This window comes from Falco peregrinus, chromosome 6 (genome assembly GCF_023634155.1).
Source record: "Falco peregrinus isolate bFalPer1 chromosome 6, bFalPer1.pri, whole genome shotgun sequence".
NCBI lineage: Eukaryota > Metazoa > Chordata > Aves > Falconiformes > Falconidae > Falco > Falco peregrinus.
Genome location: NC_073726.1, coordinates 10,141,768 through 10,213,856, shown reverse-complemented (window position 1 = coordinate 10,213,856; position 72,089 = coordinate 10,141,768). Strand labels below are relative to the sequence as shown.

The 72,089-nt window shown below is 41.6% G+C and overlaps 2 protein-coding genes across 3 annotated transcripts; both read left to right on the top strand.

Moving 5' to 3' along the window:
• The first annotated feature begins 13,915 nt into the window (after positions 1–13,915).
• On the top strand, positions 13,916–19,480 carry SPAM1 (sperm adhesion molecule 1). Its single transcript, XM_005228769.4, is given in 3 exon segments — positions 13,916–15,358; positions 16,863–16,952; positions 18,776–19,480. Coding segments are annotated over 3 exon segments (1,764 nt in total). The 5' UTR covers positions 13,916–14,389.
• An 8,911-nt stretch (positions 19,481–28,391) lies between these two features.
• LOC101918941 (ADP-ribosylation factor-like protein 8B) lies at positions 28,392–57,964 on the top strand. 2 transcript variants are annotated; one of them, XM_055808909.1, is made up of 7 exons: positions 28,399–28,861; positions 33,333–33,413; positions 48,620–48,693; positions 49,049–49,142; positions 51,268–51,335; positions 54,707–54,777; positions 57,570–57,964. In XM_055808909.1, exons 1-7 carry the CDS (start codon positions 28,673–28,675, stop codon positions 57,617–57,619), a joined length of 627 nt encoding a protein of 208 aa, XP_055664884.1. In that variant the 5' UTR covers positions 28,399–28,672; the 3' UTR covers positions 57,620–57,964. The 2 variants fall into 2 exon arrangements, with proteins under 2 accessions (XP_055664885.1, XP_055664884.1); XM_055808910.1 differs by lacking the exon at positions 54,707–54,777 and having other exon boundaries at positions 28,392–28,861.
• The last annotated feature ends 14,125 nt before the right edge of the window (positions 57,965–72,089 follow it).

Sequence of the window (72,089 nt, the reverse complement as noted above, 5' to 3'; positions counted from 1 at the left end):
TGCACACATAGCAAGGAGAATACTCTCTCAGGTTAAACAACAGTACGTGCCCAAGCACCCTGGTTCTGTTATATGTTTAATCTACATCCTGGAGCAAGACATGGGGGTGCACAGATTTCCATGTCTCTTCCCCAGTGCCCTGGTTTCTACAGTAGGGAAACCTGCTGACAAAGGCCAGAATAAGATCATGTGAATTCAGGTCAGATCTGTGACACGGATGCTCAGAGAGTAAGGTTTGAGGTTGTCCATAGCACATGCTTGTTGATCAGATCTCATGCAGACCTCAGTCCTAGGAAAAGTAAGGTTTACAGCTTCCACTAGCACCTAAAGTGCCTCCTTCCAGCAAAAGCGAACACAGCTGATGGTTGTGTAGATGGCCCACCTCTCTGGGTAGCTGAACCTTGTACCAGTTGCGGGGTCTGGATGGAATTAAGCCATAGTTCTCCAAAGAGCAGTTTGAATTCTCTAGGCTGGAGCTGACAAAATACTGTGGAAAATATCTAGAAAATCTTGACTAAAGAGAAAGAAGTGGTAAATTGTGACAAATGCACATGAGAAAGTCATGTCTAAATGGGGAAAGCAAATCCCAGATGCTCACAGGGCATGCCAAACACACACGGTGCTAACCATAACTGCCCGTGCACCCTGAGCTCCTGTAGCTCACCTGCAAGGGATACAGCCCTGCTTGTGTCTGGCTGCAGGTGAGGGCAATGTACACAAACGTCAAGAATCCTGGGAGTGAGTTAGGGGAATCAGCACCATATCGTGAAGGGTTAAAGGAAACGAGTGTCCTTGGGGATGTAAATTGGAGGACAGGCTCTGTCCCATGGATGTGGTGGGCGAGCATACTATATAGAGTAGGTCCTTCTGCTTAGGGGACCTGGAGGTTAAGATGGGCACTTTGGAGATACAAAGGTTAGAGGTGGGGGTGTCCCGAGCTGTGCTGGAATAGAGAAAGGGATAAAGGGCTTAGGAGAACAGGCTATAGTGTGTGCAGGGTGGGATCTGACATGAGTGACGGGCTCAGAGGACAGCTGCTGAGGAACAGGTTACAGGTGCCTTAATGCCTTGCTCTGCTGAGGTGAAGCGTCAGGGAAGCAGGATTCATCTCAGTGGAATCAGACTGGCAGGAAAGCAGGGGATGTGTGGAGAGAAGGGAAGGGGGATAACACATCCTCAGCTCAGCCCCCTGCGTCCCTTCACTCCACTGGGTGCCCTTAGCCTTGCAACCCCTTCTGCCAAAATCAGTGTTGAGTTCTGTCACTGATTAACAATGGGATCAACCTCTCCATGCTTCATTCTTGGGGCAGCAGAGTTCAGGTTTTGCCTACACTGCTTAGAAGCTTTAGGTCACCTCTGCCTTTGCACATTACACACCTTTTTTTTTTTTTTTTTTTTTTATTGGTAGCATTCAATGATATAAACTGGGTGGTATTAGCATATCTTTACCAGGTTCTCTTCCCATCTTGGAAGACCTCCTGTCTTGTTAGCTGGCAGCTGTGGCTTTTCTGGTTTTTTCACCCTCTCCTGCTGCCCCACAGCCAGCAGAAACACCTTCCAATTTGTGTTATATCAAAGTGAAATCAGGAGCCACACAACAGCCATACTCTTATGATTTGGAGAAGCATAGAAACATTTAGCACCAGCTTATTGGGTTGAATCTAGCCCCTTCAGTAGCAACTGGGAATTGTGTCTGCTGATGGGCTGGCAGCTGTGGGGTGTGACACTGGTGGCTCTCCAGTTGCTAATGGACAGATGTCCACATCATAAAAACACAAACAAAATTAATGCTTGTGCTGGCAGCCTCAGCAGGGGACACATTCAGTGGGCAGTGAAGCTGTTTTAATGCTGAGCACTGCCCACAGAGAAGTCTGAGAGTACTGGAGTGAATAATTTGCAGACCACCCCCCTGTTGGGCTTGTTCTGGGTATGGGAACCTTCTGTACCATTGACTGCAAGTCTTGTTTTGAAAGAAGTAGTTCCATGATAGAAGCCAGAGGGGATACTGCTGGACATCTGAGACAAACTAGTAGGTTAATGAGGTGTGAAGGACAGTTTGGTCATAGTTCTCTGCACCTCTTCTTTTTTTCCTCTGTTTTCCCATACCTCTGCAGACCCAATTTACGTATCTCCTCAGGCTCCTTAACTTCATTCTATCCCACACCATCACTTCCACCAAGCATAGTAATGCTTCTTTCAAATGCTGAGAATTACTTCACTTATTTAATACTGCAGCCAGCAAAAGCTGGCTTACTCTGGAAGGAAATTCCTGTTTGACTAGGGAAGTTAATGCTAGACTACAAAATGAGTGATGAAGACATTGTCGGATGGGATTCTGGCTGTAAGAGTCCTGTGGAGTAGAACCTGTACCATAAAGATGCAATGTAACAGGAGAGAAAACCACTGCTACAGGTGAAGTAGAAAAGCCTTGTAACCTGTAGCTTGGGCTGAAACAGCAATGGCTTTTGCTGCCACAAGTCTCTCAACAGTAATTTGACCTGTATAGTCTAATTACTGTTTATCTTGTTTTCCTTGTTCTGACACATAAAGCTGGCTCCATATTTTCCATGAAGAAGGATAGTATTTTCTTTTACAAAAATAGCAGGTGGAAAAATTCAACCTAGATAAACCCAAATTTTTCCATTAACATTTAAAATTCCAAAGCTTTATTTTAGGTTTTTTTTAAAGACTTTTGCCAATCAACATTTTTTGAAAATTCTTACATAAGAGTAACATACACTAGCCTATTACTGAGGAATGATAGTGTGAGAATAAGTATTTTGAAAAATTCTATTCCATCTTCTTTCTTTGTCATAGCAATCTGCTTTATTTTTCCTCAGAATTTTAGAATAGTTTTATAAACTATTATTTTTAAAGATTTTTTCTAAATTCTTATTCAAAATAAGTGTTTAAAATCATTGTTATACAGCTGACTTTAAAAGATAACTGAATATTTTTATTATCTTGTCGTTTTCGTGATTTATCATTACACACATTTAAGAAAGATATGCTACAGAATACTAAAAACTTAGTAAAAACATTACACAAAGAAAACATGATGCATGACATTTAAAATGACAAAAATGTTTCAATATTGAAATGAAAGTCTTGAGACTAAAATCAATTCCAAAGACAAAATTGTTTTTATGCTGAGGGAGAAAAGAAACAGTTTTTAAATTGCTGCATTGCAAGTATAACAGAGAGTCCACAGCTCAAAACGGCTCTAACCTGTGGCACCACCTGCCATCCCATAGCTGTGGGAAGCCCCCAACCCAGAGTGCTGTTGAGCATAATCAGAGCTAGGAGTTTAAGGACAGCAGAGGGTTGTTTAATTATCTTTATGTGGGTGTTAACATACCCTACACCAGCATCTGCTAAGGATGCTCCAGTGGTCCTGCTCGAATGTCTGCCAGAGCAGTAAGAGGGCCAAACGTGGTGCTCAGTTCAGTGATCTCCAAGCGTAGCAAGCTCGCCAGTGGAGGATCTCCTCCTGTGACCTTTTTTCCTGCCCGGTGTGGGTGCACCGCCTGGGGGTACTCTACGCTCTCACAACACTGAATGCAGTTTTGCTCCCCTCTACACTGTTTCCGCATAGCCATGAAAAAAACTTTCACCTTCATTGGTCAAACAACCGCTGCATTCAAAGCAGAGTTAAGTCCAACTATAAAACACTTACTTTAGGAAAAAAGAACTCTTTCCAAGCATTTGTTCAGTAGACTATAAAACATGGTGTAACACCTCTGACAGGTAATGTGTTGTTGTACTGCTTACTGCAATCAGCTGTGACAGGAGACACCTTTAATCAACTACCCCATAATTATGCTAAGGTTTTCACCAGATGACAAATCCCAATTGGCTGGGCCAGAGCCCTGCCTTTCCAGACAAGGCTAATTATTTTGTCCATTCACCTGTTCATTCACTCTAGCAAGCCCTGACCTGTGGAATCATGTAGGTGAGTATTTACTGCTCATTTTTAACGTTGCTTGAACTTTGGCTATTTTGAAATTTAAATCTCAGGGAGGGAAGGTAAATTTTGGTAGGACTTTCCTGACAGATACTCAGGAATCAGGAGGTGTAACAATCACTATGATGAGCTGTGTGATACTATCACCTGTTTCTCTCTCAGTGTGTTTTAACTTTTTTTTTTCCTCAATGCGATTCATTGAACGATTACACACACAAAAGATTACTTATAAATGCCAAGTATATAGCTGCCATTGTATTGAGTAAAATCTATGTCTCCATACCAAAAAACCTGCTAAAACAAATCTTAGTTTAAATAACTTAAAAAGTTGGAAACAAGTGTTTGTCTAGGCAATTTTTCTTGGGGGGTGGGAGTACGTTTTGTTTACAAGTAAGAGTAGGCTAATACAGATATTTTTTTTTTAGATTTAGGAGTCTACTGGAATGAATTCATGCTTGGGGAAGTTTAATAAGAAGTTACTTGTCCCTAGTGAATGCTTCTAGTCAGAGGTGAGGGGAAAGACACCTGAATGTTTTCAGCCTTTCAACTCGGGTAAATGACATGTTGCAGTGTAATAGTTATTGTTTTATATGGAGCCACAGATTGGCAAGGCAATTCACAAAACATGCCGGGCAGGAGGTCCGAGTCAGAGGTGCCGAAGGACAGCCAAGCACGTGCTGGGCAGCGTGGGCACAGGTGCGGGCTGGCGCAGGCCTCCACCGAAGCCGCCAGGGAGGGTGCGGAGGCGGTGGGCGGTGGGCAGCGGGAGCCAGGCCCAAACGCCACTGCTGTCCCAGCCCCAGCTCTCGTGGCAAGCGGTCCCAACTCGCTCCCTCGACGCACCAGTGTTAAAGGTCTCTTCTCCTTAAAACCAGTAGACCTCGTTGTGTCTCTCAACTTCACTGTTCGGTCAAAGTTTGTGGGGGTTATTTCGGTTGGAAGAAGACAGTAAGTGAGGAGGTCGGGTACCGCACCAGCTTTGCCCCCCTTGCAGTGGCAGGTCCAAACGAACAGAAATCGCTCCTTGCTGGGAGCTTGCAAGCCTCTGCTTTCACCTCCCTCCCTGTAAATCCTTTTCCTTAGGCTTTCTCCAAGGGTTATGCTAATGTGCTTGCTCAGGCAGGTCCAACTGCGCTCCTTTTCTTCTTTTCAGTTGAAACTGTTAATTCTCTGCATAACCGTTTCCCCAAACGGTACTCGATAATGCAAATGCCTCCCTTATAAATCACCAGTGTTCTGCATAGCTTTGTACTCACCTTTGTTTGGAGACTTTGGCATCTGCTTACCCATCTCTCTCGCTTATCTCAAGGGATGGGTGGCAATTACGCTGGCTCCTCAGTATTAGTAGGCTTATCAGAATAACAAAAGACTATGAGGATTGTGAAGAAACAGCAGGTGAAAAGGGACACAGCAGGAAAGAGAAATTATTCTTGAGAGAAGGTTCATTTCTTTATTGCAGTTTCGTATTTTCCTCAGATTCTATTTATTTATATACAATCATGTGGGAGAAAGGAATATGGAATGAATCACAGTCCCATGAGAGGAAGTTTAAAAACAGAGAGCATTCAGGTATAGCACAAGAGAACTTCAAACTGCATACTGTGAAGACGGATGTTAATATAGAAACTGGCAGTGAGGTTAATAATACATATTTATTTCCAAGGATAATTCCCTCTGGGGAACCCCCGCCACCACCACCACCTCTGCGTACTGTTGCTCCAGCTATGAAGTGTTCTACAGAAAACCCAAGAACAATTTCATCCACGCAGGCTGGGTTTACTCCAGGGGTGTATCTGCTCTCCTACTTTTAAAAGGGAACACCACTATTATCTTTCTTGAAAGATCCCATTTTTAAAAAAAAAAAAAAAAAAAAGAGGACGTAATTTTGTGACTGAAACAGTTTCACATTTAGAACTGGCTGCTGTGTCAATTTTAATACGCCATTACTTCCAAGGATTAAGCAGAAGCCTGTTCTGTCTCTTCCACAGACATTGTCCGGAGCAGTCTCTCCTCTTCCAAAGGCACAGCTACTTTTGTACAGTGTAGATAATTTTTTCATATTAATCCCTAGACTAGAGTAATGATTTACTGGGGGGAAAAATATATTTTTAACACGGATGTGAAATGCCATCTGCTTTGTCCAAAAATGTATTGCAGTTATTTCTGTGCTGCATGAAGACTTAGGAGGAAAGAATATTGCATATTTTCACGTTCAGTTCAGACTTCTGGTTTTCAAAATAATATTCCTATGGCAGACTATAATTCAGCATGTTTATTACTAGTGTAGCATAATCCCCCATGTTATGGGCTCCCTTTGATACTGTCTATACACCTGTAGGTATAACCTGTCCTGTTTGGAAGAGCTCACTGAGAAGATCTAGTAAACTGCTTAAGGAAGCCTGTTCTTGTACTGCAACACCAAGTGCACAGTGATCTGCACTACAGCTCTTCGTAAAAATTTCTGTCCAAAAAAGTTTTAAAAGATACTGTAATACAAGATACTGCTGCAAAAACCAGGACACTGGGTGTCTTACGTGCAATTTCAAAGCATTATCTTAATTAAACTATTCAAAGATTATTTAATTTACTCAGTTGATGTCCCCCGCAGGGGTTGAACCAGATGACCTTTAAAGGTCCCTCCCAACCCAAACCATTCTATTATTCTATGAAAATTTCACCTACAACTTTGTCAAGTAGTCAGAAGGAAGAACAGGTTGAATATACAAGGTTAGGTTATTTGGGTGGGTGGGTTTTTTTTGAAGGCTTCCAATTAGAATTATGCAAGACAGTTCAGTGTAATACAGTGAAAAATATTTGACTAAAAACAAACGAAAGAAAACCACTAGTTGTTTTTAAAATGTGGGCTGTGATTTGCCCTATATTCTGCATTATGTTAGTAGTAGTGTAGTATAGAAATGTGATCCAAATATATCTCAGGTTGATCTGTGCTTTAATTAGCTGTATACTAATCGATAGTAGTGTTAGATATATGATTATATTTTTTTAATATTATATCGACTAGCAATGCATATTTCTTGCTATAGAGGATGTGTTTGGACTTGTTTTGCCATAAAACATTACAGATTCAGCAGACAGTGAACATTTTGCAGAGTAACCATAGTGAGATGGAATACTCTGCAAAGTGACACATGATGGACTTTTTATCTTGTCCCTGATTCCTCTGCAATGGGCTTGTTACAGAATCTGAGTTCTGCCAAGCCTAATTATATAGTAAAGGACATTTTCCAAATAATCTTGGAAATGTGTTGAGACAGTTTATTTGGCTAACCTGATACAAACAAGATAGAATATCAATAAACAGGCTGTCAGGATATTATTTTTTTTAATAAAATTGTGAATTTGAACATGCAAAAGAAAGAAAAAAGAATTAAGAGGATAGTTTTTCCTAACAGTTGAAATTAGTCATGGAACACTGAAGTAATAATTGTAAGACTATAAAAAAAAAATTGGGATGTATTAGTAAAAACATATAGCGGACTCACTTTTAAATAATTAAACAGTAGTTTGACTAAATCTTTTGTATGCATATTTTTAAGGGGGGCTGTCCACAACCTGGATTCTTAGCTGTTGACTTTTACATCACTGGTGTGTTCTCGTTTCTTCCACAGGCAACAGTCAGGAATGCCAGCACAGAAAGTTGTTTGGAGGTTTTCTCAGCTTCAGGTCCTCATGCACTCATTGCCCTGTACTCGGAAACAGAACTCAAGAATGGGAGTAAGCAATGATGAAAGAGATAGTTTGGCAGTTCTTGATAAGGACGTGCACAGCACTGGGGTGTAGTTTGACAGGCATTTCTTAAATCAGACGCGCTGGCTAAACTAGCCAGTTTTGCTGGTTCGTATACTTAGTCATAAAAAAGCCCTTCCTTTCTTTTCTTTTGGCTGAGGTATTTTTTAACCTGAACAATTAATTATGCGGCTTCATAAACAGTTGCCCTAGCCCAACTGAGAGATTATACTGAAGTGAGGGTGGAGTTTTAGAAACCACTGCCAAAATAAGCGCTTACCAAATTCTGACTTTACAGACAAGTGCAGCTTAATGCATTCATAACAACGAGACTACATCCTACTATGCAAAGACTTTCCTTCACACTCTAATGTTTGATCAGGTTAAACTTGTCATCAGCTGTGCAGCATAGATGGTTCACACTTCCAGAGGTGGACCTTCTTTCTCAGGCGATTCCTATTCCTCACAAGCATTAATGTTATTGTCACAACACCCACGTGTTTGGGTTGAATATCATTGCCTTCTCTTTTAGAAATGCCAAAATGACCCAAGTGGGGAATTCATTATACCTACAAGTTTATTCTTCCTTTTCTTCTATGGCTGTTTCATGACTCTGACACCTGTTCGTAATGAGCAAATAATGTCTAGCCCAGGACATGCACCTCTAAAAAGAACAAAAGAGTTTAAATCCTCTCTAAGTTCAAGTTCCAGCAGCAATACTGTTCCCTTCATCCAGAATAAGGACCCCTCCAGAACAGAATAGAACAGAATGGGGCCATCTCCTCACAACAGCACCACCCGGGGCACACAAGGACAGGGAAGGAGGGATGTCAGACATTAAATATTTTTCCGCTGATCCATGAAAAATACAGCTCTTTGCTAGCAGTGCAGGCTTTTTTGATCTTATTCAGAGAAACTAAGTCTATGGACTCCATCAATATCACTGGTACCTTTGTGTTTTGTTTTTTTTTAAAAAAAGCTTTGGATTCTGTGTCAGGTTCCAAGCTTAAGTATGTTAACACTTAATTAAATATGTCCTTAGTCTGTTCCTCTGTTCCTTAGGAGCCTATTCTATTTCTCCTGAGGACTTAATCAGGAGAAATCTCTTCAGAGATTTCAGAGATAATCTCTTCAGAGAAGCTGAAGTTGAGTCTTTAGACGTCTTTCACAACTTTATATTTTCATAACCCTTAGATAAAGGAAGAGAAAAAGCAATTTATCCCAATAACTTATAAAGTTACACTGCCTAGTACCATATTTTCTCTGTAACGCTGGAGTTATTTTTATACTAAGACAGCTAGCTTTTATATGAAAATGAAAGAACAGGGACTCAATCCTCAATATTCCAGTTACATCTGCATATTTGACCCCATATCTTATAACACAGCGTTACAGGGATTTAAAGACTTAAATGTAAATATTTAAAGAGCTGGAATCTTCTGCCCCATCAAAAAAAGCCGTTCCACATGCAAACTGCTGTATCCATGTTTTCCTCAGCAGAGGGAAAAGACCAACCAATTCTCACATTGGTATTTTCTGTTATTATTTTATGTCATTAATTAATAGGCAGTAACCCACGCACTGTTTGCAGTGCAAGAAACAGTTAATAAACACTTGAAAACTTTCATCTATAATTAAAAATGATAACTATATCAGTGATCTCAGGCTTAGAAGTATTCTTACATGCTGTGTTCAACCAGATAGCACAGCTCAGTAACACTCATCTTCTCCCTTAGAAGTCATGAAGAGCACTCCTGCTTTCTCAGTGTTCAAACTAAAACAGGGAAAGTGTGAGGATTTTATGGACTGCTGCTTGAAATTTGAGAAGTGTGGTTAAGACTATTAACAGAAGAATGTCAGATATTAATTGTGCTTATTGGCTTAAGTTTATTTTTAATGTTAGCAGACCTGACTTGACTAAGCAATGTCTAATTATTTCAAGGCTTAACGTGGACTCTCATGTATAATTTTCATTAAAACCCCAAAGCTGCATTCTTCTAACATTTAGTGGCATTTCTTGAATATAAGCCAAACAGCATAATCAGTTATTTTTTATGGGATACATCATCCAGTTGTGGTGCATAACATTTGTGTGAAGTCCAAGGGTATGTATAGTACTCCTCTCACTTTTATTTTCTGTCTTTGGCCAAGTGGGGCATTTTTTTTTTTCAGGGTCACATGACGTGGCCCAGATCTACGACTGTAGCTACCAAAATACAGGAGCATGCTTGTGTTTTCAATTGTATGTTTCTCCAGTCCAGTTTATGCTGTGAAAAATGATGAAATAATTAAACCAAGAAAATTCATATGATTTCCTCTAATACTTGTGTCAAATTTGGGAAATGCAAATGCCAAATTTGGGAATATCTAAAGCAGAAGCTATTTCCCTAGACTAAGGATGTTTAGATCCATCAGCATGTACTTCTAGTCAGGCAGCCCCAGAGCAATTAGTGTTAATATATTGTAAAGATATTGACTTTTTGACAAAGACAAGGGCAGCTTTATGACTCAGCTCACTTAGACCGATATTCAAGGAGACTGGAAAGAGTAACATTTATCACAGCTGTCATCGTTAGGCTGGGTCAAAGGCAATCCTTTTCACTGGAAACTATCACATAAAATAATCTATTAACCTATACTCGGCAGAGTACATTACAGCAAGATTTGGAGGAGAACTATTTCTCAACAAGTTAAATCAAACTTTGCAAGATTAGCCAACAGTAAATGAGTTCTAGCTAAACCAGTAAATACATTATTTGAAACAAAGCTTTCCTCTCTTCCTCTACATCAAATCAGCCTATTACTGAAATCCAATTATAAGAAAAGCTTTGAGGAACAAAGTATAAAATTTATGTCCTGTAGTTTTCTGACTTCAACGGGGGCAAGAAACCTTTCATAACCAGAACCAGAGGCATGGTAAAAGCTGAGCTACTCCTACCACTCCTTTCTCAGGTGCTGTTACTTTGTTATGACAATCCAATCACATAAAGGATCACTGTCCTGGCAAATGCTGGTATACCTCAGTTTTTTATGTGTGATAATTTTATTTCATTTTAACAAGCTGGCTGTGCATAAGCGGAAAATATGTCCCCCCAGCATCTCTGTATGGAATTCTTTTTCGTTTGTTCTGGAAGTCTCATTCTGTACTATCTCAGGAAATGTCACTTTCGATAACATAGGAGCCAGCAAGTGGTGGTGCTCTGTTTGACTTTGTAGTTACAAACAGGAGGTGAAGGCTGGGGGCAGTCTTGGCTGCAGTGACTATGAGATGATGGAGTTCAGAATCCTGAAAAGAGAGAACAAGGCAAATGGCAAGATCACAACCACTGACTTCAGGAGAGAACACTTTGATGTCTTCAGGCACCACCTTGGAAGAATCCCATGGGAGAGAGCCCTGGAGAGAAGAAGGGTCCAAGAGCCGGTTGATTTTCAAGAATCACCTTTTCCAAGCTTGAAAACAGTCCATCTCCACATGCAGGAAATCAAGCAAAGGCAAGAGGAGCTCCTGACAAAACTCAGACATGAAAAGGAAGCACATATGAGGTGGAAGCAGGGACAAGTGAACCATGAGGAATACAGAGACACTGTCTGAGGTGTAAGGATGGTGTTAAGAAACCCAAAGCCCACTTGGAGCTGAATCTGGCAAAAGATGTGAAAGGCAAGATGAAGGGCTTCTACAGGTCTGTCAGCAGCAGCAGATGAGGGAAAATGGGGGCCCAGTGCTGAATAAGACAGGCAGAAGATTCAGTCATAAAGGACAAGGAAGAGGCAGAGGTACTCAATGGCTTTTCCACCTCTGTCTTTACTGGAAAGACTGGCCTTTTGTGATCCCAGGCCCCCGTGGGAAAGACTGGAGGAAGGCAGGCTTACCTTCAGTGGAGGAGGGTGGCTTTTTCCTCCTGTCACCTCTGGGCATCTCAGTTGGGGGAAGTGTATGAAGCCCTGTTTTCCACAGGTATCATCAAACAGATGCCATGCAAATGAGGTATTGCTCTTGGAGCAATTTAAATTAACAGAGCCATACTGTCTTTCCTGGTGACTGGATCTATGATCTAAGTCTTCTTGGCAGAGTTTCTTTAGTTACCAGCAGCTGTGGAATGAGGAAATATCTGTATGGATGTTTAAACTTCAGTCCATCCGCTGCTTTTGTACCAAGAACTTATTTGCCTCCTGTGATTGATAAGGTTTTCATAAGATAAAGTGAAACAGACAGTTGAAGACTAGGTGAGGCAATCCAAAACCGAATTGTGAGAACTCCTGCTTATTAATCATCCCATGAGACCAAAAGAGCTTGATCATGAAAGAGGATCGAACTTTTTTTTTTAATTAATATGAAAGCAGTAAGTAGTCATCGTATATACGTCTTGATCCTAGGGTCTTGCCTATCTGTGATTTTGCTTTTCCTTTACAGCTCTTAGGCTTTCTGACTGGTAGTTTAGTCTTCAAACCACTGGTTTCCATTTCTTCCAAAATGTTGATAAAACTTGTCTGCTGAAGAAAGAATGAAAAGCTTTCCTGTAAAGGAGAGAAAAACCCCCAAAACTTAAGCACACAAAGATTGTGCAGAGCTGCATTTGAGCAGAGCTCAGCTATTTGTGAAAAGACACAGAGAACCCTTTGCTGGTACGTGTATAGCACTGTGGACACTCAGTGTGGCACAAAAGCCATTTGTATTATGTTGGGGGAAAGAGGATGGCAGGGCCAAAATCCTAGCTGAACGTTTGTGCTGGTCTGTGGAAGAGGTGTTGATGACATTGCAGTTCCTTTAAGTTCCTTGACATACGGTCAGAAATTGGGTTCTACAAACTTGGGCTCAGCACGACTGATAAGACAGAGGTTCTGTCACGGCTGGCAGGAGGAAGCTGTTGCAGTCCTAGCTCTGCTGTACATTGTACCTCACCACCTATGTTACATTTTACTTCCTTACTTGCCTTTCATATACCCGCAGATGAGTTCTGAAGAGATGTCTGATACTGTACGGGTGTACTTTCTGTTTTTTCTACTTGCACTTCCTATGCCAGGACTATAGCTTCTGTTTTGAAAAAAATAATCCTTCTTTCTCTGCTGCCAAGCCCTCTTCCAAGAACCCTTGCTATTGGTACTTGTTTGCCAGTCTTTCAGCTGTGCATGCCTGTGTCTTTGAATAGCTGGTTTCATTCACATGTGCAACAATTTGATGGATGGAGCTGTTTTGCCATTTTATTGAAACAAATTAAAAATATAATCATGCAGCCAGAGGGATGATAAAAAAAACGTACATGGATGATAATTGCAACCTGTTGTGTGTATGCACTGTTGGGGGAAGACAGATCTATGATTCTGTGCCCATACAGCTTATAAATTTTACACTAAGTAGTCACAGAAAAGACAGACAGAGGGAGAGAGAGATAATTCAAGGTGTAAGGACCACAGATCTGCGGTTTCCATTCCTAGCTGAATCCAGCAAATGCAAACCAAAATCCTGTTTGCTTTTTTTTTAATCTGTCCGAAGAGACTTTACAATGCCAGCCACCCTGTGGCCCACTTCATGGTGACTCCTATATTTCCATGCACACTCTTATACTTCTTAGACGTTCTACAGCCTTATCATGAGGCCTCTGTGGAATGTGGCAGATCCGGGTTTGAACCATTTCAATATCAGGAGGAAAGTGGATTCAGGTGAGTTACTGCACAGAGGAACGATTTAGCTACTGGGCTACTATGTAAAAGTTGACCGCACCATGACTACCCCCACTACCGTTACGTTCTTGAATAAAAATAGTGCGACTGCTCGCTGTGGGTATATGGACGACTTCAGCTTTCCTAATGAATTACACCCCTGGGCAGACTCGGACTTGGGGTCACTTAGTCTGTCGATGGACTCAAGCAACATGCAGATGGCCACATACCATGATGATACGCAGCTTCTGAGCCTGTTTAAAAGAGCTTTACAATATTTCAGATACCTCACTGAGTTAAATGAGTGCACGTGGATTGCTTTCTTGCATGTGCACAACAATTTAAGTTCCAGTTTTGTGTATTCTTTTATCTTCTTTTAAGTGCTCTGTCAAATTAATGAGTTAACACCTAGAACTTTATTTTGAGATAGGTGAGAAATATTACATATACATGACCGTTGACTAAGAGAAGACATTGTGAGACTGCTCACGTTTACAGATATCAGTCACTGGCACAATCAGGACTACTACTGAGAATACTCATTCTGATCTATGACTCACTGGATACTATTCCACGGTCAGTTTTATATCTATTTTATATATATATATATATATTTATACAATTTTATATATGTAGAGTTTATTTCCTCTGTGATTGCACATTGTACTTTTCCTTCAAAGGGGAATTTTTTCAAAGTTACAATATATTCAAAATCACAAATGGTATTTGTTTCATGGTCAGAAACGAAATTAAATATTTATCATCTTTATCTACATTTGTCTCTTTTTCTGCATTAGGTCTCAGAAGCTGTTGAAAAGTTTCCTGCTGCCTGAACTGACAATAGAGCCTCATATAAAGGACACCCCTGTTTTACACCTACGGAATATTGCTTAATAGGTATTAATCTGAAGAAATATATTGTATTGTAAAGCTTTTGACAGACTACCAACCTTCTGAACACCCAGAGAGCATTTCATTTTTGCCTGATCAGAAGCACCTGATGTTACTGCATACACTGCAATGGAAACTCTAAGACAAATACAAAGTTTTGGTATCTGTGTTACTTGTACATATCCTATAGCATCCGGTATGGTGTTTGCCACTTTTCTAGTTTCTTGCTGCTCATCTCTGAACATAAGAGCTCGCCCACTTCTTTCTAATTCACCTTTCCTTTCTATCTGGAATGCTCCTACAGAACTTTGTACTGAAAAGACTGGAGTGCAGCTGGACATGAAATTTTTTTCTCTTATTGGAAGCACACTGAAGACATCCATTGGGCAAAACATCACTCTTTTCTATCCAGACAGGCTTGGCTACTATCCTTACAAAAATGAAGTCACAGGAGAGGCATTCAATGGAGGACTCCCTCAACTCTCACTGCTGGAGAATCATTTAAAAAAAGCCAAAGAGGACATCCAGTTCTATATTCCTTCAGATGAACAGTTTGGATTGGCTGTCATTGACTGGGAAAACTGGAGACCTGTATGGATAAGGAACTGGGGATCAAAGGACATTTATAGACAGGAATCCATTGAACTGGTTCAGCAGAGAGACCTCAGTCTATCAGAAGCTGAAGCCAGGACTATAGCTAAAATGGAATTTGAAGCTGCAGCAAAATCAATTATGTTGGAATCTTTAAAGCTGGGCATAGAAATGAAGCCAAATCGTCTGTGGGGATATTACCTTTATCCAGACTGTTATAATTATGATTACAAACAAAATCCACATAATTATACAGGAACCTGTTTAGATATTGAAATAGAAAGAAATAATGAGCTTAATTGGTTATGGGAGAAAAGCACAGCACTTTATCCATCTGTCTATCTGGAGACAGCCTTAAGATCTTCCAGAAATGCCCAGCTCTTTGTTCGCAACAGAGTTCAAGAAGCCATTAGAATTTCGTATGTCTCTAATTCTACTCATCCCCTTCCAGTTTTTGTATATACACGTCCAGTATTCACGGATGTCTGTGAGGAATATCTCTCCCAGGTGAGTGGAGCTAAACCTTAAATATTTAAAACTTAAGTGGAAAGAAATTACCAGGTGACGGTTGTTTATCAGATATGCTAACCTCTATTAAAAAAAAATAAAAGTGTGTAGATTTTGTATAAAAAATTAAATTAATCCATCAAAGAAATGTGATCAAATGGAACACTAAGAAGTCTACTTTCAAACCTTCCTCATGATACTTATCAAATAATGTTTTTAGCAGTCCTCACATGTAGCAGATATTACAAAGCTAGGACACATTGACTACATTGTCAGAGGAAAGAAATATGAGTAACCTCTTCAAAAGAGAGTCAGTAAAACTGGGCTGGCCTAATGTTTGCTTTTTAGGTTATCAGAAACCTTTTTTTAGGTTGTAAGAAAAAAACCCCCAATAATAAAGGACTCTTTCTTTTCCTTAAAAAAAGGGTTTAAAAGCTAGTGAGAATATTCTGTCCTTAGTCGTACTCAAGTAGCTTTCTAAATGGTATTTCAGCATCTCATGGGTTAGTCAAGGTTAGGATCTGATTAAGGTCTAATCATCATCTTGCAGTTCTGGCTGCACTATTCCCTTCACATTTTTATATACACCCATGCTATCAGAGATACCACCAATCTGGGGAATCTCTTCCTGATCACCCAGATCATGGGGAAGTTAGAGGTTGTGATCCTTGTGACTGCATTGCATCTGCTGTCCTCTCACAGTCTGGACAGAGCATCACCAAGCATTGCCCTCAGATCCATGGATACCTTCAGGGAGCAAGGGGTGCTGCCAGGGTCCCTGCTGGCTTCCTAGTTAATAATTTAAATCTTGTAATCCTTACGTTCTTCCTTTTCATGTGTTGTGCCCCAGAGTAAGTTGTTTTTTCCTTGTTCTTCTACCCATAGTCCTCTCACATCCCAGATGGGCTTTAAGATTTTATTAGGGCTGGGCTAATAGCTGACGCTAAAAGGAGAACTGAACAGAAACAAATTTCCCAAACCAATCTCTGTAAAAGGCCAGAGCCATTCTCTGGAGAAAATAAGATTCCTGTTGGTTAAAGCTCTTTCTCTTGCTACTTTTCTGTTTTAGCACTTTCTGGTAACTGAAATGAAGTTGTTTTTTTTTAAAAAAAAGCTGGCTTCCCAGCCTCTGCTTCAGCATTACTGAAACCAGTTACTACCAACTCTGAGCAGCCAGAAGGCAATGCAGCAAAATATAACTTAAAATGGTTGGAGGAGTGTATGTCATATGCCTAATCACTGGCTCAGCTTTACAGCCTTGTTTTTCTAACCAGATGATATATATAAATTGGATATAGTTGGCAACATTTTCTGGCATAACCTGCGCAACCCAGTCCCAGAATAAAATAGTGTAATTGAGAGCGCAGTGTTTGCATCATGTGTAATTGCTTGCTGCCTTCAAAGTAGTTACTTTGGATATGTAATGTACTATATGCATTATAATTTTTGCCCTTATGTTATAGCTTACTTACCTTAGTATGATTCTTTGCACATTTCCCCTCAGGATGACTTAGTAAATACCATCGGAGAATCTGCTGCACTGGGTGCTTCTGGAATTGTGATCTGGGGTGATATGAATTTAACACAGAATAAGGTATGCCAGATTAATTATTACATGATGTTTTTAAAGAGCAAGAAAATGTAAAGGATATAAAGCATTATGATTACTTACATCAAATCTTCTAACTTAAAAATGATGATTCCATATTGCCAGCAGTCTTCTCTAGTCAAAAAACATGCACATTTGAGGCTTATGAAGACTTCAATTGATTACACAGAATTAGAGTTCAATCTTTCAAAGTATTGTTGTTGGCTCTGAGTAACTGGACAAGCTACCATGACTACTGCAGGCAAGTTAGCACTTGTTAATTCAAGGAAAGAATTCCTGTATCTTCATTACATTCCAGTCATGAGGTACAGAAAAAAATTACTTGTGCTTGCCCAGAACAATTTTTAAAAGACCCTTCTGCTTTTTAAAGTGGTGCACTTAGCAGTAATATTTAAAGCACTTGGAGGAGTCAATCTGTGAAATTTCAGCTCCAGCCTGTTCTGTGTGTGGTACTTAGACCTTTCTTACAAAGAAATTAATCAGAGGAGGAAAAAAAAATCCATTTTGTTTTAGGAAGCTCACATACATAGTTTGAGAAACACTGTTACAATGACGTTCAAATAAATCTTTCAAACTAGCTCATTCATACCCAGGCAAGCTAGATATAATAAACTACGATGGGAAGACTCTTCTGAAGTCTTCTAAGAGCAAAGAACTGAAAGTCCTCTGCACTTCTGGGCCTCCTGTCACAGAAAGCATAGCCAAATAAACCTCCACAGCTGTAAGGGTCAAATTTCCCAAAGGATCCTACTTCGGCTGTTTTGTATGTGCCTGCCTTTGAGAAAGGGTATCAGTTGCACCTGAAGCTTTTTTGCCCATTACGCCAAACACCAGAACATAGATGAGCAACAACTTTCATTGCTTGAATTTTGAGATTCATGAGAGCAAACGGAACTTTCCACAGCCCGATCAGACTATATATTTGTGTACTGCTTGCACCTTTTTTTTGAATTTATTTTTTACATCTATCACAGTCAGTAGCTTTTCAGCAATGAAATATTACTGTGAGCCTCACTTCTGCAAGAGCTACACCAAGCAAAATTTCTAGGCAGGTTTTTAATATATACCTAAGAGAAAAACAGAAGAGATACATAGACCTCAGATTCACGGAAATTATCTCCATAGGTGTAAATATTTCTGTATGTGGTATTAGGCAAATGCCCTAAGGAGACACAGCACAAGAAACAAAGAAAGAGTTCCCAAAGCCTTTGGTTATTAAACTGTGCCAAGCTAACACAGAATATATGCCAACTTCATCATCAATTAGAACGACTAGTCCTCTTAGCACACTTTAAATTTGCCCATCATTCCAAAATGCTTTCCATTTAAAAATGCCATGAAAGCTCCCTGCTCTTGCAGCCTAGCTATTCAGATCAGGGGAAAACTGAAGAGTTACAGAGACGATTGGACAGAAAAATTATTTGTTCAGACTGAAGAAGTGAGAGTTTTTTTCCAAGATCCCTTCAATCCGATCAAGACATAAAAAAGAACTTTGACCTTTCACGTAACTTCTTTAAATGCATCTGATTCAAAATGCTGCATGAAATATACAGATAAAATGAAAGCTTAAAGTTGTCTGCTTTCTGATATAAGTCCTTTCTGTAGCATCTCCAGCAACTACCCAATAAACATTTGCTTTGAACTATATAGCAACTTCTCAAATAAACTTGCTTCCAACAACCAGTTATAACTATTATAAAAACCTCAGGAGAAACATTAATGGATATCCACTACGGTACTGGTGTTAGAGTGACAGCATTTTAATGGTTTCAATGCTAAAATGTGCAGATATGATGTTCTTTTCACAGAACACCTGTAGAACTCTGGATAACTACCTTAGGAGGACTTTGACCCCGTACCTCATCAATGTCACGATGGCGGCCAGAATCTGTAGCCAAGTGTTATGCCAAGACTCTGGTGCTTGTGCACGGAAAAAATGGAATTCCAATGACTATCTTCACTTGAACCCTGACAACGTTGTCATTCAAATGATGAAGGATGGAAAATACACTCTAGAAGGGCAACCGTCATTTCAGGATCTGCAAACATTCATTGAAAAATTTGATTGCCACTGTTACGCAGGGCACAGTTGTGAACCTAGAGCTGATATAAATGACATCCATTACCTCCATGCTTGCATTTCGGAAGATATTTGCATTCAGATATCCTTAAATTCATTTTCTAATATAGAAGTCTCTGAAGAAAAGATCCTGTCTAACAGAACTGCATTTTCATTTACCTCTCAGAGTAAGGTGACATTATCTACGCATCCTGAAATAGAAGAATTCCGATCTACCTTTGGAAATAATATACTCAATATAACAACTGCAGAATATGACACTGTCACAGCTGCCACTAGATATGATTTAGAAGGAAATGATACTCGTACTTTCAGTAGTTCTTCATCCTATAAGATAAGGATGTTTAGTCAGGTTTTTTTAATTCCAATTTTGATAACCTTAATATAAATTACCCACAACAGTGAGAATAATCTTTTTCCTGGCTGTATTTGAAATTCTAAAGGTTTTATTTACAAAGAAAAATCATTCCTCAAAGGCATATGGTCTTATCTGTATCAGGTAACCTTTTCTATTCCATAGGTGACACTTCAGCATGAATGTATCTCTTCAGTTTAGTTTTACAAACTACTATTTGTGACAAAGATATACAAGTCTGTATATAGTGATTATACCATATGAAAGGATAATCCAGAATAAGGAACATTTTTTTTACGGTTTACATTTTTAAAAGTTATATTTGAAAAAAAATAAAATATTGATAATGCCATTTTGTATACTTCAAGTTAAGCCAGTTAAATACAACTCAACCTGGACTTCACTGAGTCTCAGCAGTCAACAGGTTTGGTGGTCTATTCAGGAATTAATTTAATTTCGTATGAAAATTAGCTCTTAAAAATATTTGGCTTAACTTTAGATCTGTGGGACTTTGAAGCATAGAATTTATCTAAGCAATGTACTGTTTCTCCACTTTTCACAGTATCTGCAGGGACACTGTGGTTTTTCTTTTCATTAAATATATTCACAACTCTGCAAAAGGTTCTAACTTTAATTTAAATCTTGACTTCAAATATTACAACTTCATTATTTAAAACTTGAGCTGTAGTGGTTTATGCTTCTTTTTTTTTCTTCACTACTTCTCCCAAGCCTTCCCCCTTACTTCACACATCCCCTCCCTGGCCTTCACTTGTTTTGTCTGGCCAATACTCACAACTCATCTGATCTGCCTTTGCTCTACTGGCACTGGCCACCAGTTCTAGTGTCTCTGTCCAGCGAGCCATAGCAGCTGGATAAAGCTGGCCATGCCATTTGAACAAAAGCCTGTGAATGTGGGACTTTCTCTATTCCTGACTATTTCCTGAGCAGTCTTTTTGGTGGACACCAGTTTGTTCCTTAGCAAAATCCAGCAGTGGAGGCTGTAGGATGATTGGCACTGGGGACTTGGGACTCCCTTTCTTCACTTCCAGTGCCTATGATCCCCAGTCTCAGGACCACCTGGTTGATCCAGTCTGTTGACAGAACTAAGACTATCTGCTTAATGTTATTCCATTGCCAAAAGCAGTGTGAAAGTAGCAGATACCTCAGAAGAAAACTACTCCCAGTATCATATCGTGAGACTAGTTACAATTTACGAATAGTCAGTTTAGGCATTTAGAAGCACTTAACTGCAGCAATAACCTTTTCAAATTATACCATCAGATGCTTAATAGACAGCTGGACTTCTGATGGGTGAAGAGTGGCTGCTGGCATAGATACATTAGAAAGTCTCCCTAGAGCTAGGCATGAGCTGCATAAACATATCACCACCTCCCACAGACACAACCTGCCTCACTAATAGAAATACCTGGGATTTCAATAGTTATCCCTTTATTTGTGAAAAGTTCATACCTTAATCTAGCAGAAAACACATATCCATTGCCTTTGAGTTTTCAGGTTGTCAGTATAACAGACATGCAGAAAAATAGATGAAGCCTTTAGACTTGGAGAAATATTTTATTTATTGGAGAAAAGTCTTATGGCTTTTGGGCAGCAAGTTATGAAGAGGAAAGGACAATTTTCTCATTACAGTTATGGTGTTGAGTCCACAAGTCAAAGCTATTTCTGCCATTAATGTTCCAAGTAGAATCATGAATAAAAAAATATAGATGTAGCAGACTACCTGGCACAAAAGAAGCTAGTTGGTTTAGACCACCTCTGCAAAACCACATTTTTTTCACTGCAGCTTTGATATTGGTTATTTGATCTTGGGTAATCATAATTCCTGTACTTGCAGTCCCTCCCTTTCACACTCCAGTCATAATAACTACCAAACTGGAAATATCACTGCTAATGCCTTAGCATATGTTGCATGACTTATATGAAAATCTATTTTTTCCGCAGAATGCTTTAACACGGCTAAAATTTTGCATTGGCACACAGAGTTCTAGTTCAAAGGCCGCACTGCTTTGTTAAGTGGCGAAGTTTCCTGCGGTTAGGCTTTTTTGTATCTGATCTGTAGCACTTTGTGATAAAAAAGCCTGCAGGTTCACAAAATCTGCAAGTCTTGCTTCAAATATTTTTGATTGTCAGCCAAGTAATAGCAAGCAGACCACTTGTGATGGGGCAAGTGTCAAATCACCAGAAAAGGTGGAGTGAGAAGTTAAAATCACAGAAGAGTTAAGACAGAGCATCCAGGACCTCCCAGTGGATGCAGAGGAAGCGAACTGCAGAAGTGAGAGTGAAGCAGTGAGGAATGTGGTCAGACCAGTCTCTTCCCATTCAGTTTTTATCTACCCAGCATTTGACTGGAACAACCTTTCCCGGAGGTCCACTGTAAAGATAAAGGAACACTGTAACTGCTGTTACATTAGCTCTATTCATCTGATCCCATCTCTTTTTTCTTGCGAGCTGCCAGAAAAGTAAAAGGAAGGTGAGAGCAAAGCAGACTATTACAATAAACTGTCCACTGAAACGGGTCTTCCTAAGCTGCACGCACAAATACCTATTTTGTGCTCTTACGCACAATGCTTTACCAAGCACCTTTTGAATGTTCATTCGGGATATTGATGTTGCCTACATGTATCTGCAATTCATGCTTTAAATCCTACAAACTTCTTGCCATAGTGAGATTCAGGCCAGCTCCATACTGTGTAAAATTACAGTATTTTCCAAATACATTATTTTGCTCTGTATTATATATTTCTTGCCAATATTCTATGCTAAAGAGCCACCATGGAGTCAGCAAGTCTCCATGGAGTAAGGAAGGGGAAAAGAAGGAAAAGGGGTGCTATGCCTTGCATCGCTGCTTACTATTTTACGTTCAAAGCCAAACTTGTATTCTCTTGAAGCAGCCCCACCCTCAAAAAAATATTTCACCTTCCATTTGCTGTATTTACTGTAATCATTAGTTGTCTCTGTAGCCTTATAGTTTCAATTTCTAATGTTCTTTTGTTTTCCAAAAGATTAAATACTAGAGGAACGTTCATTTCACTTTGATTGCCATTCATTATTTTGTATTTCTCCCTTCCAGACAGAATTCAGGCTGGCCATACTTAAGGGGCTGGCAAATGCTAAAATGGGTTTGATAAAATGGTCTAAATGAAAGCTGTTTAACTACCTCGAGTGACAAAATTTTAGTTGAAATTCTGCTTCTCTACCTGAAGAATCTGGATCTGGTATATTGCGTTGATTATTCTGGGATACCCAACGATATTTGCACTTACAGAATCTGACCAGAAATTAAATCATAGTCTAGTCCCTGCCTTACAGTTTCCTGCTCCTCTGTATTAAACATAACATGGGGATAGATTTTGAGAGACAAGCCAATAAGACCACTTTGTAGACAGCCTAGGATGTGACTAGCATCCCAAGGAGTCCAGCAAAATTTGCTTTAATCCCTGTATCACATTGGGACACCCTGCTGTATATATATCAGCAAGGAATTGTGGAAGATTTCAGAACTGTGCAATATGCACTAGACAACTCCCAGGCACAGATTAGACTTGTACATGTACCTATCCATCACTTTTCAATACAAACACGATGATAGCAAAGACAGTGACATAATTTTAAAACATATTTTATTACGGAGCATTGGTGACCTTTTTAAGAAGACAACTACATTCCATCCTCCAAGCATACACACTTGAAAGGTTTTGCACAGTGTGCTTGTGCAAGCCTCTTTGCACTGGCAGATACCCATTCTGCCAAAGCAAAACAGCCTGCAAAATCAGAATCAGAGATTTCAAGACAAAGCCATGAGTTTCATTCCAAAGAATAACATCAATATAAAATAATGTTTACTGCATGGCTTTGAAAAAAAATAATTACTGCCTTATTAAACAACTTCAACTGTCTAAAGATGCTTTTTGTTTTTCTTGGCAGTTTTTTTCCAATCTTACTGAAAATCATTACATAGGTGGCTGGAAACAGATTCAAAAAGCTTATCAGCCTAACTTTATCCCTTAACGCTTCTAGATGTTTCCCGATGTGTGGATATCACAGACCTTTCTGTCTGTTTTTCTGGAAAGACTCTACTGAAATTTAATCCAGCGTCATGGTATTTTCTTTATGATAACAGTCCTGTAAACATGCAGTATTCAAGATCAGTCCTAAGTTTCTGTGTATACCAGTCAAGGATCAGGGTCTTTAGAGAACAGTTCTTCCATGTAGGTGTTCTGAACCTTTTGCAGCTACTTTTCCCTGTCAGTAGTACTCAGAACTGCAAAATCTTCCCGCATTTGTTGTCCCCTTGTTGCATATAAGAAAGTAAAGGGCAAGGAGGTAAAGGGCGCCTACCAATATTAGGATTCTTAAATAACTTTGGATTTCATTATGTTCACTAATGTGTCACCATCATCATGGTATATTGGTTATAGTTCTCCTTGGCCAGTAGTAATTAGATGCCATTTTTCAGTGTATGCTTGTATAACCCTTAGTTTGCAACTGATAAGGTATTTATTGATTAGTAATCAGATACAAGCAGTATGAAAATTAATGTGAATCACTACTTCGTATATTCAGCCAATGTTTTGTCTCTGTGCACACAATTCCAGAGCGCTCTGTTCAGCAACTTATATATGTGAACACCAGACAATACGCGGTCACCCTTCTCTGCCTGTTTTCATCTCAGAAAATGTATTTATTCAACAGAACTTCAAGATCCTGCAGAAGAAATATACCGTATGTTGGCAGTCTCCTTCTGCAGCACACTGCTCCCTCAGGTTACTAGCAGGCTGAGACAAGCCAATAGCTTGCCAGTGTCAAGTGATAATTTCCCGAGGCAGGGACCTAACAACCACCCATTTAGAGGGAGGCTAAGGACACCATGCAGTCCCATAACAATAATATTGTTAATGTTACAACAAAGCAAAAAGTACCTTACTGCTGGGACAGCTAGTAATCAGGAGCACTGGATTAACAGATTTAGGCTGTAAATCCTACGCATTGTTTCAGTATGTGCTGCATATACCAAATTTAAGTTTCTGAAACGCAGAGTTCTTGAGTTAAAAACCATAATATGCCCTGCTCTGTCAGTGTAACAATCCTTACAGAAATCCTTTTTCACCTCTTCTTCCCTCACTGGAGCATGACAAAAAATTTAAGACCTCCTAGAGTCTCTGGCGCTCCAGCCAGCAGAGGGCACAGACGATGCACACAGACACTGGTGGGTACAATGCAATGCTGCCACTGAAAAGTTCAATACAGTTCTATTCTCTTTAGCCAAGCTGCTGCTTGACTCTGACCTACAAACAGGAAAAAATAAGTCTCTCACTAATGCAGTGCCTCATTAGCAGAAAACATGTGCAGCTTATTCTACAGGGTTGGGTTTTTTTTCCCCAAACATCTGGTATGCGAGGACAAACCTGAAAATACTGGAGTGAGACATCACCTCTTCTCATGCTCTCCTCTCTGAAGATTTCATTCAGCTGAAGGCTTCTTCCCATTAAGATCTTCCGCTGTCACTAAAATCCATGCTTAAACTACAGATATTGTGATCTGGTCTCTTTGGTAGTACTCCGAACTAGAGATGTGGGTCCCAAACATCTTGTTTCTCCCCAAATGTGGAAATACCCAGATATGCCATGTTGGTTCAGGTCAAGTGTTGCCGATCATGTGTTTATAGCATCAGCACCAGCATCATCAGAAACGTAAGATCCATTTTTATAGCACAAATCAGTCTCTGCAATGGAGTAAGCTGCTTTACTATCACTTCAGTGACAGAGCACTAGAAGGACTCAATATGCTAGGTGCTGCATGGCCCCATAACACTGCTAAACTGGTCCTGAAGTGTGTAAATCACAATAGACAAGACAGAAAAGTGAAATACCTTATCAGTGGTTAAATGTTTCCCAGAAAGATTAAGTGGCTTGTCTACAGTCATACGGGATAATGAATTGTGGCCTTCTGTGCCCAAGCTCAGGCTTTTAGCTACAGGAACAAATGTCCTCTGAGCTGCTAATTGTAATAAGGTAGGAATACTTTTACACGCAATGTTCTATTACCAAACTGTCTGCAAAATAAAGAATTGCCTTTCATAATCATATAGTTTCACAAAAGATATAACAGATCTTTGAACTCGGACAAATTCTCCAAGATTTTTTGATATATTACATCTTGACTCTCCAGACACTGTAAAAGACTTCAGTCAGTGTACAGCCAATTATTGTTTTAGAAATTACCTGCCCACCCTTTGTTGACCTTTTATGAGGATCTGACTGAAATTAATTTTTTCAGAATGTTACTGTATCTGCAAATATTGTTTCTATAAGCTTCCATCACTATGAGCCTTAAGCACTATTGCAGAATTTAAAAATTCTTGCAAAAATAGACTGCTGAATTTTATGTGAGTTTTCCCCCATGCAGTAATCAGAACCACTTCATTCCCAGAAACCACTCTCACAAATGGACTGTCTTTAATTCCACACATTGCCAGCTGTGTGATATGTGGAGATGGGAGAAATTCTTACATTTTTCAGTTTTAAGGCAGCCAGAAACATTTCACTTATTCACACAAAATTTGATAACTGCCTTGGCTGAAACAAATTTCTAAAAATAATGAGATACATAGCAGCAAAATAAAAGAATAGTGGTTTTGCATGTGAATTATTCCCTGGTCCTTTTACCCATCCAACCAGAATAAGCCATTTCCTCACCATCAGGTTTTCTACCCATGTCTCCAGTGATCCTCCCTGTTATGTGTATTGTAAATGGTAACTGGCTGGTAAATTTGTGACAGCTGGCTGAGGTGAGGATGTACATATGTATCGAATGGCCACCCAGCCGCTACCGAGAGGCAAGTAAAACAGCAAAGTTCTGCTACACTCCCTCAATGCAGGATACATACAATCAGGTTCCTCTTTTTCACCGTGTCACCAATTTGCAAGAAACTTCGAGAGCTGTCCCATGCCCTGAAACTGCTGAAGACACCATCACTCCTCATACATTTCGACTATAACCCAAAACACTTATGCTAGGGAATAGTGTCAGGACCAAGGGATTACCTGTATCAAAGGCAGCACCTTATGCTACTGGGGGGGGTGCAGGGAAAGGCCTCTGTTTGTTTGTTTGGGACTCACCACTTAAATCTGTCTGCTTTTCTCCAGATTTTACACTAAGAGAAGCAATGAAAAATAATTCCCCAACATTACCAGTGGGTAGCAGGGCCAGCTCCAGTGTCCAACCTCCTTCTGGAAATGTTCAATTAAATCTACAAGAGTGAATAAATATCTGTAATAAAATCTTAGAATTATACTATGAGTCATTTTGACCATATCTACAACCAGGGCATGAAAAAGCATAAAGTTTTTCACCTTTACACCTAGCCAAGAACCAAACGCTCTTGACAGCAATGTCACAAGAGCTTCCAGTTTTTGTGGTCTGACTGATGTAACCAGTGAGGTTTGCCACAGATGGCAATCTCTAAAATGCTGAAATACTTCTCTTAAAGAGAACATGGAAAACAAAATTTCAAGATATTTTAATGATTTTCCTATATTTCAATAGCAGAAGTATCCATACTAAATTTTGAAGTGCCTTGTTTATAATGGTATGGAAGTCCTTCACCAGCCAATACCACCAGCACTGTAACCTTCTAGAGCATCAGTGACAAACTTCAGAGACTGGCAGATGGATCCAGGTTAAGTGCTAGCTCTGTGTTTATGGGGAAAACAAGCATTTCTCTAATGCTGTGTGGCAAGACTGTACACTAAATGTCACTTATCCAGTGCAGGCAGAAGATTCCTGGTGAAGTGGCAGGTCTTGTCACTGCCTAATATATAAAACCACCACCACAAGCATCTCTTCCGGAGGCAAGGAAGCATGCTAAGGGACACTCTCCCAAAAACTGCCAGAGGACCCAAATAAAACCACGGTAAGCCCTGGATCCAAAAGCCTGCCCCTACACAATGAACAACTGAAGAGTTTCACAGGAAGAGCAGAGGTCCTGGTATGAAAAATTCAGAGACAAAACTCTCTAATAGCTGGTTTAGAGTTTTAGAAAGCAGGCATTCTTTATTCTCAGCGCCAGATGCATGGGGGTAAGTTCTGCCCAACATGCATACCGACTTTGTTCACGGTTTACCTTTTTACATGGCCGATCCATACATATTAATGGCACTTTTGAGGAACTGTTAGCATAATCATTAGAGTTCCCATGAACTACTTATCGTACCTACATTCCTACTATGCATATGTGGCCCAGTGGGTCGGGGGGGTCCTCTGGTGGTCGTTTGGGACATCTTTAGCTCTCCTTTATCCTCTTCATCATCTTCCTCTTCTCATCTTTTTCACGACCTTTTCTTCTGGCCCTGGTCCAGCGCTCTTGGCTCATGTCTTTTTTTTTTGGACCGGTTTTGGACTGGTTCTTACCTAGTTAGTAGCTAAACTACACAATGCAGCTATCTACCAGTAGCTAAACTACAGAATACAGCTTTGTGCAGCTCGGCAATGTCATGGATACATACTTGCTGCATTTACAGCTAAGCACGCTGGTAAAATTCCTCCAGTATCAGTGCCAGGGGCGCGCGAACCACCATCACTAGAGGTGAAGGACCCACAAAATCGCTCCTGCCAAGGAGACTGAAGTCCACCAAGTCTTCAAGCCAGCGCGGCAAAACGGGCCCTCCGGGCCCTGCTGGGCGCTGGCAGCCGGCCCACGGCGGCAAGAACAAGGCTGGGCCGCCCCGTCCTGCCGCGCTCCCGGCGGGCACCAGCTCTTCACCACGCGCGGCCCGGGGTGCCCCACCTGGCCGCCGCGGCGCCCGGCCCCGCCGGACCGCTCCTCCCGGCGCCCGCCTCTCCCCTCAGTGCTCGCGGGACGCCCCCCGGCCGCCGCCGCCACCGCCCCGGGCCCGGCCCCGCCCGCCATTTCGTGCGGGAGCCGCCCCGCCCGTCCCCCGCTGCAGACGCGGCTCCGTCACCTCACCCGACGGACGCCTCCCCGCCCGCCCCGGCCAGCGCCCGGCCCTCGCTCCCGCCCGCCCGGCCCCCCCACGGGGCGCCCCGCCGCTCCCCCGCCCGCGGCCGGGCCAAGCCGACCCAAACCCCTCCCCTGTCTGCAGCAAGTGGCCGCCGGAGAAGGGCGGTGGCGGCGGCGGCGGCGCCATCACGTGAGGGCCCTGCCTGGCGCTCGGCTCCCCTCGCCGCCGCCGACCCCCGGCCCCGTCCCGCGCCCCGCCGCCGCCTCGCCTCGCCTCGCCCCGCGCTCCCATGCCCAGCAGCGTGGCAGTGCCGCTGGGGCTGGGCGCCTGCCGCAGGTCGGGGGCGCTGGCCGGGATGCTGGCGCTGGTGGCGCGGCTGCTGGACTGGCTGCGCTCGCTGTTCTGGAAGGAGGAGATGGAGCTCACCCTGGTGGGGCTGCAGTACTCGGGCAAGACCACGCTGCTCACCGTGCTGGCGGTACGCAGCCGCGGCCCGGCCGCCCGCCGGCCAGGCGCAGGGGCAGGGCGGTGGAGGGGCGGGGGGCGCTCGGGGCGGCGGCCCGCCGGAGGGGGCCGGCGGCCGGCGGTGAGGCGGGGGCGGTGGCCCGGCGGCCTGGCGTGGCGGGACGGGGCCGCGGCCCCCAGCCGGGCGCTGCGCCTCGCTTCCCCCGGCAACAGGTGCGGGCTCTGCGCCCGCGGCCCAGCCGCCGCCTGGCGTGGGGTCCCGGCGGGGCGCTGCGGAGGGAGGGAGGGAGGGAGGGAGGGAGGGAGGGGGCGGCGGGCGAGAGGCAGGGCTTGCACCTTTTGCAACCTCGAGAATTTCACAGCAGGGCCAGACGGGTGTGAGATGGTTCTGAGAGGGAGGAAGGTGATGTCCTCTGGGTCCGACTGCAAAGCATACCCACCTGAAAGCAGGTTCCCGGGCACGGATGCTGGCCCGTGGTTCAGAGTTGGCGTTTCACGGCCAGCGTATCCCAGGATAACTCAAAATATATTGTGCGTCCTGCAAAGCCCCGAGTCCCCTGCCACTGAATTCTCCCCTCCCATCGGTTGCATCAGTATTAATGGCCTCCCATGATGCCTTGATAGCTCTCAGCGTTCAAGTCTGACGTTGAGTTGATGTTCCCTTCGTGCTGTGGTGATGGCCTTGCAGCCTCATACCTCTCAGACACGGACACTGACACCTACCGTGACGTTTTCCATTTTGTCGCCATGCTGAAATACGTTCCTCATCGTTGCGGTAGTCTCTGGCCATATGCATTTGGGTCCGTCCTGAAGATTCACTTTCCATTGGAAGATGGAAACAAATACGTATCTTAAATACGGTTACCACTAATCATGAAGCTTAGTGCATACCCTTTTCTGCAAGGTGATCTCTGTTGTGAGATGTATTGCAGCCTCGCCTGCCACACGATAAAGGTTTCCAGGTGGTCTTTGGTCCTTATCCTGAAAAGTTACTCGATCATGAATCATAACCAGACTGGGAGGTGTATGGCCTAAAGTCAAAGAGGTTGAGGCAATGATGGTGTGAGTATATGGTATTTCTTACTTGCTTTCATATACAATTATGGATTAAGGGAGAAAAATAGGAGGTTGTGAATTAGTGAGTGAAGAAGTGGGGAGAGAGCAGGAGAAAAAGGACGGGGTAGGGGAAGTACACAATGAAAGTACGTTTTGGGGGACATCAGCGATCAATAAACATATATAAAATATCTGGAAGTGGTGTTTTACTTCATTAGGCACTTGGACGGTATTGGTAACAAGGGCCTCAGCACTCCTCATGCCCGTTGGAACTGTTAATTTCCCAAGGGCAGGCATTGCTGAGGAAGGGGGTAAAGGCATGATGAATTATATTGCTTCTTGCATTTATTTCATAAATGGAGCAAAGAACACCACAGCAATTCAGAGACCTCAGTAACAATAGTGTGAGGTGTTAGATTCCATGTAACTGTCCACTCACTAATACTATGCCACCAGTGGAATGGCATCATATGTACTTGTGTCTCTCATGCTAATATCTTGAATACCAGAGCACTGCTGTCTCCGCAGGTCTGATTTTGCCAGCGCATGTATTGCTTGAAAATATGCTACAAGGCATCCATGTTTTCTGACTTGTCACAAATAGCTGGTTTTATAGCTTTTGGATCTCGTAGCCTGGAGATGATACACCATGGTAATCGCCAAAGAGGAGTGGTTGGAGAATTTAGAAGTAAACAGTTCAGGAAAAGACAGTGGATAATAGCTTACTCTTGAATACAGGTGATAGGAGGATGGCAAATAGATTGGCAACTCTGTGTCCATTTGTATGTGTGTGGCTTGGGTGTGAAATAGTCTCTACTTAAAATGCAAACTGCAATGGATCATAAAAACAAGCACTAGTAAATTACTGGTTTTTCTACTTTGCAGTAGTATTTAGAGATTCTGTCATGCTGACACTGAATAAACACACTTTGAGGCAGTGTCTTCCCTGAAGAGTTTGAGCCGTATTTAGTCCTCTGTTACCAGTGGAAATCTTGAATAGCTTCACTGCCTTTTACTATAGATGTGCACAGATGTAACGGAGTAGAATCTGGCCCATGGTTGTTAATACAGTAGGGGGTAATGACAGTATTTATTGTCAGTTCAATATTCAGCAACACTTAAAGAAGGCATTACCAGCTTCCTAGCATCAGTTATTTTCATCTGTGTCAGGATGTAATCTTTTTTACCGACATATGACAATGCACTAGTTTGTGTGTCTTGAATATTCACAAAAGTAGGCAATTTGTCATGTAAAACTTCCTTAGCAAGCAAAATGGAACAGATTTTTTACTGTATGGTGCTTACAGCGCTTGAAACAAAACAGAGTAATCAGAGCGCTTTTGGACTAATGTGAGCACAAGATTCAACATACTACTTTCTTTTCTTTATTGTGTGGGAAAGCGAGGAACTGTAAACATAATACTTCCTTTGTAGCTGGTTCCATTCAACCAGAATGGAAATTTTTAGAGGAAAAGTCTAAAGCCCAGTAAAGGGGGCACTAATTCTTTGCATTCTGTCCTTAATACAAGAGCAGTTATGATGGTTTTTTTTATTTATTTTTGTTTTCCAGTTTATCATGTTACATATGGTGTATAATTTGCTGACAAAAGTGGAATCCTGACTTTCTATGAATTTGTTTAGTCTTTTGGGTCGGCTGGCTGGTTTTCCAGGCCTTCCTGTGCTTGAATAATGATGCTACATTCTCAGGGTTTATGTGTTCATATGTCTGTCCTCCTCAAATAAATGCACTATATATTTTAACAAATTAGACTAGTACCCACTACAGGCAATGGTTACTGATTGTCTTTGTCTTACTGCATCCAATTAACAACTTCTGTCACTGCAGGGTACATGTATCTGTATGAGATTGCAGGTACATTTGTCTTCACTGTTTTTTCCTGCTGCTGTTGACAAGTCACAGAAGCAAGGAAAAAGGAGGGGGAAAAAAAAAAGAAAAAAAAGAGACTTTCAGAAACAAAAGATGGGGAAAATGTATAGCAGAGAATTTAACAAGAAGGTTCCCATAGGTAAGTTTGAACAAGTAATTGATGGGAAGTTTTTTCTTGCCTGAAGGATCTAATTCCAAACTCCAAAATCTTGTGAGAGGATCAAGTAACTGTCAAAGGTTATACAAAGGCTTTTAAAGTCCCAAGTTAAAAACAATTTATCTTAGTTTGTGAACACAAACTACAGGCACAGTGTATTCTTACTCTGCCATAAACAGCGAAGAAGAAAGCTGCAGAAAGCATACAGAGACCAGCAATAGCGCTGGAGATAGCTGGTGGCAGTGTGTGCACTGTGAAGGCTCCAGTGCACCCTGAAGCTCTCATCATCCACTTCTCAGGTGAGAGGGACCTGTGGAAGCATGTCTGCTTCCCTCCTTGTCCACATGCCCATATTTTCTTCCAGCAAAACCCCATGGCATATGGGATGGTGAGGTGGATAAAGGGAATATAGTTAGATATATATGGAAGGTTAATGGCAAGTCCAGAGGTCCTGCTCTCCTTTCTGGATGACTGGAAAACCAGGACTACTGTGCATGTTGTAGTGAGGGCTTGGGCCTCCATTGTAGACCTAACTGTTAAGTAACCATCTGCATATATTAATGCACCATGCCTAGGAGACACAATACCTTATTAATAATACATTTTGAAAAGAAAGAATGAATAAAGCGTTGTCTGCTTAGGTCTGAGTTTCACCTTTCTCCTCAAAAGCTTTCTTCTGTAGTGGGTAGGTGTGTGTAAGGTTCCCATTGGCACGATAACAAGCATCTATCTTCTAAAAATATTTATCTGAACTGCGGGAGGAGGCAGCACTTTGGTTTTGTGTTTATGGAGCGCTGAGTTAGTACCTTGTATTTTTCTGCCTTAATGCCGTTCTTTTAGCTTTCACAGTAGGACTCCTCTGCTGTCACCTGCTTGCAAGGAAAGGGTCTGCACGTAGTACTCTCTACACGTGTACTTCACTGTTTATTAGGAGTTAAACCATCAGTAATGGTAGTGAGACACTGCAGCGGAAAATCCTGGTGCAGTCCGTTTCATCATATTTTATCATATGATATATCATATGATATGATTTATCATATGACCCTTAAAGGTCCCTTCCAACCCAAACCATTGTATGATCTGTATTTTGACTGTGCTTCTTTCTGGTTTACTGAAGGATCAATGAAGAATTATCTGAAGTCTCATGGTTTCTAGGGTGATCTTTGTCGCTGAGGAGAATAAAAGATCATTTTAAAGGGTCTGAAATGAACAGCCTTCCTTGGTGTGACAATGCATTAATTGAAGCGTTGGCTAGTGCTCTTGCGGAACATTAATGTGATACTTTATAGCGTTGTAAAATAAAAATTTTAGATTGCAAACTAGAAACTTACCTGCTGTGTATCAAGTATTTTATAATAAATATATTTTTTTCTTGTATTCTAGTCAGGGCAGTTCACTGAAGATATGATTCCTACAGTAGGCTTCAATATGAGAAAAATAACAAAAGGAAACGTTACCATAAAGGTAGGTGTGCATGTTTGTGTTAATACAGAGTGAATAATCAATAGATAAAGTGATTTCAGATTGGAATGTGAAAGCATAGGAAATCTCTTTCAAGATGATAGGATCATTTATCTGTTTTAAATAGCATATAGTCATATATTTCTCTTGTTACATTAATCTGTTTGATTTAATTATATCCATGCCAGGCAGAAGCTTTGTTGCACTCTTTTGGGTTAGAAAGGTCATAAAAATCTGAGATATTAAGGGAGCTGAGCTGACTCCTGGGGGTCTCTCCTCTCTCTCTCTCTCTCTTTCTCCTTCTCACAACTCTAAGTGAATCTGAAGCAACTTCACTCCTAACTTGGGTATCTCATTGGAGAGTGTGGTGAGTGCAGTTTAGCTCGCATATTGTTAGCTATATGAAAATAGAACATCTAATATTAAAGTCAGTTGTCAGTAGAAAAACATAGATGATGCCAGTTTGGTTGTGATTTATGCCACAGGCATCAAAATAGAGATAAATCACTTCAGTAGCATTAAGGTGCTCTTTGTTGTTTGTTTATGAAGGGACCCTGGTTGATTAGTCTAGATTGAATTCATAACTTCTATCTAAAATTGGGTAAAGGGAATACAGATTTTTACCTTCGACTTTTCCCTCTTTTGCTTCATTTTCTCTCCTTTCTCCTTCAGTTCTAAAGATACTCTTTTTTCCTCTGGTTTGGTGCGACTCCTAAACCTAGGGAGGATTTTCTGAAATTACCTGTAATGTGAATATAAGCAGTTGTTAATTGTCTACCCATTCTCTCTAAACAGTGAGCAGGTAAAGGATGGTAAAAGGGATAATTGACTTCTGTTGGCTGGGAGATGCTACAGCTGAACTAAAAACCCCTAAACCTGAAATGACCATAGTGGTATAAATACTGTGACTGCCTGTCTGTTTCTGGTCTTAGTATCTTGCTATACTTCTTTAAAATGTCAAGTGGCTGTAGAGCCTTTAGCTGTACATTTCACTTCTGTGTCTACTTCTGTGTTATAAGCCTGCAGAGTTATCAATAGATTCCTCTACAACTGCTTGTACGTTACAGTACCTAATAAGCCAGTCTTTTGAAATCTATTGAAATGGACAGTCTAATGTCACCCAACTATTTCCTTTCCTCACCCCAACCCTCCTTCCCACATACCTCTTTGAAATTCATGTTGGGTTTGGCTAAAATAAAAATTCTTAACATTACCCATGATTTGGTCTGATTTTAATTTCCCAGGAAATTTTGGCAGATTGCTAAAAATAAATGATGGTGAATTACCTTAAAACTAGGTTCACAGTAAAAACTAAAAGGATTGACAAGAAAATGAAGTAAAATGTCAAATGGAGTAAAAGTGGAGGGGAATCATTACTGACTTGGTAACCTCAACTCTGTGACTTTGTGCATGATTGTTATGATAAGTACATGATTGGAGTCTACTTTGGGAGAGAATTTGACCTCACTCATCACGGAGCAGGTGAGCAAGAAAAAAAAAGTAGCATCATATAAACATTTTTAATTCATGCCTTTCCTGAAAGGTAAATGATTGATAGAAGCCTAAACTTTTTTTTTTTTTCAGTGTAGATGGTGTGTGTGTTTGTGAGTTAAAAAACCCCCAACTGTCACACGATGAGCACTGCAATTTTGAAGTAAAAACTCAGGACTGGTATTACTTTACACAGCTCTCTGGAAATACAGAGGAGTTTATATGGCAATATGAATAAGCCTGCATCATCTGGGGATGACTGGGATTATCTGGGGAAAATGTAGGTGACAAGAATCAAAAATCTGTCAGCACTAATTCTTGCAGCCAACCCTGTATGCTCAGTTTATTTTGGAGGTCCAGGAATCAAAAGGATTAAAAGGTAACTGACCTGGTCTTTCAGGAGACAGAGGTAGTGCACAAGGTGCACATCCTGCTGTGTGACAGTTCTACAGCTTCTTCTTGTAAATGGAGGCTGTTATTTCATGATGCTTTCTGTTAGTTCTTATGGATGCTATGTTTGAAACTGGTGAAAAAACCCAGAATTTCATCAATGTTGAGGTTTCACTTCTAGTCTCAGCCCTTGTTCACCTCTATTCTCAGTATATATGAGGTCATTCAAGCTCTTCCTTCTCTCTGCTGTTTCATCTCTGCGTGGCCAGCTTTGCTTGTGGTAGTACATGACTCCATGTCATGTAAGGCTGGTCAAGGGAAATTTCAATTTATGGGAACAACCACTTTAATTGCAGTAGGGCAGTATTCATGCTGCATAACAAGAAGGCATACTGATTCACAGAGAACTGCTTACTCTTTTCCCTTGCTGTGGAGTTTCCCTGTGACTCTCCTCATGCCAGTTAGCCTCTCCTTATCAAACATGTTCCCCTCTTCTACTGCTTGGTTTCTTTGTGTCTTACCTGTTTGCATACACAAAGGCCAAACCCTGAACGCCTCATTCCTGAAAATGACTTCTTCTGTCCCTTAAAGAGGGAGCAATAAATGTCCTCCCTTAGTCCAGGAGTGAGTTTGTCAACAAGTGAGAAAAAACCCCAACCCTCTGTTGAATGTGCCTCAACAGCCATCTGTTTGTTGCTGAGCAAAGACCTTAGGTCCATTATAGAAAGAACGTCAGCCTAAACAGGAACGTGCCAACTTACTGTTATCTTCTCCCCAAAGAGTCCCTTTTTAATCAGAATCAGAACTTCTGAACGTTATTTCATTGGGGTTGAAATTCTGCTTTCCAAACAGAATCTTTCTTGTAAAGGTAAAAAAACCCCTACCCCTCTTTAAAAAAAAAAAAAAAAAAAAAAGTCACAAAATAACCTTTTAATACACCTACCTTTCTGCCCGTAGTAGCACTTATAAACCGCAGTATGATGTTCCTCTTGCTAGGGGCAAACTAGACTTCTGGGAAACCAAAGAGGGAATCAGGCCACCCTAGTGAGGGTGGCAGAGATGAAAGGTCAGCTTTTACAGTTAGCTTAAGTAAGTGATGGTGTGATGTAGAAGAATGAAGCTGGGTTAATTATCATTGATCATATACAGCTGTGGGTTGGCCGATGTAGATAAGGTGCAGCTGTGGCTGGTTCTGTTAAGTGGTTGCAAGTCAATGAAGGGAGAGCAGCTGAGGAAGAAGCAGAGAGAAGAGTGAGTGTGCCCAGAATAAGGAGAGACTAGGAGAAGGCAGCAGAGGGGCGGGTATGAAGAGTATGTTGATATGTGATGGTAAAAGACCTTGTTGTAGCTGGCTGGTTTATGGAATGCTGTGACTGTGGGATTTTTACATTCTACTTTAAGCTTGGCTCTGCAGCCTCACACCTATTTTCTGTCAGCACCAGTGCGCACCAGAGCACAATGCACACGGTAGTCAGATCAGGCCACTGATCTAGATGGAAGCAACCTCTAAAAAAAAACCAACAGCCAACCAAACCAAACCCCTGTACTTTTTCTCCCCAGTCAAATGACCTAAGAAGTGTTCTTCCCCAAACAGCTATGTGATTGCTGGTGCCCCCACAGTGTGGGAAAGCATGGTACCGACAGGGGTAAAATGCTGCGTTTTGGGGACAGCCCAGATAGATTGACTTAGCTGCAAACCACCATATTTGGGGTACAGAATTTGGACAGGAAGAAAGCAGTATCTCCATTTGGTGAGAAAAACAGAAGTTTTCCTTCATCCTTCCACTCTGGTAGCTGCAAGCTTTTAAGCACAACTAACACTGCCTGTTGCTAGAGGGCTGCCAGAGTATGTCCCAGTACGCACACATAGACTGCATGTGGATTCAGAGGGATCAGTGATGATATTTAAAAAAAATAATCAATGTTTAGTGCTATATTGTTAGGATTTATGAACTTTGGATGGTGTTAAGTTTTACAGTCCTTATGATTAATTCATGATTCATATTGGTTATGAAGGAGAATTTATGGAGAAGTCAATGGAAATTTATATGAGAACAGTCTGATTGATGTGCTAATTGTATAGATTTTTCTCCCCCAAGATTCTGTTCATTATGCACAAATTAACATGTACACGAGCTATGACAGCAAATCAAACTAATGTGTTTACAACAAGAATATCAGATACTGCCCTACAAGTGCAAATATATCCTAAGGCCATCTAATGCTTTCTTGACCTCTTATACATCAATGGCAGGTGTGTAGGAGAGCCAGACCAGTGACAGAATTGTGATCAGCATTGTGATAGGAAGCAGCAAATGCAGACTCGGAAGCAAAAGCTGTTTATTTCAGTTTAAGTAGTCAAACTGTCTTTTAAGTTTTATTCAAAGAAGTATTTTTTCTTATTGTTCTTTCAGGCACGCAGACGTTCTTTGTTCTCCTGCCTGAGCCTTCCCTTCTCTTTCAGAAGAGTACATTTGTACTGAAGCAGTACCTTCCACTTGAGCTTTAGCAATGTTTCCTAATTCATCCAGGAGATGATTCTATTTTAAATATTCCTAAAATCAGTTTCATACACTTTTCATCACAACTGCCTTGGTTTACCACTGATCAAGGAAGTGCATAAATGCCACAGTCAATAAAAAGTTACCGCATTCAACCATAGTTCATAAATAATCCACAGGAATAGGAGTTTCTCTTAAGTTCCCTTGTTTTCATTCTTTTGCATAGAAACAATAAGACCATGATTTAGAGTTTATGTAGAGAAAACATAAGGATAGTTGGAGTGCTGTAGTGATGCTGCTACTGAATTGTCAGACTTTTTTTTGTGGAAGAAAATGAGAAAGCTGCTGATGGCTCATAAATAAATGACAAATAAAGGTCATGTACTAAGTAGACAGTCTTCAAAATAAAGTATTTTTGAGCCAGGATAGTTCAAGTATGTGAAGGAAGTGACTAGTGAGTTTGTACTGCAGTTGTGTGCACCGATGATACTCCAAGCTCAAGTTCATGTAGGGAGGAGGTGCATGGGTTTCTGTAGAACTGTGCCTTGTTTTACACTTCGATCTCAAAAGTTGTGTTAAATATAGTTGTTTATAATAGAGTTGTTAAGTATCCTTTAACCATTAACAATACTAACATTATTATGTTTATTAGTTTCAAAAATGATACTTGGTTTGGAAGCCTGTCTGCACAGGAAAATAATTTAGCTTAACTAGTTCTTATGGTCTTGCCGCTACAACAGCATACAGGGAAAGCAGGAGGTGTAGGGGAATGTGGCTCTTGTGCGTCAATGCTTATTTCCTTAAAAGCCTGTCAATACTTTTAGGTCTTGTAAACACAAAGTACTTGTATGCTGCTATTCCTATATCTAGGTAAGCTGTTAAAATCTTACAGCCTAATTGCTAGATAAAGTTTCCAAAATTATTTTACCGTTAGAAGAATGACATCATTTGTTGATAAGTTGATGACTGAAGAAGGGGCAGGGGGATGCCTTTTGTTAGAATACTTTGAGTTATTTGCAGCCCAGTCAACTAGGATTCAGAGTGAAATTTTCTTTAACCTTCTTATCCCAACAAAGCAGGTTAGCTTTCTCATAGAAATACTATGATATCCAACTGTCAGTTATTATTAAAATTCCTGGATAAAGTGTTACTTTACAAAACCTCTGAAGTCCTTCAAACATAGCAGGAATGATCTTCATGGTAACCAGATAGGTCTTGCGTCTGACCTTTTCAAAGGTCTCAGGGGACACTGCAAAACGGAATCAATTAAATTTACTGTGCGAGTGAGGTTGAGAAACCACCTGGATCAAAAAGTCATCAAGTGACAAAATGGCATTCCAGAAGTGTAAGACTGATGACCTTAGGCAAAGTAAGTTGCAACACCAACAAGTAGATGATACTAATCTTTATCTAGTTTTTGCCGTGTTTTGGGGTGGGCCACTAAGAAGGAAGTACTATGCTAGTGCAGTATCACTGCTGGGTTTTTTGCTACCAGTTCCGGAAGGCAACAAGAACTAAGGAGCCCGCGGACTGCTTTATTTTCCTCCAGCTTTGGCAGTCATTTCCAGAAGCCAGTAGAGTTATTCTCATGTTTACTTTCTAATCCTAGTGTGTAAAATTATGGTCGCTGGCGTGCTTGTGTGTATGAGTATTTATCCAAACCGCACTGAAAGAAAAATACTGACTTATGCAAGCCAAAACATTTTGTAGGAAGATGCCATTTTCATGAGCTCTTTAATTGAAGTTGAGCATGATTTCGGCTTTAACTATGAATTGTCAAATTTTGGCTTCTCAGTCTATTTATTTTTTATTATTTTAATTTATTTATATAAATTATATATTTTATATATTATATAATTAATATATATTAAATAATAAATATTAATTTATTTCCCCCAAAAAAGAGGAGGCAAGAGAAGATTTTAACACACAGTATTTGAAATTTAAGCAGAAAGCTTCATGGATTTTGAGGTTGTGGTTGAGGTATTAAATTACAATATGATTTTCAGCATCAAAATGCCTAATGTACTAAGGGATCTGTTGAAACTATTTTGATGAAGTTCATAACAAAACTGATGGCTGTCACTTTTTTCTGACAAAAAAATCTATGGCTGAAGAATTAATTTGGGGTTTTACTTACAAGCAAGTTTTGTTGTTTGCTGAGTAATTTGATTTTGATGGGTTTTTTTATGTTTGGATCAGTGCAGCATTAGTAGCCTTTTGCTTTAGTGAGACTTACTGTTCAATAGGGTAGACCGTAGCTAAAAAAATTTTTTTGACAAACCAGATTTTGAAAGCCTCAGAAGACACGCGTTGTGAACTGTTAAGTGATTGAAGTTAAGAAACTCCAGCTACTCAACCTTTGATTCTTGCAGTGATGGTCTTAGAATAGTCTCAGGTATGAAAAAGAAATAGAGCAACACAGGACCTGCATATGCACAGGCAATGCAGCAGGTTCGTTTTCCTTGCCCTTGCAATTTGTTTCCTTAAAGTAGGACCGGCAGCCCAGTGTGTGCCCGCCCTGGGTTTTGCAGCCGGGAGGGAGCGGTGAGCTGCTAGCTGCTCGGGGACTGGAGCTGCGGGGGTCGCGCTGCGGCCACCCCAGCTGTCACCGCTAGATGCCAGCGTCCTTCCACGGAAGCTGCAGCCCGGGCCAGCACGGGCCAGTATGCTGGAGGGGGAAGCCAAGCTTCTTTGCTGTTTGTTCTGATGTGGCAGAGAGGGAGGAGGAGGATCCCAGCTCTGTGCGTTCTTTTTCTAGCTTCCTTGGTTGCAGCGCGCCTCCCTTCTCCGGATAGTAGAGTTTCCAAGTCTCCAAACATTCTTGTAGAAACAGAATCCTCCTGCTTTGTAATGCTTCATCCTCCTGTTCACCTGCATGTAAAAACCACCGTATCTATCACGTCATCATGTCACGTGTCATGCAGTAATACAAGCCTTCCTGTGTACTGCCTGTATAGCTCCAGCAGTGTTTCAGCAAAAAATTCAGCAAAAAAAAAAAAAAAATACTGGCTATTCCATATAGCTGAAAAGACCGTGTTGTATCTGGGCTGATTTCAAGTCAAGTGTTTATTCCTATAAAGAGTTTTTGTAGGATACCCTAGTTATTTATGATAGTTGTGTGTAAGGAAAAGCTGTACTGCTGGATTCAAAAGGGCTGTGGCCCACAGCAGGAAGTCCAGTTACTAGTGATACACCCCAGGGATTGTTTAGTGTCCTCATTAGTGACCTGGATGATGGGACAGGATACACCCTTAGTAAGTTCGCTGACAATACAAGACTTGGAGGAGTGGCGGATAGAGAAGAGGGTTGTGCTGCCATCCTCAAGTGGTCTCAAGTTACACCAGGGGAGGTTTAGATTGGATATTAGAAAAATTTCTTCACCAAGGGGGTGGTCAAGCATTGAAAGAGGCTGCCCAGGGAGGTGGTGGAATCACCATCCCTGGAGGTGTCTAAAAGGCACGTAGATGTGGTGTTCAGGTTTAGTAATGGACCTGGCAGCTCTGCGTTAATGGTTAGACTTGATGGTCTCAAAGGTCTTTTCCAACCTAAAGGATTTATTATTCTGTTATCCAGAGGGACCTCAACAAGCTGGAGAAATGGGCTGACAGGACCCTTATGAAGTTAAGGAAAGGAAGGTAGAAAGTCTTGCACCTGGGAGGGATCAACCCCAGGTACCACTGCAGGCTGACTGGCTGGAAAGCAGCTTTGCAGAAAGGGACCTGGGGGTCCTGGTGGACACCAAGTTCACCATTGGTGAGCAGTGTACCTTTGCAGCCAAGAGACCAACAGCATCCTGGACTGCATTTGGAAGAGCTTTGACAGTAGGTCAAGTGAAGTGACCCCTCCCTTTTAGTCAGCACTGGTAGGGCCATACATGGAGTACTGTGTCCAGTTCTGGGCTCCCCAGTACAAGAGGGGTGTGGAGCTACTGGGGAGTCCAGTGAAGGGCCATGAAGATGATTAAGGGACTGGAGCATCTCTCATATGAGGAGATGCTGAGATACTTGAGATACTGTTTAGCCTAGAGAAGAGAAAACTCTGGGAGATGTCATCAATACAGCCTGAAGATGTAGCCAGATTTTTCTTAGTGGTGCCCAGTGACAGGACAAGGGGCAAGGCACATAGTGTGATCGAACATTTGAACAGGTTGACCAGGCAGGTTCTGGAGTCTTTATCCTTGGAGCAGTCTGCTCTATGTGACTCTGCTTTGACCAGGGTGAGCTGGACTACAATCTCCAAAGGCCCCTCGTAGCCTCAGTGGTTCTGTGATTCTGTGAAAAGGGCTTAAATGAGGGGTAGAGAATGTCTCAGAGAAGTATGGAGCATACTCAGAACTACTCAGTGATCAAGTAAGAAGGGAAAGTATGAAAGCACTCTCCTGTCTGATAGTTTGGGAAGAGAAGCACATGCACATGCATCTGTGCTGGGAGATGCATGCTGCAGTGTGAGACAGGACCATACATTAGGTAGGAACGTCTACAGTGGTTGGGACAAACACATGGGGCCAGAAGCCAGTGTCCTGAGTCAGAACAGGCAGTGTCGAATGTCTCACCAGGGATTCAGAGTAACTGTTAGGACTCCTAAAAATGAGGGCCAAGAGTTGATCTCAAGGAAATCATCTAAACCAAACTTTTGCTTTGAGGTGAATCAGATATTTACCCACATATCTTAGGTAATGTTTTCTTAAAATTTGTTCTTCAGTGAAGAAGGTTCTACAATATCCCTTGTTTGGTACAATATTCTTTCACTTCAAGTGTTAGAAAGCTTTTTCCTAATACCTGACATGAGTTGCTGTTTTCACTAATTGAGCTGCTTTTTTCTTTTCTGTATCTGGCAGCCATTTCCTGGGAAATGTTATGGTTTTGCTCGCCCCTCCCCTCTTTATAGGTCATATTTTCAAAATCGCTTCTCACCCTTTCTTTTCTCATCTGGATTTTTTCCAGTTTGTCTGTGTCTGTTCTATAGACCGATACTCAAAACCAATATAGGAGCCTCTCTGACACTGAGAACAGGGCACTACGTACTTCCAAAATTGTACGTAAGATGCTTCTGCTAGCATATGCTGATTTAAGATGTGCAACACTGTTGAAACATACTTACTTTGTGAACTGCTCAAACTTTTGTCTTGCATCTGTGCCTGATTATTATCCATTTTGTGCTAGTGCATTTGGTTCCCTCTGTCCTGATGTGGCATTCTGAACATTTCAGCTGCCTTATTTCAGACCATCCATCTAGGTGGTCTGGATACTTCAGGATTCTGCTCTTTTTATCCACTCCAGGCTTGAAGTGCAGCTTATCTGCAGCTTATATAAATGTATGTTCTCTTCCAACATCTTGTTGGGACACCTGGGAATCATAAATGCTGCCCCTGTTTAGCTCTGTCCTCAGCAGCTTTGCCTCACTGATAAATGCTGGGAGTCTGTCAGGATTGCTCAGACTTGAGAGGTAGAGGGCAAGGAGGACACACAAGCCAGGGAGCAGCTCTATGGGGTTAAATCTGTCATGGGAGAATGTCCTTCTCTTCGTCTAATCTACCAATATTAGATTACCTTTTCCCAGCATACACACTTGTACATCCTCCTAGCTTTTCTCTGCTATTGAGCAAATACTAATTTTTGCTTTCGTGGTTATATGTTCTTCAAGGACAAGCAGAATTAATAATCACTACAGTAGTTACTGATCAGCTGTTTTGAGCTGTCAGTGTCCTTGCCTCTGGTCTCCTTGTCCTCAGTCTTCCAAATGCAAGTTCTATCTACAGCTATATGCCAGCTTTCACCATAATTTCTTGGATTTTGATGTCTAGAGACTGAAAAGAGAGTACAAAGTATTGCACGTGGTCACGCAGAATCAGGGCTTTCTACTTCGGGGAGGACACCGTATTGAGGCTAGGATGGATTGACTCCTATTCAGAGGTGTGTTACATCTTGATTGAGAAGATTACAGTCTTTATCTCTAAAGGTGGGTACCCTGGTACTCTACTGCCTTAGAACACAATGTGGATGTAAGCAGCAAGAGCTTCAGAAAAAGGTTTCTGAAACTTTGGTTTTGTGTCCTATTTAAAATCCACCTGTTGATCATTTCAGCATTGTACCTTGTGTCTCTGATAAAATGGCAAATATATCCTGATCATTGAGAAATACCCCTGCCATTAAAATGCCTCAGTACTTCTTTTCAGGAGTTGAAAATACTCGGCCATTTTGTGTTGCAAGCCTAAGTCCATTTCCAGTTCTTCAGTGAAAGTGCTGTGGTGAAATTATAAACTGTGAAGCATGCATATAGCATTTTTTCTGTCTGACGTGACTAAAATAAAATACATAGTTGCAAAAAAATGTTTAAAAGTTGGACTTCATCACCAGTGAGGTGTGACAACAGGGTTCTTTAAAGACCAAGATTGGTTTCAAAGAACATAGTGTTCTGAGAAGTATTGCCTGCAGAAAATGTAGCCATGTGGCATATTTTTTTTCAGCTTTAAAAGCAACTGTAAAGGCATTTCCTAAGTATACTATAATAGATAGGTAGTAGGTACTCTAAGGTAGTAAGGTATTTCTAACTTCCATAATAGGTTACATGGCTGGTACTACAAGTAAGGCTCTATAGTTTTGTATCCACAGGGCGATTTATTAAAAATTTTAATGTTACTTGATTTAACTCTTTTTATTCTTCCCATTTATTAGCTGAACATTACTGGTTGAAGATTCCAGTCTAGAATAGGGACTATTTAGGATTTGTCTCCCCTGAGCTTCGCCAGGTGAAAAGGAGGAAGCCAGCTTGAGCCAGTTGTCTGAACTTAGTGGAGAGCATTGGCTTTGGAAGAATGGTTCACCTGGCAGGCAAGGTGCGTTAGGCAGATGCAATCATTTCCTGCTGTCGGTGCCCTCTGAGCTGTTCAGTAGCCGCAGAGAAATTTTGATCACTTGGATTAGATGCCTGGGTTTTGGGTGGCTGAAGTTGAGGGAAATTAATCCCCTGCTTTCCAGTCGCTCACTGTCATTACGTGTTGGGTTGGCTATATGACAGCTTGCTGTGTGTGGATGAGCTCATTGGTCACAGTATATGTGGACTTGTCTGTGTACAACATGGTGTTGGGCGTTGCTGGTGCTACCTTACTCTGCCCAAATGCTCTTCCGTGTTTAGAATTTCCTCACCTGTTTGTTCAGGTTAGATTTATGGCTCATACTTTCTGAATACTTCCAAGCAGAAAGATACATTTCTGTGTTCAAGTATTTATAGTGTTGGATTTATCTTGCAAATTAAGATGTCTGAATGTAAACAGCTATATGTCTGCTCCTTTAATAAGTCAGAGGAGCTCTAGTCAGTACTGTCAAGGCTGAAGCATAATTCTGTCATCCTAAAGAAGACTTTAAATCTAGTCCGCAGAATGGCTCTCTAGGCTTCACTGACTGCTGTGAGATCGTAGGTACTGAATCCATGCATTGACGTTGAGATTCAGATGTGTCCTTGTATGCATCTCTGTCCACAACAAATATTCTACCCAGCATGTCTGGAAAAAAGCAATGTAAACTGACATCTAGAAAACACATTTCCTGCAACTGGCTCATTAACCACCAAGCCTTCCCACAATATAAGCTAATTAAAAGAAACACAACTGGAGTATTAACGAGCATTCCTGTAACTGACAGCTTTAGAAAACCTTTGAACCTGTTCCCCAGCTGCATTTTTGCTCAACTGTTATGATACACCTCTGTGCAAAAGAAAAGGATTTGCTCCTTAAACATAGCTGGTAGCTGCAGTCTTGAGGAGGAGTCTTAGATCCGCATGAAGAAATTGAACAAGACATATCTAGAGACATTCCTGTTTTGGAAGAATTTGATCTAACAGGTAAGTATAAGCACTATGATAGATGATGACTCCAAAGTATGGTGATTAATCTAGTTTACAAATTAAAACATTACATTATTTTTTGAGAGTGTAGACCTGCAAGCACAGTAAGAATTACTTCTTTATAGGAGCAGATAGGAACAAATAAAATGGTGATTTATAAAATGCAGTAGAAATAAGATGTATGCGTTTGAGACTAAACAACAGCTCCTTGAGATTCTAGTCTTCTGTGAGGCAGTGGTGCTGGGTATCAAAGAAACTTTTTCTCTGTTTGTTTGGGTCATTCTGTAGGCATTTTCTGATTCTTAAAATCAGCTGGTCTTCTAGGGATAAAATACTTCTTAAATGTTATGAAAAATTCACTCCTGAGGGACCAATGAAAGCCATGGGAGCACTCTGAAGTTGAGTCTCTTTTTAAAAACACCAAGACAAAATAAACTTCTTTTTACAGCTAGCTATATATTCTGCTGTCAAGGTGTAGTCTTCTGCCTCTCCTAGTTCACACCCAGAGTATACTTTTTACCTGTGTATTAAATAATGGGATACAAAAATAGGTGATGTACAAAACTTGCAAAGCTCATGCAAGACAACTTCTTTAACACTAAGACCTGTCCCCTTTCCTCCCTGGGTGCCCTTTGTATTCTTACAGATCTGTCTGTTCAGTCATGTACAGTGGAAATGGTTTGGGGCAGAGATTTACGTTCAGAATAAAGTAGTTAACTCTGTCATTGACTGTCAAATATGATAAAGAATAGTAGAAAATTTCATAGGCAAAGAGGTGAGGAATTATAAAAATTTATTTCATGCATTTATTTTCTTCCTTTATTTCAGATGATTATAGCAATATATTGACATCAAAAGGGTTCCCAAGCTCTATTAAAAACACCTAGTCTATCTTGTGTCATCTGTGTTCTACTTTAATGAATACCCGTAAGTCTTATTAGGGAAACTGACTGGAAATGACTTATCTTTCTATTATTTCAAGGTGACTCTTTCTCCTAATGAGAGTAATACTTGTTCTGCAGTGCAATTTCATATAGTATAGATATAGTATATCATCAAACAAGGACAAAACCAGTATTTCTTTATTTTGTATTACTTATTTTGTGATTAGTCCAGGCTACATCATGCAGATTTTTGTGGCTTCCAGGAATAATCTCTGTCAGTCTCCAAAAATCTAATCTTAGTACTGGCCTTCCCTGTCCTCTTTCCCCTTCTTTCTTCTCTGATCTACCAAGAAAATAATTTAGTTTCTTTTTCCAGACACACAGATGTGCACCAGATGGTTACTGATAGTTTCAAGGTCCTGATGGGTTACTGGAATAATTAGTGTTGGTGTGAGATTTGTCATCTAACTATAATACTGAGCTGTGTACTCAAGCTTTTAAAGTAAAAGGTTTATTTTATTAAGAATTTGGAAATAGTGCTTCAAATGTCAGTGCAGATAATAATTGATCTCCAGTTCATGGTCAGAAGTTCACTCAACTCTCTTTCATATGTAAAATTCTTGATCTTATAAAAGGGATCAAAGGCAATCTACATTTAGGCGTGGACTAATTTTATGCCAGAAGAAATAGTAAGATATCAATCAGGGAATGATTTTAATGGTGAATTGGGAAATACTTCTTTATAAAATATGAACATAAGGTGTTGAAAATGGTAGCTAAATTGAAACATAAATATGATTTATGCATTGTGGAATTAAGAATATAATCCTTGAAAAACGGCTTATACCAAGCATCTGTTAAGTCTCACTCTTTTGTGCAAGTCTTTGTTGCCACCACAGGTTTGATGTGTTTGGATTTATAAAGTATAAAAATGAAAACAACCCTTAAGAAAATTTTTTTTCTGTGTATGTTACTTCCAAATTTAATTTGTGCTGTAATGGATATGCCTTCTAGATCTAGTATATGGTACATACTGTTTTGATAGCTAAATCTGATTAAAATAAACTATTAGTTCTGTTTGTCCTTGACATAGGAACAAACCCATTCTTTTTATTTTTCAGTGTTCATCACTGTCTTAATAGGAGTGTCACTTGTAATGCAACTGTCTTTGGATGTAGCTGCAACAACTACATCATCAACAGCTCTTGCTTACATTATTTAGATACTTTCTCTAGTATTTTCATCTTGGAAACAGTTTTGAAACAAGTTGGTTGTCATCCACCAAAAATACTGAATTTTTGCAAGCAAAGCAGAATAAATAATTCCTGTACAGGGAAATAATGTGTAAGTCTTTTAACAATACAGAACTGAGTGGGATTGCTGGCTACTAATAGCATGCATAAGTATGTGCAGGATTGGAGCTTTATAAAATCCCGAGCAGAATTTGAGCTTCCTTTCCTTAAGATCTACTGATTAATCACTTCAGGCCTACCCTACACTACTCTTTCCTTTCTGGTTCTGATCAGTTAATCCATGTGTCTTTTAAAGCACATTTGATGAACAAATGGGAGAGCTGTGGAGGTATTGGAGCTCCCTTGAGTATATCATCCTTTACACGGACTCAATCTGCTCTCTGACCAGTTCTTTATTTACTTAATATCTGTCTTTATCCTGCTGAAGGCCTGATGCATTCTTAACTCAGGACTCCCTAACCTCATAAAAAATGCAAATTCATAACTGTTTTCATACAGTGATGCTATTCTTTCTGGGGTTTGGGCCGTGTATTTGCAAGAATTCACTTTGGTATCTGAGTAAGACTTTCGCAGTGAGTGGGAAAGGGTAGTGTTCTCCAAATGGACATTTGGAGCTGTTAATGTCACAGGACTGACATGCCCTGTGAATGTGCCTGTTCTCCTTCAGTGACTGGAAGGGGCTAAGACCAGTCTCTTGAGGAAGGTCATCTAAGAAACTGCCTACGTTTAGGCATTGTCAATACAGCATGCATGCTGCATGTGAGAGGAGTTCTGTTCTGTTCCATTCTGTTAGTACTGTGTAGTTCAAAAATGTTTTGGGTTTGAGGTGTTCTTACCTTTTCCAGGTATGGGACATTGGAGGTCAGCCAAGGTTTCGAAGCATGTGGGAGCGTTACTGCAGAGGAGTCAATGCAGTTGTGTAAGTTTTCTTGTATATGCCCATACAATGTATTTCGAAATATATATTGTCAGTATAGATATGCTTTTCTTTCTGCCCACCTCCATCACATAAGAAGACCCAACACAATAAAAATAGTGTGTTCTACACATTTAGCAACCCAGATATCTAAGTAATTGCATGTTCCGGGTCATTTTTCCCACACAGGCCATATTTAATTCTCTGTCTTCCTGTATTAATAAATGCAAGGCTTACACAACTCAGGACTGTTCTAATGCTGTTGTCAATGCAAAAATATTTATCACATTTCAGATGTTTTAATGCAACTTTCTGCAAGCAATGGACAATACCATAAATAACTTTATTCCCGTTGCAGTTACATGGTGGATGCGGCAGACTTAGAGAAAGTAGAAGCTTCAAAGAATGAGCTACACAGTTTGATAGATAAGCCACAATTGCATGGAATTCCAGTAAGTATTTTGATTATTATTCTTATCTGAATGTAGACAGTGTAGCCTCAATCCTCATGAATTGGTTCCTCCAGACTCTTAAAAATAGTGGCTTAAATATGATGCAGCCTTGGTACGTAGAGTACTCTTACAAAAATTATTGTGAAATTATTTCAGGGGACTCAGCATCTTATCAGTACTGCACTGTATGTTTTCTTGTCTAAAGGTCAGCATAGATTTTGAAAAAAATCATTTTCACACGTGTTATTACCAGACAGTAATTACTTCCAGTCTGTCCCCTTGTTGACTGGGTTTGAACCAATGACACAGATAATGTTTCTGGCAGTATCTTAACGCATATGAGCTTTGTCTTTCTGAATGTTGGCAGACATTAACATCAAAGAGTGTCCTCTGCTTCCAGAGATTGTGGAGGAGCTTGACTTCTTAGTTTTTCAAACTAAACTGTGTGGAAAAGATGCAAACATGCGTCCATTCTCCAATGGGATGTGTCAAAGAATAGTATATTTTGCTGAAATTCTAGTGAGGAATTATGGAGGTGGAGACTAATGTTATTTAATTAATGTAATCTGCCAATTTAGACCTAGTAAGGATCCACCAGGTTAGCATTGATCTTTGATGCTGACATCACCAGCTAAGAGTTCATAGCTGTGATCATAATAAAGAAAAGAAAGGTACATACAAATCAGGAAGAGGTTACCCACAACTTGGTATGCTCTTCTTGGCCCCTTTTTTGTAAGCAAATATTTGGACACTTGACCAGTGCAAGGAATCAAAGTGATCTGAGGATGAGTAGACAGCCATCATGAAATCATTGTGAGAATAAAGCTCTCACACATCCATTCTTGAAGGAGAATTTTTCAAGGGACTTTCAATCTTTTTTTATAGTTTGCAATTATTGTGGTGGTTTTATATGTTAAGGACATATTGAACAAATCCTACAGAAATCTATATAGCCATGCTGTTCATGGCGTGTGGCATTGTCTGTCCTTTGTACTGTCTTCACATCCTGTTTTACTTTGCACTTCCTTCCTGAAATGATAGCTCTCATATCTTCAGAAGTATTTAATTAAGTTCCTTTCCTTTTATATGTTCTAATATCACATTCCAATTGTCCAGTTGATCAGCATGGTAGTTTCCAAGGTACAGTAATGTATTTTTTACTTACTTCAATTTCATAGGTAGTAACTAGTATTGAACTTCCTTCAACGTATTATACTCAGGCTTTGGCATTATAGATTTTAAGGTAGCTTCATTAATCTGAGACTGCAAGTAATGAGTTTTAATGTGTTCCGGATTCGTGGGAAATAATGGGACAGTCTTGAATCAGAATTGTAATACATTTGGTAAACAATAATGCAGTCATAATTAGAAAAACCTTCCATTGCTTTCTTTATCTTAGAATGTGCTCAACGCATTTATCTGGCCTTAATTTATACTGGAAACCTTAAGTATTGCATAGGAACTCTTTTAAGTTCCAGCATGTATTATTCAGTAAATTTTCTGCATTTCTCAGATTTAATTCCTAATAGCTGCCTTTCTGATTTCTACTGTGGATGCTCAAAGTGGAGCAGGAAGAATCAGTCATTTGGCTGGTGCTTGGGTGATACATGGATTGGATGCGTGGTTATTCAGTATGTCAATGTTAAGAAAAGCAGGGGAGCAAAACTGTAAAGAGTATCCTGTCTGTGTCTTGAGGACCCAGCTGCTACTGCTAGGGCCCTGCTTTTCATTAACATTAGTCTGGTCCTGTGACTTGAATGTCCATTGATGGCTTGAGTGCACCTGGTGTGTGCTCTCCTCCAGGTTTAGGTTCATGCAGTCTGACACCATCCTATAATGCTATCTGGAATGGAGAGATTCACTGCCAGAGGAGACTTCTGATACTGGATCACCCAGAAATACTTGGATCCAGTTTTCAGAGGGTGTGCATCCAACATCCGACCCTGACAACATCCGAGCAGGATTTCCATGATGCTCCCGCAGTGATTGGTCATTTTGAGTGTGTCCACTATTGTGTTGTAAATACTTATCTGCAAGATTCAAAATAATGCCCACAAATGGTTAAAGAAAAAAATAAAATTTTATTGCTCCTAGGTATAACTTGAATATGAATTATTTCTTTCAGGTGTTAGTCCTTGGAAACAAAAGAGACCTCCCAGGTGCACTGGATGAAAAGCAGTTAATTGAGAAATTGTAAGTAGCTGTCCTATGCAAAAAAGCTGAGGCAGTGTGTAAGAGGAAATTGTTGGTAGTCTGTGGCAATAACCAGCTATAACAGATTCCATTTTACATTCTCAGACACTCCACTTAGAGCTCTGCTAGCAGTTGGAATACTAATCTAGGCTGATAACACTGCAATAGATTTGAACCTCTCTTGATTATTATTTTGGTTGTATAAAGCTGTTTCAGATAATCCTGTTTTCCCATCACTGAAGATACAACTGCTATAAATAGTAACAAGCTCACTTTCACTTTTCAGAGTACATTGTAGTGGCAGTTAAACGCTTAAATGGTACTAGAACAGAACCATTTCAAACTACTGTCTCTAAATTTAAGTAATTCAGATATTTTTGGCATGTATCCAAAGCATATACTTAGGAATTACTGAAACTAACTTAAATTTGTGCATAGTAAGGGTAATTGTAAAGGAAGTGCATAATTTTGTAAAAATGGCTAGTGTATTTTGCAGGGTAGGATTCTATGTCTCAAGTTGCATAATTTTAATCAATAGGAAGTGAAGTGAAGTTTCGGTATACAAGGATGGTCCAAAGGCTGAGCAACTAAACTGGTACTTCGGAAACACAGAATGGCTGGGGTTGGAAGGGACAGCTGGAGGTCATCTTGTCCACCCACGTGGTCAAGCAGAGCTGCCTAGAGCTGATTGCCCTGGTCTGTGACCAGATAGCTTTTGAATATCTCCAAGGATGGAGATTTTGCAACCTCTCTGGGCAATCTGTGCTAGTGCTTGGTCACCCTCAGAGGTAAAATTTTTTTCTTTATGTTCAGAGGGGGCCTCCTGTTTTTCAGTTTATGCTTATTGCCTCTTGTCCTGTCACTGAGCTCCATCTTCTTTACAGCCTCCCTTCAGATACCTGTAGACGTTAATAAGATCCTCCCTGAACCTTTTCTTCTCTAGGCTAAACAGTCCCAAGCTCTCTCAGTCTTTCCTAACATGTGAGATGCTCCAGTCCCTCAGTGATTTTAGTGGCCTTTCACTAGGCTCTGTCCAGCAGCTTCACATCCTTCTTGTACTGGGAAGCTGAGAACTGAACATAGCACTCCAGGTATGGCCTTAGCAGTGCTGAGCAGAGAGGAAGGATCACCTCCCTCAGCTGCCTGGCAACACTCCTCCTGAATCAGCCTGGGACACCATTAACCTTTTTTGCCACGTTGCTAGATGTTCCACTTGGTGTCCACCAGGACCCCCAGGTCCTTTTCTGCAAAGCTGCTTTCCCAGACAGTCAGCCCCTGGCACGTACTGGTGCCTGGGGTTGTCCCTCCTCCAGGGCAAAGCTTTGTTGAACTTGTTGTTGAACCTCTGTTGAACTGCATAAGGTTCCAGTCAGCCCATTTCTTCAACCTGTGGAGGTCCCTCTGGATGGCAGCATAACTCTGAATTAGCAGCCACTCCTCCCAGTTTTGTGTCATCTGCACGTGTGCTGAGAGTACGCTGCCCTCTCATTCAGATCCTTGATGAAGATGCTCATCAGGGTTGGACCCAGTATTGATCCCTGGGGTACACTGCTAGTTACTGGTCTCCAAATAGCCCTTGTGCCACTGATTGCTACGTTCTGGGCCCACACATTCAATCAATTTTCAGTTCACCTCACTGTCTACTCATCCAGTCCACCATACTTTCTCAGCTTGTCTATGAGGATATGGGAGACAGTGTCAGAAGCCTCACTGAAGTCAAGGTGCACAATATTCGCTGCTGTCTTCTCACCTGCCAAACTGTAGATTTCATTGTAGAAGGTTATCAAGTTGGTCAAGTGTGATTTTCCCTCTGTGAATCCATGTTGAGTACTCTTAAGTCACCTTCTTGTCCGTCATGTGCCTGGAAATGGTTTCCAAGATTAGTTGCTCCATCACCTTCCCAGGGATCAAGGTGAGGCTGACTGTCGTGTAGTTTCCTGGGTCTTCTTTCCTGCTCTTTCTGAAGAGTGACATTTTCTTTCCTACACTCCTCAGGCACCTCTCCCAGTCACCAAGATCATTCAAGGTTATCGAGAGTGGCCTCACAATGACGTCAGCCAGCTCCCTCATCACTCGTAGGTGCATCCCATCAGGGCCTGTGGACTTCTCTATGTCCAGGTTGCTTATGTATTGTCTGATCTCTTCCATCAAGGGTACAGTTTTCTTGCTCTGGACTTTCCCCCGGGTCTCTGGCGCCTGGGATTTCTGAAGGCTAATCTTGCTGGCAAAGGCAGCGTGCAGTACTTCTGCCTTTTCCATGTCCAGTGTAACCAGGTCCGCTGTCTCATTGAGCAATGGGCCCACTTTTTCTCTTGTCTTCCATTTGTCACTTACGTACTTGTGGAAGCCCTTGTTGCCTTTGTCATCCCTCGTGAGATCCAGTTTCAGTTGGGCTCTGCATGCTTGGGGGCAGTGTTTCTGTATTCCTCCCAAGGTTCCTGTCCCTGCTTCCATCTTCTGTATGCTTCGGTTTTGTAATAGGGTTTTGCCGGGAGCTCACTGTTCATCCAGTTATGCCTCTTGGCTTTTTTTCTAGTCTTGTTAGTATAGGCTGCCTTTGAGCTTGGAGATGATCCTTGAATATTAATCAGCTTTCTTGGGCCCTTCTTCACTACAGGGACTTATCCCATGGGACTCCCAATCAGATTCCTGAAAAGGCCAAGTCTGCTCTCCTGAAGTCCAGGGAGGTGACTATTTAGTTCTCTTCTTTATTAGACACTCTTTCCTTCTTGGTGCCTCTGCTCCCCATCTGCTTCAGGAACATACTCTCTTTCCTGCATGTCTGTGTCACTTGTGTGAAAATAAATAAATGAAAAAATAACAAAGCGCTCAGAAACTCTGAGGGGGATAGGGAAATTCCCAGAAAGAAACAGAAGTTAATTAAGAATCAGTTTCTTTCCTAAATGCAGAGTCATGGTTTCAGTAGGAATCAGATCTGATTAATCTAAGTATGATATAAACATCCTGAAGATAAATGGTGCGATCATTTGAGTACTGTTATTTGATTATAAGAGTTATTGGAGATAAAACCTCTGAATTCTAAGTGAAAAGATTAAAAGGTGAATGCTAAGACGTGGTAGTGTTACTTGGTTGCCTCAACAAAATGTTTCTTTCAGTTCATGGATTTATGTGTTTTTATTATTCACCATTACACTGACTTAATGAGAAATTTGATTTTTTGTGAAATGACTTATAGTTTAAGAAATCTGGGCTTTTTTGTCAGCAGTAGCATATTTTTAAAAATGTAATAGCTGAGGGTAAAATTGAACCCACTGAGTAAAAAGCAGAAAACATGTAATTTAATGGAAATTTCTGTTGTCAGCTTTTGTGGAGTTGTAACACTACTTATTTTATTGTTTCTGTTTCTGTAGAAACCTTTCAGCTATTCAAGACAGAGAAATCTGTTGCTATTCTATTTCCTGTAAAGAGAAGGATAACATTGGTAAGCTGCTTCTTCTTACAGCATCATCAGTGTATACTTTGTATTTTGGATCAGATCTTACAAAAACGTTAATGAGTTTCTAACATCTAATTCCAATATGTAACTGGAAATCTCAATTTACTTTAAAAGATTTTGTTGCAAATATTGCATGCAATTATGTTTGTTTTAGAATAGAATTATATATATTTTAAAAGTCACTTGTAGAATTGCTTTGTTTCATGAGAAGTTAAGAAGTTAATTTCACAGGGGCCTTGGAAAAGCATATTTAAACCCCAAAGTAATTGAATTCTTCACAAAAACTGTGTTACATTTTTGAAAATAGTAACTGGGTATGAAGGCTTTCCAATTACTAGGTGATACTTAAAAAAAATTTTGGTAAGTGTTTTGTTCTGTACATGCTTTTACTTTGTAATCAGGCCTTACATGCATGTGGCTGTATGGCTGTGTTCCTCAAATTGAGGGACTAGTGCTTTTGTCCTACTGGAGATGGAGAGAGTGTATCCTGAAGTCAGTGAGGACCTGTAAAAGCCCCATAAGGTGTCTTCCAGCTGCCTTTGCTTTTTGCCCTTTCCTTTCTCTCCTTTCTTCTCCCTTTCTTCTGCTTTCCTGTCTCTGTCATGTTCTTCCGTTTCCTTCCCTGCGCAGGGTGGGAGAAAGGGGTTGAAGCACAGGCTGAGCCAGCAGCAGCAGCAGCCTGGGGGCATGCTGCCTCTGTGCCATGCTTCTTCCCTGCACACTGCTAAGCGGTGCTGGGCGGGAGGGATACAGCCTGGGTACATAGTTAAAGCTGCTTTTGAGGAAGCCAGAGTGGTTAGAAAAGCTGGGCAGCTCTGTAGGGCTCAGCTGAAGGAGAGATGGTAGGGGTGGGAATGGGAGGAGAGCCACTTTCTCTCAGCAGCAGGGGAAATTTCCATCCTAGGCAGAGAGGACCAGGTAGGGAGGTGGTGAGGAGACTGCGCTGTCTTTGGACGGGCTTTGGAGAGCTGGGGGAGATTTCGGCTGTGTGCAGGGACGCATTAGGCAGTGAGGACTTCTCTTGGAAATGGTGTACGTGATTTGGGTGCGCTGGTGTGAAGGAGACCAGACCCAGGTTTGCTGCAGCTTGGGGTGCAGCAATTATCTCTGAGTGAAGGAGACAGAATGTGTTGTTAGACTGGGGAAGATTGACTTTGGGATATAAGAACTGAGGAAGACAACACGGTCAGGATTATCTGTATAGGTGAAGGGCAGTGAAGGTATTTGAGGTCTTAGAAATTTAGTGCTTGACCCTCATCAAATTGCAAGGCTGCAGTGGAGGGTCTCAGAAGTGTTAGTTGTGACTAGAAACTGGTAAAATCAGCTTAATTTCTGAAAGGATCCTGGAGACAATAGGCTTTGGTCCTGGTTCATTTATGTAGATGGTCTAGAGGAGAAAAGCATGCACAAAAAGCATTCTGAAATTTGCAAATGAAAAACAGTAAGAATGATCACTAATGCTGACCCGTGTAGATCACTTCCTTGTAGAAGTCCTGGGAGAAGTGATGAAAAAAAGACTCAAATCCTAACTAAGAATCATTCACATGTCTTCCAGTGTAACATTGTGCCTAGGAAGGCTAACCTGGTTCCTGAATATTTGCACAAAGGTATAACAAATGGGAGCAGGCTGCATATATCACATGTGTTTGGAACTGTATGGGCATTACTGGAGGACTGTGTGCCATATTTTGAGGAAGACCTTGAGAAACTCAAAAGAGGTTGGACAAGAACCCAGAGGGATCAAAGGACTGGAAAATATAATTTATAATGAAAAGCTATAATGAAAATATATTTAGCTTATTAAAGTGATGAAACTACTAGGCTGTTAAGGAGAAAACTGGGAGCTGTCTTCTTCCTCTGCATTTTTGATTGATGTCAGTGCAGTTGAATGAGATTATAGTCGTTTTTCAGCGCAAACTGCAGCCTAGCTAACTGGTCTCATCAGGAGGTGTAGGTCTAAGGCTGCCAGTTTCTCTGTCCTGAGAGCCTGTGGAAGATCAGTATATAGATACTAGCTTCGTTTTAGATGCCGTGGGATGCTTTTGTCTTGCGGTCTCAGTGCCTAAGCTGGCCTGCCAGGATATTCATGGAGTGCTATCTTGAACTTAGGACAGATACGGCAACAAATTTAAATTTGAGGACTAGAGCTGTTGCTGCCCCCTGACATCCTTGCTGCCTCCGTGACAGATGTTACTGCCTTGAGGCAAAAACATCTAATCCACTCATGAATCAGTTTGTGAACTGCTGCAGTTTTCAACCCAATGCATTAGATTGTATCAGGAGGGATAGCAATTTCAGCTATCAAATTTTAGTGCGGTCTTGCATGTCTTTCAGAGACCTTGGGCTCCTGCAACCTACCTAAATGGCTTCTTAATGCTTTGTCAGATGTTTGTCCTTCTCTTTCCTTCTGGTTCTGTATTTCTGCCTTTGTTCTCACACCACATTTCATTCTAGTCTGGATTTTACAGTTGATTTTATGGTCATCTTAAATCTTTGTTTTTCCAACAGTTTTTCATCAGTGGCCTAGAGAACTTGATGTCAGTCATCATATAGCAAGAATAGAAAATGCACATAATTTAAAAACAAACAAAACCCAACCAAACAAAAAAACCCTATCTGGAATTTTAAGTACTGAATTTTTAATTCGGTGTAAATGAGAGCCTGTGGGTTCTGTTTGTTTTTTTTTAATTTGTATTAACCTGCTCTAGTTCTGTTGCCCTTTTACACTCTGCTGACAGGCTGTTGAGTTTTTCATTTTGTTTTATCTGTCTTGGCAGACATAACATTACAATGGCTTATTCAGCACTCCAAATCAAGACACTGTTGAAGAAAACTTTTGCTGAAGATAACTCTTTCCCAATCACTTTGATTCCTATCAGCTACACACAATTGAAAAGATAAAGAATGCAACTGTGTACTACCAGGACTCACTTTGGTCATATTTGTTAACAGAAGTAAAACTGAGTTATAGCTTGTCTCTCTATTTTGGTTCTTTTTTAAAAAACTCCAGGTATTTGTCGGCCTAGGTGAAATTCCTGAACGCCTTAATACAAGACTGAAAGAAATGAATACATTTTTGGGCTGAAATGTTTGAGTTCATGCATGTGAATTGTCAAATACTTAGTAATTTTTTTCTAATTTGAAACATAATAAACTGCACAGTGGAAACAGATATGACTGGGGTTTTTTTAATGTATCATATAATTATTCATACAGAATGTTTTCGCTGCAAATGCCTGTAGTTAAATAACGATCGTCAATTAAAGCCATAATCAAAAGCATATGGATATAATGCAGTTAATCAGAACACTTTCAGATACTTCGATAGGCGAGAAGTTATTTCCAGAGTCGTGTATCTGTAGTTATCTAGTTTTTCTGGTCACTAATATGAATGATTCATATGAATATTCTTTGGGAACTGAAACATAAAACAAACTCTAGACAATCCTGCCCTTCTTTGTTGGGAGAATTAAGCCTGGAATCGCAGTGGACTTTTTTCTGTCTTAAACAGAGAACGAAATACAGAGAGAGAGCAGATGAGATCATGTGCATCTTTCCCAGCATTATTATCCCCCAAAATGAATGGATTTGCTAAGCAATTTTATTGTAAATGAGATCATTTTCACAGTGCTTCTGGACTACTGTTTCCATTCCTGAACCCTGTAGAATTTTCAAGTATACAGCCTAATAGAGCTATAGGATTAGTTCTTTTGAAACAGGAACAATTCACTTTAAATTTTGATGCTTTGCTAACGTCTTACAGATTCCGAGGGATTCGTTTAGAAACACTCTGATGGGAATTCTTCTGTGAGTTTGGAAATTCTATTCAATGTGGAAAGTTCATGTCAAGAAATAGTAGATAGACTCAAAAGTTATACAAGATAGGTGCTTAGTGGCCAAATGTTTCAAGGGCACTTGCAGAAGGAAGAGGGAGAAGTTCTGGGATGCTGGTCTAAAGATGAGGTAAATAACTCAATTGCTATAGTATTGTAAAAGGTTATAAGTCGTTTATGTAGTTCTTGCACTTAGTAAGTACATGTCTATAAAAACAGTGGCATGCTTTGTCATGTCTGTTTGAGGATGCTTTTAGGCTAGCGGCTCTGATAAACTGCCTAAAACATATACTGCACAGACTTGATCAAATCTTTCTCGAGTGTCACAGGAATGCTACTATGAGCACGAGAGCCGGGTTACATCACTTGGTCGTAAATGTTGCAGGGGCTCATTTTTCTATGGTTGCATGAAAGTAATTTGACTATGTGTCAATATGTGGCTGAGTGGTCACTAAATAAGTAAATACTGGATGTTCCTGAAATCGGATGTTGGAAATGACCTTCCGAAATCTGACACGTAATCCATCTAGTGACATTTTGTATGGTGAAAAAACAGCATTGGATGGCTAAGGTGATGGAATTTTGAACGCTGTTGGTGCTGATGGACTTTTGCAGTAGTAGAGCTGTCGCAGAATGCACGGGAATCGCAGTCATTATGCATACCGTACAAAAGAAGAGCCACTTCTGTACCAGTGGACTCAATATACTTTCTGTAGTTGTGCTTTTTGACTGTAGTGCCTCATCCTTCCAACTTACTAGTATGACGTGCAAGATCACGCTTCTGTTGTAGGAGCTCCATATCAGATCTTACTGCATCACTCTTTAGTCTGGACCGCTGTTGCCCCTTTGCTGCAGGTGGTTTGTGGGAGTGGAGGCAACCTCTTTGCAGGTTGATTGAAACCAGCCAGTTTTCCAAGAATGCACTGGTGAGAAAAACTGTCCTTCCCTTGCTGTGCTTAGTGGGAGGTGACCAAAGAAGATAACTTCCTATATGTGGTATACACGTCACCAAGTACCGGTGCAAGCTAAAGGCAACCTGTGGAGGGAGGAGGTTCCGTTCCAGGTTGTCTGAATGCATCTCTGAGAATAAGAGATGAGAATGAGCAATTTTCTTATTAGAATTATCCTATTATACAGCATAGGCTGATTTTTTCCCCTCATTTTTCCTACAGTGTGACCTTGTATCTGAACCTAAGGCAAATCAGCACAGGCGGTGGCCTCACTTTTCCCGTTTGCAACAACCTGTCTGTTTCAACGACTTGCCTTCAAGTAATTTTTCAAAACGGGCTTAGCTGGAGATGAGTGTTTACTGTCACACTTAATAACTTTGTGGGAAAAATGAATTGCAGCTGACTGACAACTCTTGACGTCCTGTTTCTGAGACTGTATATGGCCATGAAGTGTTACAGAGATCTAGACCGCTGGAGACTGTATTGCAGCAAAGTTGTACGGAGGGGTCACAAACTTTCTCTGCAAAGGAGCCTCTGCAGGGAGTGTTCCCTTGCTCAGACAGCAATATATGATGCAGTGCCGTGCGTGGATCCACATTAGCTGTGTTTCAGAAAAAGGGAGGGCACGGAAATACATGAAGTGACCACAGTGTGATTGCTTTCCACTTCTCAGCACTCCAGAGAAGCTGACTGCAAGACAGGGCAGCAGAGGCTGCCGTTGGGCTCTGGCTTTGCTTGGGAGGCGGTAAGGGCCATGCTGGGCTGGGAGGTCCTGATCCCTGGGTGTGCATGACAGTGGTGGTCTGGCCTACGTGCACAGCATCCTCCAGGCTATGGAAAAGTGTTGGAGGCTGTGGACAGTCGAGGAACTGGGACTAACCTTCGGTTTAGGCACAGCCAGTAACCCCAGACCCCACAACATCAAGAACCCTGAAATAGCAGAAGTACAACAGCGATAGTTATATTTCCCTTTACTTTTTTCCTTCTGCAAGTGTAGGAACAGCTTAACTGTCACCCAGAGCTATGCAGAACCAACAGGTGCCAACCATCTGTTTTATTTCAAGCACACTTTATTTATTAATTTTTTTCCCCTCTAGCGATGTAATTTTCCTCATATTTCTTTTCCATTTGCATTGTGTATTGCAGAAAGCAATCACAAACATAAAATTTTAGTTAAATGACATAAAAAAACCCAAAGTTGAGTTTTTTATCAAATGCACTATAAAACTTTCTACATTTATTGCAGAGAGCAGTGACACAGATATATAATTTGTTCCTGAATAAGCTATTCTGTAAAATGCTGGTACTCAGTCACCTGAGCAGCATACCAAATTGAATGCCTCTGTTCTGTGCTTTAGGACAGGGTGCACATACTGGCTGTCATAAGACTTCCAAGCAGCCTGACGGAACGTAATACAAGAGTTGTGTATAGTGACCCCAGAATTTTAAAGTTTATGAAACAGAACAGAATGTACCCTGGGCTGGCATCTCCAGCGAGGCCCTTCTGCCCCTTGCTACGCCTGCGGCACATACACTGTGATCCTGCAGGGGCCTGCATAACAAACTCGGCCCAGCTCAGGCCATAACGTCATGGCTTACTAACACGTAAGGGCAGTGCGGTGTGGGTGAAGGGCTGGCTTCTGGCTCTTGGTTTTCTCCACCATGTTTCCAGGCCAGTCCATGCTTTGGAGTCAATGTGTGGCAGTCCGTACAGTATGTCTGTGCGGCACTTCTTCCTATGGATTTGTCTTACTCAGATGCCTTCAAAGAGCAGGACATATTTATGCTTTTCCCTTCAAAGGTCCTGGGGTACGCCAGCAGGAGCCATGGTATCGCTCCATTGTATTTTTGTGCTTGGGACCTAAGACACTGACACCTTCTCTTATGGGAGTGCGTGGAAACCTGGTCTAGAACCAGAGGTCATCAGCATGGAGTGATGCGTGACAAGATATTGAATGCAAGGATGTGTGAGGAGAGACGTCCTTATATCTTCCTTATTTATGGAGAAGGATGGTTCTAAGATCTGTGGGGCAATAAACGAGAACACGATCATGTGATATGATCAGATTTTATCCCTGGCAAGAGATGGCGTGGCATTATGGTTCAAATCAAATGATTCATGTCATCTTACTGTCTGTCTTGAGGCATAGACCAACCATCACTGGTAAGCAAAAAAACAGTATTCCAGGTTCTCAGAAGCCTATGGTCACCTAAAAGCCACCAGGGCATGGGACAACTTTCTTCCTCCACTGCAGAAGGCACTGAAATGGGACATCTCTGAGGAGTCACCCACTGCTTCCTCAGCATGGACACAAGGTCTCCATGCGAGATGGAAGCTCGCATGGACTCCGTGACAGACTGCAGTCTGTGAAGCCTGTTTACAGCTTCCAACAGAAACCTTTCCAGATTATTTGTGACCTACTGGCAAGAGTGTTACCCTGAAAAATACTGAGCTCTGCCTTTCTCAGTTGGCCCCCTGCCAAGGCAGCCATCTTCTCTTGCAGCTCAGGCGAATGACCTCACACTTGTTCATGCTGGCTTTAACCCTTTTCAGGAGCTGTTTGCAGCACTAGCAGGATCTAGCACATTTCACATTGCTTGACTTGTGCGAGAGCCAGATTCAGACTCGGTCAGTTCCAAGGTAGGGCTGTGGAGGAAGACCTCCCCAGAGGTCTTATCGTTGTGTCTTTTTTGCACAAAACTAACAGTCTGTTCTGCTGTTCCCTTTCTCTCTGTACGTAACTGTTTCCTGGTTAAATGGGCATAGCCCACAGAGTCTTCTCAGTGCTGAAGTCACCTCGAAAGAAAACTGTCCCGCTTCCTGAGGCAACTCTGTCTTCATTGCGGCATTGCATAAAAAATCCCAAGAAGGAAAGGGAGTTTGGAACTGGGCTGATAATGAATGCTGAAGAGGAAATGCAGTCCAAGTGGTATGGGTATGTGAGAAAGAATGAGCTTGTGGTGTACCATCAGAGACAGTCCTTTCACCAGCTCCAGTTCTGCCAAGACTATTGATGTGCCTCATGGCATGGCCTGCAGCATTTCTGCTCTCTCCCAGAATGTGACCATTATGCTGTAAAAGTCATTATGTGAGCATTTTGCAGATACATCTACCATGGGAAAATGTAAAGACTGGGCATGCAAAAGATCCTGGTTTAGTAGCTCTATTCTGCCACAGCAATCTTAAAACAGATGAACTGGAGCAACACAGCTGACCCATGGCATGAACTGATGGTTATGGATGTTTTCAGCCTGAGTACAGAGTGCTTCTTTGTCTCCTTTGCCTTGGTCAGCATGGTCAATTGAGTGAAAAGATACATTCCAAGGCCTAACCATGCAATTGAGCATTTGCAAGCTGAGTAGCCAAATGTTTCTTGTAAAGTGTGCTTTCCTGGAGGAAGGCTCATGTGTCAGCCTGGGGATGTGGATAAGCCAGGTGGGAGGTAGGTGCAAGGCAGTAGGCAGATGTTTGAGGCGAAGTGGTTCCTTACGTTGGCCCCTATCCCCTGAGGGATATAAAGGGGCATGAAGCCATCGCCTGATGACCCAGACTGTTCTGCCCTCTGTTTCTGAGTGGTCTGGAGTAGTCAGCACTTGGAATGGAAATGGAGCACTTCTGTGGGGGTTGTTCATGGTCACAGTCTCTGTAGCCAGTGCCCCCGTGTGTCAGCAACGTTGGCCTGAAGGAGAGCGGTGGGAGCAGGGTGGGCAGAGCAGACTGAGAGCTGGGGCAAAGCCAAGCAGCAGTCGGGGTGTGTGCTGCATACAGTGTCCAGAGGCCTAGTTTTCTTAGCCTTTTCTCTGCCTGCGTGGTTGTGCCTTCTATGCTGACTGGCTCTGGCAAATGCTGTCTCTCTTGCCTTCCCGGGCATGGCTGCTGAGCAGGTCTCTGCTGGTCAGCGGGGAAGAAAGCTGATGCCACCACAGGCGTATGGCAGCTAAGAGGATCGAGGCCAGCCGGCCCTTCAAGGCTCAATGCTTGCCGAGCCTTGCAGGCCTGCTGGCTTGAAAAGGCAAAAGGACAGGAGACGTCCAGCTCATGGCAGCCATCTGTGGGTCTCTGCTCTTCCCTTGGGAGGGAGGGAGGGAGCAGGACGAGGAAGGCTACTGCCTGGCTGTGTGGTGCCCCACCTAGGGTGAGCTGGGTGCCGAGCTCTTTGTGCCATGGTTTGGTAATTCTCCTTGCACGCACCTGTTGCTGGCATGGGAGTGCGCTCAGGCTGATGAAGGAAGGGGCTGGGATCACTGCTTGTGTCCAAGAAGATTTCAAAGAAGCAAAGCTTTTAAAAGAGTGGACAGGCAATCCTGTGACATCCAGTGGTACAGGCTCTGCCCTGCTGCTGTTGTGGGTGAACTGGTGGTCCAAAGGGTCAGCCACCTCTGCACAGATTTTCCCAATGGCTCTGCAAGGCAATGATAGGGTGGACTAGGTATGGGGCCTTGTGGCAATTCAAGTATTTATTTAGGCACCTAAGCCCTCCTTTGAGAACTGCTGCTCTGGATGATTCTGCTTTTCATGCAGTGTCCAGTGCAGCCTGTGATGGAGTCAAAGTTCCAGACTCGTGATCTGAAGAAAGAGGGAAGCGATTTCTCTGTCATCTCTGAATACCTAATTCTTGCTGCCAGAGACAACTCATCCCTGGGGCTCACAGGCAGGCATTTAGAAAATGCTTTTGTTTTTTGACTGAGTGGACCAGATTGCACCTAGTGCACATAATTTTGCAAAATGGTCCCCAAGGAGAGTAGCTCATCTGCCTTCCAGTTTCAAAAACTGAAACACTATGTTATGTCTATGTAGGCAGTATAATTTTTCAGGAATATGGTATTTATAGATAAGTGCACTTAAAGTAAGGGGGTTTGTTAAGCAGCATTGCCTTACTCTTTGCTCATTGTTATGTATAGATTGCATGGAAAGTGTTTTCACTGAAGTGAAAAACAGGTCAATACATTTGCATAGTCCATCCTTCAATGTAAAAGCAGGCACATGCACTGCTGGTATTTAAAGTTATTTGCCAATTAAAGGACAAGGAATGCAAGTATGCAGCATGTCACTTGATTTGGAGGCTTCATGGTACAGCCATATCAGACCAAGAACCTTGTTACAGAGATTCAAGAATAAAAGAGCTTCCGTGTTTTGAATCAGACTGTCCCTGCTAATGCTGATAGCATTACAAGTAATCTCTAATCAAGGTTGTCCTCCATACATGCTATAGAAAGGTTATTCTCCAATCTGAAATAGAGGCTGAGGAGGGCCCCAAGGCAGTCAAGACCATTTATGCAGCATCTTTACCTTCCTTCAGCTGTCTTCTCCCTGGAGTTTATGGCAGTAGGACTTGAATGGAGTGTTTTAAAACACTCAAATAACTGTATTTTGGTTTTGGCAGGTGTGATGAAGCCTAGCGGAGAGATGCTGTGTGTCAGCTTTTCTTCCCCTTTCTACTCACATATGGACACTGATATCCTAGGGATGAATATATTTCACATAGAGTAAACAGCTGGTTCTCTACCCAGAAATACAGCTTTCTGGCTAACAAATAAGTGAGCTGATGCCCCTACAGTTCAGTGTGGTGGGCTGACCTTGGCTGGATACCAGGTGCCCACCAAGCTGCTCTATCACTCCCTTCCTCAGCAGAATGGCAGGGGAGAAAGTAAGATGGAAAAAAAAAATCGTGTCAATATAAAGCCAGTTTAATGAAGCAACATCAAAGGTCATGCACATGGATGTTGGGGTCTGCAGCGGGTCTGCAGACAAGTTAGTTGACTTCAAAGACTTAGCCGTGTACCTTTAAGACAGCCACAAACTGTCAGGTATGTAAACAGGATGTGAAGAATCGGAACTTAGAACCGCAGCATACGGGCACCTCCAGCAACAGCAAACAGCAAGCAAGAAGAAGGACACAAAACCCTATCAGGGTCTTAACACCTGCACTGTCTAAGGTATATAAATAGTTTGTATAAACAATAAAGGCCATTTTGTCCGAACCCAGCCATGCAGACATAGTGTTTTTTTCAGTCCGCCTCGACTTGCGTCACCACATTTGGTGACCCCGACGTGCTGATGTGATCCCAGTAAAGGGTATCAAAAAGAGACCCTGAGACTGTGCCGATGTGACCCCGGTAAGGGGTGTCAGGAGCAGATCCCGAGACTGTGACCCGCGGGTTGCTGGGGAGGCAGAGCCTGGTGAAGCGGAGCGAGCGGCTGCCAGATCCCGGGAGAAGTGACACCGGTAAGGTGAGCCACCAGGGACAACATGGGGAGTAAGTTATCTAAAGAAGATACCATAGTGCTATCAATGTGGAAATTAGTATTAGAGAAGCGTGGAATTACTTTAGATGGGCTTTGGTTAAAAAATATGTTATTGTGGGCCAAAACACATGGACTGGAAGTGTCCCCTGCGACTGCTCTTAATATGTCGACCTGGGACAATTTAGGATCAACACTGTCAGAAGCTCTGGAGAAAGGGGACAAAAAGGCACCGGGGCTTTTTCCTACATGGGGACTGCTTAGACATGTTGTAGGGGGCTTCAAAAATCCGCGAGACGCAAATGGGGGCTTGCAAAATCAGCAGAATGCGAGTGGAGACTCGCAGAGTCTGCAAGATGCGAGTGGGAGCTTAAAAAGCCAACAAAATGCGAGTGGGGGCTTGCAAAGTCCGCAAGACGCAAGTGGGGGCTTAAAAAGTCAGCAAAATGCGAATGAGGGTACATCATTCAAACCTCCCCTGCATCACCCTCCAGAATACAGCCAAGAGGATGAGGGGGTGGGGGAGGGGGAGAGTCTGTGTCCCTTACCAGACGCCACTCCCCAATGCCCCGAATCCCCTAAATCTCTCCAACTGCATCAACTTATACTTGATACTGATTCCGATTCTGAGGATGACAAGCAGAAGCGTCGGTGGTCCGATCCCAGCCCTCCTGACACCCCCCCCCCCCCCCCCCCCCCCCCCAGCATTTGTGCCAGCCCACACTCCCTCCTCCGGCTACTCCGGCCCCTCCTGGCCGCCCCGTCTGCTCCACCCCTGGCTGCGCAGGATGGAAATGCTGAAAACCCAGATTCGGGTCCAGCTACGATAATGTTATCAGTCACAGGCAATGAAGAAGTTGGAGGTGGTAAAAATCCAGTTTCCAGTGGTACAGTAATGACGCGTGACCCTCGGCGATTTTGGCAGGCTGTAAGAGATGGGGCATTAAGAGAGGGAAACTGGGATTCGCTCCTTATCTTCCTACGCCTTCCACCGATGCACCGCATGCATATCCTGTTGTATTGGGAGATGCGGCTGCTGGTAATCCTCATGTTCACACACCATTTGCTTGGAAAGTAGTGCAGGACTTGCAAAAAACTGTTTTGCAGTACAGGGTGACTGTGTTCTGTCACGCGGAAAAGCTGTCTATACTGTATTACAGCGGTTGAAATGTATTTTGCTGTTAAAAAAAAAGGGAATTGTAGAATTAGGGAATTTAGAATTGTACGGAACAACGGAACAGAGACAGTGAGTTGTTTTGACATTGATAATATGCAGTTGTGGCCTTGCTTTGATGATGTGCAGCTGAGATCCTGCAGCAAAGAGTTAAATAACTTTAAGGGAGTATGAGAAGAAACTAGGATGAGACAGAAACAAAGGAGGAATGTGATCTCACCTCTAGAAGATAAGGAAACAGCATGAACAGTAGAGAGTAGCCTATAGTGAACAGCGCTAAGGAAAGAATATGAATTTGACTGATCACTCAAACTCTATTCATAAGCAGCTTGCTGAGTTAAGAAAAAATGTACAGGCTATAACGATTGAGAACGGGTTAACGGACTGGCTACAGAGTTTAGGAATTACTGGATGGTTAAAAGATTTGGTTTTGCACGGGACAACGGTATTAATTGCCATTGTAATCTTTTTAATGATATTGATCTGTGTGTGGAATTGCTTTATGAGAATTATGTGTTCATAATTCTCATAAGGAGTATGTGTACCTTTAAGACTGGCTGTCTTAAATTGTCAGGTATGTAAACAGGATGTGAAGAATCGGAACTTAGAACCGCAGCATACGGGCACCTCCAGCAACAGCAAACAGCAAGCAAGAAGAAGGACACAAAACCCTATCAGGGTCTAACACCTGCACTGTCTAAGGTATATAAATAGTTTGTATAAACAATAAAGGCCATTTTGTCCGAACCCAGCCACGCAGACATAGTGTTTTTTTCAGTCCGCCTCGACTTGCGTCAAGACACATGGAAGCAAAGGAAAAGATGTTATTCTGTACTTCCCATCAGCAGGCAATATTCGGCCACTTCCCGGGAAGCAGTGCTTTGTTACGTGTGGCGGTTGCTCTGGAAGACAGATGTCATAAATAACAAATGCCATAAATAACAAATGCCCCCCCTTCCTCCTCCTTTCTCTTAGCTTTTATACCTGAGCAGACGTCATATGGTATGGAATATCCCACTGGTCACCTTGGGTCAGCTGTCCTGGCTGTGTCCCCTCCCAAGATCTTGCCCACCTCCAGCCTACTGGTGAGGGGGGGAGGTGGGGAGGTGGCCGAGACAGCCTGGGTGCTGTGTGAGCCCTGCTCAGCTGTAGCCAAACCCCGGGTGCGTTATCACCACCTTTCTAGGTACCCATACAAAGCACAGCACTATCCGGGCTGCCTAGGGGCTCAAGCCAGACCCAACACATTCAGAAGACAGCACAGAAATAAAGTAGTGCATGATGTGGCAGAATGTCTAGCAGTTATACACAAAAGGATTTCTTGAAATCTGTTGTGCAATATGTAAGTGTATTCTTAAAAAAAAGAAAAATCTAAAACGAGATCTTTAGGAAACAGTCATTAATTTTCAGTATGTAGACAGGAGTAAACTGGGTTTTGAAGACCTATGCTTTACCTTTGCTTTTAATCATTTAAGCCAAACCCACACACTAGATCTTGATCCGTGTACAACCCAAATGCACATGCAGCAACTTTGATTGCATGTACAAGTGTATATCCATGTATTTTACACGTAGTTGCACGTGCAGATGGCTAGTTGGCTACCTGCCTATTTGAATAAGGTCAAAATTAATCAGTTTTTTAGAAGGATAGGTCATCAGTCAGTTACAAGGAAGAAAGAACATGTCCTCTCTTCTGTAGAGATTAATGTGGATTATCTCGAAATATTTTTGCTGTAGTTATGCTCTATAGAGTATGTAAGTGCTCCACCAAAAACCTATCAAGATGGTCCAGGTAAATTTCAATATTTATTAGACACTTTGCCACAAAAATCAGTTTCCAGATAAGATTAATTAAGAGCCTATGATACCAATACACATCTGACAGCCTTCAGTGTGTGCCATCTTGGATTAAACTCCCATTCCCTCGACACTCCAAAGCTCAGCTCCCAAACCATCACTGTGCCCATTTCCTTAGTGCTTGGTATGCAGCAGATGGAAGATACCTTGAGCATCCTGGGACTGAGTGTTAATCTGAAGACTGCCACGATAAGACACCTTTCGTGTTTCTACAACCTCAGCTTTCATACTGAGTAAAGGAAAACAGTTTTCTCATGCACCTGTTTATCAGCCAGTTTATCCCCTTATGCTATACAGAAAACTCCATCGGTTTGCTGGAGGACCTCCTGAGGAGTGGGGAAATGGCTTGGTCAAAAAGTAAGTTTGGCTTGCCATTCACAACTGCATTATCTTTGAGAAAGGTGAATTACTGGCACTCTAAAGCAAGTCTGGCGTGAAATGAAATGGAAGAAAATACACTTTTATTATGAACTACTCAGGAGGGCTGTCTTCTGTTTCTAGGACCTGAGAACTTTGTTACTTTTGTTTGTGAGGAAGGCAGATATTCCAGGCAGCAAGCCTTTTAACCTTTTTATTACCTCGGATTCTACCTTTTTGACACTACAAAGTCTTCTCTGCACTCGGAGATTTTCTCAGTGTTCATGTCCCAACCTGTACTGAACTTCTGAAACCTTATGAATTGTGAGTTTCAATTTAGAGTCTAGAAGCTGCCTCCTTTGTAAATGCACTAAATGAAAAAGTAATGGATAGAACATAAAATCTCTGTGTTTGGGGATACTTTTTAGTTAGTATCGTGATGCTTTAATATGTGCCTAACACCCAGATGTACTTTGTGTTCTGCCTACAACCATCAGCAAATGCACATGTCCTATTCTAGATATCATTCAGGTAGCTGCTAATATATTCAGTCTATTTTTTTGGTAATATAGGAAGTAAAAGCATTTTATCTCCAAAAAGTTAGGCTTAGCATATCCATTCAGGCTTGGAGGTAGATAAGGCATAAGTATTTTTGTGCGTTGGAAGAATGAAATCACGTAACATGTTCTTAACCTTCTTTAGCTTCTCAAATTCTCTTCATTCTCATTTCTCCTATAACTAGAAAGTCCTAAAGCTGTTTTTCATGCATTTGACAAAACACTATTACATGCTTCATTTGCATCAATTACACAAAAATCAGAGCTGAATGGTCTGTAAGTGGAGATAGAACGATACCTTTAATGCTTCAAGAAAACAATTTTTAATAAAGACTACTCAGAAAGATCTATAGTGCTAGAACCAACCATTCTTTCTGAAAACATTTTGTTTTGGAAGTATAGGAATGGAAAAAGAAGATGGGATACATTTATGATTTACATTTTAAAGATACTGCTGAAGAGATTAGCAATTAATCTTATATACATTTGCAATTTTGTTGTATTTGTTTGAAGTCAGATTATAGTAAGGTCACTGAAGCCCTTTTTGCCTTTATGTTTTTATGATCGTCATGAAATATTTTACAAGTGAGTTTTATAGGGCTGTGTGAAAAAGGGAAATTAAATGAATTGCGGAACAAGGAAGGCTTTATTGAGGGGAGAGATTATCATTCAAAAGGACTTTGTTTTTTCTAAGAATTTTCTTACTGATATCTGTTAATTGGTTTTCATTGAGAATAAAGAGAATAAAATCAGATCTGTCATACTACCTTACATGTAGCAAAACAAAATTCAAAGTTGTTGGTCAGTCTATGTTGAACTAGCATAAAAGAGGGAAACACTAACAAAATACTGCTGCACTAGTTGAACTGTTGGAAAACTGACTCCTAATTAAATCTAGCATAACTGTCAAAATAAGTGTGCAGTACGTTTGAGAAATGAGACTCAGAAGTCAGATGTAAGAAGTCTGAGCATCAGGCTTTCTCAATTTACTGAAGCTGTAAGCTAATAAATCAATGTCTTTAAAACAAGAGATGAAAGATGAGGGAACAGCAAGAGATATTTTCACACTGTACAGAAAAAAAATTATCAATAATTGTGGTAGACAGTTTTAATTACATTTAACTGTTGTACTTTAAGTTTTTAACAGAGGATTTTTAATGGGCACAGTAAAATCTTTGCAATTATTTTCTAATGCAATAAAATTCAATGCCTGATGCTGAGCTGTTATAAATCAGTGAAACGCCACTGAAATCAGTGGACTCATAGGTACACTCTTTGAGGCTCAAGTCCCTTATTTTGCATCAAGTGCAGGCGATCTGCTCTACTAGACAGTGTAAACAGCAAAACATGTTGCGTAAAACATGAAGTGCGGGAATGGCACCTTTCGGGGAGGAGAATTGGAGGTCATCATTGCTGGCTGAGGTTTGCTTGTCCAGGGGCTAATGAAAACTGACAGATTACTCCTCAGGAAAAAAATATCTCCTCACAAAAATAACAACCATGCAAATTAATATGATACACAAAGGGGGTGAAGATTTATGTGACTGTTTCCCGCATCCCTTTCATCTGGCTTCCTTTTTTTGTGCTGTTCCCTAATGATGCTCATTTCTCTGCTTCACTTGCCGCTGCCTGCCCTTCTTCCCACGCCACTCCAGTATTCAGGGCTTCGCTAGTGCCGGGCAGACAGGGCTGCACATTCCCGGCCTCTCATTCTCTGACTTTCTTTGCTGATAGCTTTTGGATGTTGGTCGAACTGTTGCAGCTGAGGAAGCTCTTTTGCCCATCTCTTTATGCCACCTCTCTGCCACAGTCATCTCCTTGCAGCACAGGTGGTAGGATGGGTGGCAGCCCTGCACTGCAGCCGCTGCAGATCACAGCCTTGGTAGTGTGTTCCACAGAAAAGGGTGGCAAGTTAATATACCAGGCTGTGAGGTGACTGAGCCACGGGTGAGCTGTTTCACTGCTTCGGCTGGCCTCTAACCTCTGGCTGCCAGGCTTAAACCCTACAGAAATGGTGCGGCAGAGCCGGGCTGCTGAGGCTTCAGCCCAGGTCCACAGAGATCACCGGGAATATTCCTACTGTTTTTAATGAAATAGGACTTTGGCCTTAGATTATCCACAAGACTCAGTTCTGCTATGACAATTACAAAGAATGAGAAGATCAACTCGAGCAAAACATGAGTCAAGCCCTCCTTTCTGTCCCACCATATTACAGACAAAACTCTGCTGAGAGGTTATGCCATTACCTTTCTCCACTTCCATCTTCCTTCCTATGGTCCTTGATCTCTGCTCTGCTGCATCTGAAACAAGATTCAGGCTTCTTAG

Excerpts from the sequence above, each read along its gene's own strand:
- LOC101918941 (XM_055808910.1), top strand. The coding sequence starts at position 28,673 with ATGCCCAGCAGCGTGGCAGTGCCGCTGGGGCTGGGCGCCTGCCGCAGG. Across the intron at positions 49,143-51,267 it reads CACAATTGCATGGAATTCCA|GTGTTAGTCCTTGGAAACAA; the intron begins GTAAGTATTTTG and ends TATTTCTTTCAG. Across the intron at positions 51,336-57,569 it reads AAGCAGTTAATTGAGAAATT|ACATAACATTACAATGGCTT; the intron begins GTAAGTAGCTGT and ends CTGTCTTGGCAG.